Genomic DNA, 72,089 nt, shown 5'->3' with positions numbered 1-72,089 from the left:
CGAAAGCGACAACAATGTTGTAAGCCAAAGATTGGTGGAGAAACTCAGTTACCAACAAGCTTTCATCCGAATCAAGCAAGGATCAAATTCAGTACAGACAATGTGTGAAAGAAGTATTATGTGATATTGCTCCCACGAACTCTTGTCATCTTCTTTTGAGATGGGCATGGCTTCATTTTAAAACGCTCAATCTTGATGAACGTTCCCTTTATTTGAGGCATGAGGGACATGAAATGAAGTTGAAATTTATGACACCAAGACAAGCCAGAAGGATCAACATACTGAAGGAGAAAATAGAAAAAGAAAGAATAGAAAAAGAAGAAATATAAACTGCAGAAGGAAGGGAAATTGAAGAAAAAGAAAAGGAAGTAAAGATAAAGATGATGGAAAAGGAAGTAGAGAAACAAGGTGTTTAATCGAAGGCCACCCATGTTAGTTGCATTCGTTTACGAAAGCGACAACAATGTTGTAAGCCAAAGATTGGTGGAGAAACTCCAGTTACCAACAAGCTTTCATCCGAATCAAGCAAGGATCAAATTCAGTACAGGACAATGTGTGAAAGAAGTATTATGTGATATTGCTCCCACGAACTCTTGTCATCTTCTTTTGAGATGGGCATGGCTTCATTTTAAAACGCTCAATCTTGATGAACGTTCCCTTTATTTGAGGCATGAGGGACATGAAATGAAGTTGAAATTTATGACACCAAGACAAGCCAAGAAGGATCAACATACGTTGAAGGAGAAAATAGAAAAAGAAAGAATAGAAAAAGAAGAAATATAAACTGCAGAAGGAAGGGAAATTGAAGAAAAAGAAAGGAAGTAAAGAAAAGATTATGGAAAAGGTAGTAGAGAACAAGGTGTTTAATCGAAGGCCACCCATGTTAGTTGCATTCGTTTACGAAAGCGACAACAATGTTGTAAGCCAAAGATTGGTGGAGAAACTCAAGTTACCAACAAGCTTTCATCCGAATCAAGCAAGGATCAAATTCAGTACAGGACAATGTGTGAAAGAAGTATTATGTGATATTGCTCCCACGAACTCTTGTCATCTTCTTTTGAGATGGGCATGGCTTCATTTTAAACGCTCAATCTTGATGAACGTTCCCTTTATTTGAGGCATGAGGGACATGAAATGAAGTTGAAATTTATGACACCAAGACAAGCCAGTAAGGATCAACATAGGCTGAAGGAGAAAATAGAAAAAGAAAGAATAGAAAAGAAGAAATATAAACTGTAAAGGAAGGGAAATTGAAGAAAAAGAAAAGGAAGTAAAGATAAAGATGATGGAAAAGGAAGTAGAGAAAAAGGTGTTTAATCGAAGGCCACCCATGTTCAGTTGCATTCGTTTACGAAAGCGACAACAATGTTGTAAGCCAAAGATTGGTGGAGAAACTCCAGTTACCAACAAGCTTTCATCCGAATCAAGCAAGGATCAAATTCGTACAGGACAATGTGTGAAAGAAGTATTATGTGATATTACTCCCACGAACTCTTGTCATCTTCTTTTGAGATGGGCATGGCTTCATTTTAAAACGCTCAATCTTGATGAACGTTCCCTTTATTTGAGGCATGAGGGACATGAAATGAAGTTGAAATTTATGACACCAAGACAAGCCAAGAAGGATCAACATACGTTGAAGGAGAAAATAGAAAAGAAAGAATAGAAAAAGAAGAAATATAAACTGCAGAAGGAAGGGAAATTGAAGAAAAAGAAAAGGAAGTAAAGATAAAGATGATGGAAAAGGAGTAGAGAACAAGGTGTTTAATCGAAGGCCACCCATGTTTAGTTGCATTCGTTTACGAAAGCGACAACAATGTTGTAAGCCAAAGATTGGTGGAGAAACTCCAGTTACCAACAAGCTTTCATCCGAATCAAGCAAGGATCAAATTCAGTACAGGACAATGTGTGAAAGAAGTATTATGTGATATTCTCCCACGAACTCTTGTCATCTTCTTTTGAGATGGGCATGGCTTCATTTTAAAACGCTCAATCTTGATGAACGTTCCCTTTATTTGAGGCATGAGGGACATGAAATGAAGTTGAAATTTATGACACCAAGACAAGCCAAGAAGGATCAACATACTTGAAGGAGAAAATAGAAAAAGAAAGAATAGAAAAAGAAGAAATATAAACTGTAGAAGGAAGGGAAATTGAAGAAAAAGAAAGGAAGTAAAGAAAAGATTATGGAAAAGGTAGTAGAGAACAAGGTGTTTAATCGAAGGCCACCCATGTTAGTTGCATTCGTTTACGAAAGCGACAACAATGTTGTAAGCCAAAGATTGGTGGAGAAACTCAAGTTACCAACAAGCTTTCATCCGAATCAAGCAAGGATCAATTCAGTACAGACAATGTGTGAAAGAAGTATTATGTGATATTGCTCCCATGAACTCTTGTCATCTTCTTTTGAGATGGGCATGGCTTCATTTTAAACGCTCAATCTTGATGAACGTTCCTTTATTTGAGGCATGAGGGACATGAAATGAAGTTGAAATTTATGACACCAAGACAAGCCAATAAGGATCAACATAGGCTGAAGGAGAAAATAGAAAAAGAAGAAAAATATAAACTGAGAAGGAAGGGAAATTGAAGAAAAGAAAAGGAAGTAAAGATAAAGATGATGGAAAAGGAAGTAGAGAAACAAGGTGTTTAATCGAAGGCCACCCATTTTAGTTGCATTCGTTTACGAAAGCGACAACAATGTTGTAAGCCAAAGATTGGTGGAGAAACTCCAGTTACCAACAAGCTTTCATCCGAATCAAGCAAGGATCAAATTCGGTACAGGACAATGTGTGAAAGAAGTATTATGTGATATTCTCCCACGAACTCTTGTCATCATCTTTTGAGATGGGCATGGCTTCATTTTAAAACGCTCAATCTTGATGAACGTTCCCTTTATTTGAGGCATGAGGGACATGAAATGAAGTTGAAATTTATGACACCAAGACAAGCCAAGAAGGATCAACATACTTGAAGGAGAAAATAGAAAAGAAAGAATGAAAAAGAAGAAATATAAACTGCAGAAGGAAGGGAAATTGAAGAAAAAGAAAAGGAAGTAAAGAAAAGATTATGGAAAAGGTAGTAGAGAACAAGGTGTTTAATCGAAGGCCACCCATGTTTAGTTGCATTCGTTTACGAAAGCGACAACAATGTTGTAAGCCAAAGATTGGTGGAGAAACTCAAGTTACCAACAAGCTTTCATCCGAATCAAGCAAGGATCAAATTCAGTACATGACAATGTGTGAAAGAAGTATTATGTGATATTACTCCCACGAACTCTTGTCATCTTCTTTTGAGATGGGCATGGCTTCATTTTAAAACGCTCAATCTTGATGAACGTTCCCTTTATTTGAGGCATGAGGGACATGAAATGAAGTTGAAATTTATGACACCAAGACAACCAAGAAGGATCAACATACTTGAAGGAGAAAATAGAAAAAGAAAGAATAGAAAAGAAGAAATATAAACTGTAGAAGGAAGGGAAATTGAAGAAAAAGAAAAGGAAGTAAAGAAAAGATTATGGAAAAGGTAGTAGAGAACAAGGTGTTTAATGAAGGCCACCCATGTTTAGTTGCATTCGTTTACGAAAGCGACAAAATGTTGTAAGCCAAAGATTGGTGGAGAAACTCAAGTTACCAACAAGCTTTCATCCGAATCAAGCAAGGATCAAATTCAGTACAGACAATGTGTGAAAGAAGTATTATGTGATATTGCTCCCACGAACTCTTGTCATCTTCTTTTGAGATGGGCATGGCTTCATTTTAAACGCTCAATCTTGATGAACGTTCCCTTTATTTGAGGATGAGGGACATGAAATGAAGTTGAAATTTATGACACCAAGACAAGCCAGTAAGGATCAACATAGGCTGAAGGAGAAAATAGAAAAAGAAAGAAAAAGAAGAAATATAAACTGTAGAAGGAAGGGAAATTGAAGAAAAGAAAAGGAAGTAAAGATAAAGATGATGGAAAAGGAAGTAGAGAAACAAGGTGTTTAATCGAAGGCCACCCATGTTTAGTTGCATTCGTTTACGAAAGCGACAACAATGTTGTAAGCCAAAGATTGGTGGAGAAACTCCAGTTACCAACAAGCTGTCATCCGAATCAAGCAAGGATCAAATTCGTACAGACAATGTGTGAAAGAAGTATTATGTGATATTGCTCCCACAACTCTTGTCATCTTCTTTTGAGATGGGCATGGCTTCATTTTAAAACGCTCAATCTTGATGAACGTTCCCTTTATTTGAGGCATGAGGACATGAAATGAAGTTGAAATTTATGACACCAAGACAGCCAAGAAGGATCAACATACTTGAAGGAGAAAATAGAAAAAGAAAGAATAGAAAAGAAGAAATATAAACTGCAGAAGGAAGGGAAATTGAAGAAAAAGAAAAGGAAGTAAAGAAAAGATTATGGAAAAGGTAGTAGAGAACAAGGTGTTTAATCGAAGGCCACCCATGTTAGTTGCATTCGTTTACGAAAGCGACAACAATGTTGTAAGCCAAAGATTGGTGGAGAAACTCAAGTTAGCAACAAGCTTTCATCCGAATCAAGCAAGGATCAAATTAGTACATGACAATGTGTGAAAGAAGTATTATGTGATATTGCTCCCATGAACTCTTGTCATCTTCTTTTGAGATGGGCATGGCTTCATTTTAAAGCGCTCAATCTTGATGAACGTTCCCTTTATTTGAGGCATGAGGGACATGAAATGAAGTTGAAATTTATGACACCAAGACAAGCCAATAAGGATCAACATAGGCTGAAGGAGAAAATAGAAAAAGAAAGACTAGAAAAGAAGAAATATAAACTGTAGAAGGAAGGGAAATTGAAGAAAAGAAAAGGAAGTAAAGATAAAGATGATGGAAAAGGAAGTAGAGAACAAGGTGTTTAATCGAAGGCCACCCATGTTCAGTTGCATTCGTTTACGAAAGCGACAACAATGTTGTAAGCCAAAGATTGGTGGAGAAACTCCAGTTACCAACAAGCTTTCATCCGAATCAAGCAAGGATCAAATTCGGTACAGGACAATGTGTGAAAGAAGTATTATGTGATATTGCTCCCACGAACTCTTGTCATCTTCTTTTGAGATGGGCATGGCTTCATTTTAAAACGCTCAATCTTGATGAACGTTCCCTTTATTTGAGGCATGAGGGACATGAAATGAAGTTGAAATTTATGACACCAAGACAACCAGAAGGATCAACATACTTGAAGGAGAAAATAGAAAAGAAAAATTGAAAAAGAAGAAATATAAACTGCAGAAGGAAGGGAAATTGAAGAAAAAGAAAAGGAAGTAAAGAAAAGATATGGAAAAGGTAGTAGAGAACAAGGTGTTTAATCGAAGGCCACCCATGTTTAGTTGCATTCGTTTACAAAGCGACAACAATGTTGTAAGCCAAAGATTGGTGGAGAAACTCAAGTTACCAACAAGCTTTCATCCGAATCAAGCAAGGATCAAATTAGTACATGACAATGTGTGAAAGAAGTATTATGTGATATTCTCCCACGAACTCTTGTCATCTTCTTTTGAGATGGGCATGGCTTCATTTTAAAACGCTCAATCTTGATGAACGTTCCCTTTATTTGAGGCATGAGAGACATGAAATGAAGTTGAAATTTATGACACCAAGACAAGCCAAGAAGGATCAACATACTTGAAGGAGAAAATAGAAAAATAAGAATGAAAAAGAAGAAATATAAACTGCAGAAGGAAGGGAAATTGAAGAAAAAGAAAAGGCAGTAAAGAAAAGATTATGGAAAAGGTAGTAGAGAACAAGGTGTTTAATGAAAGCCACCCATGTTAGTTGCATTCGTTTACAGAAGCGACAACAATGTTGTAAGCCAAATATTGGTGGAGAAACTCAAGTTACCAACAAGCTTTCATCCGAATCAAGCAAGGATCAATTCAGTACACGACAATGTATGAAAGAAGTATTATGTGATATTGCTCCCACGAACTCTTGTCATCTTCTTTTGAGATGGGCATGGCTTGATTTTAAAGCACTCAATCTAGATGAACGTTCCCTTTATTTGAGGAATGAGGGACATGAAATGAAGTTGAAATTTATGACACCAAGACAAGACAATAAGGATTAACATAGGCTGAAGGAGAAAATAGAAAAAGAAGAATAGAAAAGAAGAAATATAAACTGTAGAAGGAAGGGAAATTGAAGAAAAAGAAAAGGAAGTAAAGATAAAGATGATGAAAAGGAAGAGAGAAAAAGGTGTTTCATCGAAGGCCACCCATGTTCATTTACATTCGTTTACGAAAGCGACAACAATGTTGGAAGCCAAAGATTGGTGGAGAAACTCAGTTACCAACAAGCTTTCATCCGAATCAAGCAAGGATCAAATTCGGTATAGGACAATGTGTGAAAGAAGTATTATGTGATATTACTCCCACGAACTCTTGTCATCTTCTTTTGAGATGGGCATGACTTCATTTTAAAACACTCAATCTTGATGAACGTTCCCTTTATTTGAGGCATGAGGGACATGAAATGAAGTTGAAATTTATGACACCAAGACAAACCAAGAAGGATCAACATACATTGAAGGAGAAAATAGAAAAAGAAAGAATAGAAAAAGAAGAAATATAAACTGTGAAGGAAGGGAAATTGAAGAAAAAGAAAGGAAGTAAAGAAAAGATGTGGAAAAGGTAGTAGAGTACAAGGTGTTTAATGAAGACCACCCATGTTTAGTTGCATTCGTTTACAGAAGCGACAACAATGTTATAAGCCAAAGATTGGTGAAGAAACTCAAGTTACCAACAAGCCTTCATCCGAATCAAGCAAGGATCAAGTTCAGTACACGACAATGTGTGAAAGAAGTATTATGTGATATTGCTCCCACGAACTCTTGTCATCTTCTTTTGAGATGGGCATGGCTTCATTTTAAAGCGCTCAATCTAGATGAACGTTCCCTTTATTTGAGGATGAGGGACATAAATGAAGTTGAAATTTATGACACCAGGACAAGACAATAAGGATCAACATAGGCTGAAGGAGAAAATAGAAAAAGAAAGAAATATAAACTGTAGAAGGAAGGGAAATTGAAGAAAATGAAAGTAAGAAAGATAAAGATGATGGAAAAGGAAGTAGAGAAACAAGGTGTTTAATCGAAGGCCACCCATTTTGTTGCATTGGTTTACCAAAGCACAACAATGTTGTAAGCCAAAGATCGGTGGAGAAACTCCAGTTACCAACAAGATGTCATCCGAATCAAGCAATGATCAAATTCGGTACAGACAATGTGTGAAAGAAGTATTACGTGATATTACTCCTACAATCTCTTGTCATCTTCTTTTGAGATGAGCATGGCTTCATTTTAAAACGCTCAATCTTGATGAACGTTCCCTTTATTTGAGGCATAAGGGACATGAAATGAAGTTGAAATTTATGACACCAAGACAACCAAGAAGGATCAACATACATTGAAGGAGAAAATAGATAAAGTAAGAATGAAAAAGAAGAAATATAAACTGCAGAAGGAAGGGAAATTGAAGAAAAAGAAAAGGCAGTAAAGAAAAGATTATGGAAAAGGTAGTAGAGAACAAGGTGTTTAATCGAAGGCCACCCATGTTAGTTGCATTCGTTTACTAAAGCGACAACAATGTTGTAAGCCAAAGATTGGTGGAGAAACTCAAGTTAGCAACAAGCTTTCATCCGAATCAGCAAGGATCAAATTAGTACATGATAACGTGTGAAAGAAGTATTATGTGATATTGCTCCCATGAACTCTTGTCATCTTCTTTTGAGATGGGCATGGCTTCATTTTAAAGCGCTCATCTTGATGAACCTTCCCTTTATTTGAGGAATGAAGGACATGAAATGAAGTTGAAATTTATGACACCAAGACAAGCGAGTAAGGATCAACATAGGCTGAAGGAGAAAATAGAAAAAGAAAGAATAGAAAAAGAACAATTATAAACTGTAGAAGGAAGGGAAATTGAAGAAAACGAAAAGTAAGAAAGATAAGGATGATGGAAAACGAAGTAGAGAAATAAGGTGTTTAATCGAACGCCACCCATGTTCATTGCATTCGTTTACGAAAGCGACAACAATGTTGTAAGCCAAAGATTGGTGGAGAAACTCTAGTTACCAACGAGCTTTCATCGAATCAAGAAGGATCAAATTGGTACGGACAATGTGTGAAAGAAGTATTATGTGATATTACTCCCACGAACTCTTATCATCTTCTTTTGAGATGGGCATGGCTTCATTTTAAAACGCTCAATCTTGATGAACTTCCCTTTATTTGAGGCATAAAGACATGAAATGAAGTTGAAATTTATCACACCAAGACAAGCCAGTATGGATCAACATAGCTGAAGGAGAAAATAGGAAAAGCAAGAATAGAAAAAGAACAAATATAAACTGTAGAAGGAAGGGAAATTGAAGACAATGAAAAAAGAAAGATAAAGATGATGGAAAGGAAGTAGAGAAACAAGGTGTTTAATCGAAGGCCACCCATGTTCAGTTGCATTCGTTTACGAAAGCGACAACAATGTTGTAAGCCAAAGATTGGTGGAGAAACTCCAATTACCAACAAGCTGTCATCCGAATCAAGCCAGGATCAAATTCGTACAGGACAATGTGTGAAAGAAGTATTACGTGATATTACTCCCACGAACTCTTATCATCTTCTTTTGAGATGGGCATGGCTTCATTTTAAAACGCTCAATCTTGATGAACATTCCCTTTATTTGAGGCATAAGGACATGAAATGAAGTTGACATTTATGACACCAAGACAAGCCAGTAATGGATCAACATAGGCTGAAGGAGAAAATAGGAAAAGAAAGAATAGAAAAAGAAAAATATAAACTGTAGAAGGAAGGGAAATTGAAGACAATGAAAAGTAAGAAAGATAAAGGTGATGGAAAGGAAGTAGAGAAACAAGGTGTTTAATCGAAGGCCCCCATGTTCAGTTGCATTCGTTTACGAAAGCGACAACAATGTTGTAAGCCAAAGATTGGTGGAGAAACTTCAATTACCAACAAGCTGTCATCCAATCAAGCAAGGATCAAATTCGGTAATGGACAATGTGTGAAAGAAGTATTACGTGATATTACTCTCACAAACTCTTGTCATCTTCTTTTGAGATGGGCATGGCTTCATTTTAAAACACTCAATCTTGATGAACATTCCCTTTATTTGAGGCATAAGGATATGAAATGAAGTTGAAATTTATGCACCAAGACAACCAAGAAGGATCAACATAGGCTGAAGGAGAAATAGAAAAAGAAAGAATAGAAAAGAAGAAATATAAACTGTAGAAGGAAGGGAAATTGAAGAAAATGAAAAGTAAGATAAGATAAAGATGATGGAAAAGGAAGTAGAGAAACAAGGTGTTTAATCGAAGGCCACCCATTTTGTTGCATTCGTTTACGAAAGCGACAACAATGTTGTAAGCCAAAGATTGGTGGAGAAACTCCTTACCAATAAGCTTCATCCGAATCAAGCAATGATCAAATTCGGTACAGGACAATGTGTGAAAGAAGTATTACGTGATAATACTCCCACAAACTCTTGTCATCTTCTTTTGAGATGGGCATGGCTCCATTTTAAAACGCTCAATCTTGATGAACGTTCTCTTTATTTGAGGCATAAGGAACATGAAATGAAGTTGAAATTTATGACACCAAGACAACCAAGAAGGATCAACATAGGCTGAAGGAGAAAATAGAAAAAGAACAAATATAAACTACAGAAGGAAGGGAATCTGAAGAAAATGAAAAGTAAGAAAGATAAAGATGATGGAAAAGGAAGTAGAGAAACAAGGTGTTTAATCGAAGTCCACCCATTTTGTTGCATTCGTTTACGAAAGCGACAACAATGTTGTAAGCCAAAGATTGGTGGAGAAACTCCCTTACCAATAAGCTGTCATCCGAATCAAGCAATGATCAAATTCGTACAGGACAATGTGTGAAAGAAGTATTACGTGATAATACTCCCACAACTCTTGTCATCTTCTTTTGAGATGGGCATGGCTCCATTTTAAAACGCTCAATCTTGATGAACGTTCTCTTTATTTGAGGCATAAAGACATGAAATGAAGTTGAAATTTATGACACCAAGACAACCAGAAGGATCAACATAGGCTGAAGGAGAAAATAGAAAAAGAACAAATATAAACTGTAGAAGGAAGGGAAATTAAGAAAATGAAAAGTAATAAAGATAAAGATGATGGAAAAGGAAGTAGAGAAACAAGGTGTTTAATCGAAGGCCACCCATGTTCAGTTGCATTCGTTACGAAAGCGACAACAATGTTGTAAGCCAAAGATTGGTGGAGAAACTCCAATTACCAACAAGCTGTCATCCGAATCAAGCAAGGCTCAAATTCGTACAGACTATGTGTGAAAGAAGTATTACGTGATATTACTCCCACAACTCTTGTCATCTTCTTTTGAGATGGGCATGGCTTCATTTTAAAACGCTCAATCTTGATGAACGTTCCCTTTATTTGAGGCATGAGGGACATGAAATGAAGTTGAAATTTATGACACCAAGACAACCAAGAAGGATCAACATACTTGAAGGAGAAAATAGAAAAATAAGAATTGAAAAAGAAGAAATATAAACTGCAGAAGGAAGGGAAATTGAAGAAAAAGAAAAGGCAGTAAGAAAAGATTATGGAAAAGGTAGTAGAGAACAAGGTGTTTAATCGAAGGCCACCCATGTTTAGTTGCATTCGTTTACTAAAGCGACAACAATGTTTAAGCCAAAGATTGGTGGAGAAACTCAAGTTACCAACAAGCTTTCATCCGAATCAAGCAAGGATCAAATTCAGTACATGATAATGTGTGAAAGAAGTATTATGTGATATTGCTCCCACGAACTCTTGTCATCTTCTTTTGAGATCGGTCATGGCTTCATTTTAAAGCGCTCAATCTTGATGAACGTTCCCTTTATTTGAGGATGAGGGACATGAAATGAAGTTGAAATTTATGACACCAAGACAAGCCAGTATGGATCAACATAGGCTGAAGGAGAAAATAGAAAAAGAAAGAATAGAAAAAGAATAAATATAAACTGTAGAAGGAAGGGAAATTGAAGAAAATGAAAAGTAAGAAAGATAAAGATGATGGAAAAGGAAGTAGAGAAACAAGCGTGTTTAATCGAAGGCCGTCCATGTTCAGTTGCATTCGTTTACGAAAGCGACAACAATGTTGTAAGCCAAAGATTGGTGGAGAAACTCCAATTACCAACAAGCTGTCATTCGAATCAAGCAAGGATCAAATTCGGTACACGACAAGTGTGAGAGAAGTATTATGTGATATTACTCCCACGAACTCTTGTCATCTTCTTTTGAGATGGTCATGGCTTCATTTTAAAGCGCTCATCTTGATGAACGTTCCCTTTATTTGAGGAATGAGGGACATGAAATGAAGTTGAAATTTATGACACCAAGACAGCCAGTATGGATCAATATAGGCTGAAGGAGAAAATAGAAAAAGAAAGAATAGAAAAAGAAAAATATAAACTGTAGAAGGAAGGGAAATTGAAGAAAACGAAAAGTAAGAAAAGATAAAGATGATGGAAAAGGAAGTAGAGAAATAAGGTGTTTCATCGAAGGCCACCCATGTTCAGTTGCATTCGTTTACGAAATCGACAATAATGTTGTAAGCCAAAGATTGGCGGAGAAACTCCAGTTACCAACAAGCTTTCATCCGAATCAAGCAAGGATCAAATTCGTAGGACAATGTATGAAGAAGTATTATGTGATATTACTCCCACAACTCTTGTCATCTTCTTTTGAGATGGTCATGGCTTCATTTTAAAGCGCTCAATCTTGATGAACGTTCCCTTTATTTAAGGATGAGGGACATGAAATGAAGTTGGATTTATGACACCAAGACAAGCCAGTATGGATCAACATAGGCTGAAGGAGAAAATAGAAAAAGAAAAATAGAAAAAGAACAAATATAAACTGTAGAAGGAAGGTAAATTGAAGAAAACGAAAAGTAAGAAAAGATAAAGATGATGGAAAACAAGTAGAGAAATAAGGTGTTTAATCGAAGGCCACCCATGTTCAGTTGCATTCGTTTACGAAAGCGACAACAATGTTGTAAGCCAAAGATTGGTGGAGAAACTCCAGTTACCAACGAGCTTTCATTCGAATCAAGCAAGGATCAAATTCGGTACGGACATTGTGTGAAAGAAGTATTATGTGATATTACTCCCACGAACTCATGTCATCTTCTTTTGAGATGGGCATGGCTTCATTTTAAAACGCTCAATCTTGATGAATGTTCCCTTTATTTGAGGAATGAGGGACTTGAAATGAAGTTGAAATTTATGACACCAAGAAAGCCAGTATGGATCAACATAGGTTGAAGGAGAAAATAGAAAAAGAAAGAATGGAAAAAGAACAAATATAAACTGTAGAAGGAAAGGAAATTGAAGAAAACGAAAAGTAAGAAAGATAAAGATGATGGAAAAGGAAGTAGAGAAATAAGGTGTTTAATCGAAGGCCACCCATGTTCAGTTGCATTCGTTTACGAAAGCGACAACAATGTTGTAAGCCAAAGATTGGTGGAAAAACTCAAGTTACCAACAAGCTTTCATTCGAATCAAGCAAGGATCAAATTTGGTACGGGACAATGTGTGAAACAAGTATTATGTGATATTACTCCCACGAACTCTTGTCACCTTCTTTTGAGATGGGCATGGCTTCATTTTAAAACGCTCAATCTTGATGAACGTTCCCTTTATTTGAGCAATGAGGGAAATGAAATGAAGTTGAAATTTATGACACCAAGACAAGCCAGTATGGATCAAGATAGGCTGAAGGAGAAAATAGAAAAAGAAAGAATAGAAAAAGAACAAATATAAACTGTAGAAGGAAGGGAAATTGAAGAAAACGAAAAGTAAGAAAGATAAAGATGATGGAAAAGGAAGTAGAGAAACAAGGTGTTTAATCGAAGGCCACCCATGTTCAGTTGCATTCGTTTACGAAAGCGACAACAATGTTGTAAGCCAAAGATTGGTGGAGAAACTCCAGTTACCAACAAACTTTCATTCCAATCAAGCAAGGATCAAATTCAGTACGGACAATGTGTGAAAGAAGTATTATGTGATATTACTTCCACGAACTCTTGTCATCTTCTTTTGAGATGGGCATGGCTTTATTTTAAAACGCTCAATCTTGATGAACGTTCCCTTTATTTGAGGAATGAGGGAAATGAAATGAGAAATTTATGACACCAAGACAAGCCAGTATGGATCAACATAGGCTGCAGGAGAAAATAGAAAAAGAAAGAATAGAAAAAGAAGAAATATAAACTGCAGAAGGAAGGGAAATTGAAGAAAACGAAAAGTAAGTGATATCGCTGTCGTTAGGCGATCAAATTACCACTACTTTAGCAACTTCAGTATTGCCAGTTTGTAGTGAAGAAAATAGTTAGGGTTAAGATAACCCTGAGTCGTCTCACAACGAATACGGAATTGATCTCAAATATTTAATTCTCAAAAATGCAATTTAAAACTAGCAACTATAAAAATAGGGAGGTTTTGATATGCAAAGAAAATGACATGGAAGATTGTAAACACAGTAATAGTAAATAGGTCAATTCCACTGCTTTTTCTAAATAAGATTCTTCATTGGTTATCTAGAGATTATTGTTAAATTAATTATTGTTGTTGATTTACAAATAAATCAATGTAAAGACTCAATTCATTTGTTGGCATCCTCACTTTTAATCAAAGTACAGTCTCAATTAAAAGTGAGAAGTATTAGATTGTCCATAGTAAATTCAATCAAAGTACAGTCTCAATTAATTTTACTATGCCTAATCATGTCTATTCCTTTGTTTCTTTACCAAATAGAAAACTTAATTAATCAAAGTAAAGTCTTGACTAATTTTAGTTAAAGTAATTACCTCTAATCAAATTAAAGTCTCAATTATTGGCAAAAACTTATTTAATCAAATGAAAGTTTCTAAACAAAATCAAAGTAAAGTCTCAATTTAATTTAAAAACCTTTTAGCTCATATGATTAGCATGCATGTAGATTTAAAATCATTATTTTCTATTCGATTAAGAAGCAAAGGACATAGATAAACAAAAACCACAACAATAATCAAAATAACAAAACATATAAATTCATCTAACCTCAGAATCCATTTAAGAAATTACAGTGGAATCAACCCTTAAAAGCTTAGCCCTCCATGGCTTTGATGGAATACATGATCATATGAAGGAAAGAAAATAAAAGAAAGAATGAGAGATGTGGTGGAGATGGTATCTGCCAAAACCAGAGAGTTCTAAGTGTCTAAGCTGTAAGCTGTCAATTGTCAGTCCCCCCTTCTGCTCCCTTAAGTCTCTTTTTATAGGCTTCCATTGGACTTTGGGCTTTATCTGTCAGTTGCTAAAATCTTTTATTTTTATTTAATTAATTAGCAACTTAATTTCTGTCCAATTTCCAATTCTGCCCCTCTCATTTAACCATATTTGCAGTTTTGACCAGAGTTGACTGCTGACTTTGACCAGTTGACCAGTTTGACTGTCCTATCAGATGCTGACACGTGGCGCAGAGTGCACTTTCTCTCTCCAGACTAGGGTTTGCTGCGTTTAGGGTTTCATGGAGGCTTGTGGATGACGGCGCAGCTGCTCCTCCTTCTCCGGCGACGGAGGCGTGGTGGTGCGGCGTAGCTGCTGTTGCGGGAACGTGGCTGCTGGTGCGCGGTGGTTCAAGCAAAGGTGGCGAAGCGTGAACGGAGAGGATGGTTGTTGTGGTGGCCTCCATGGTTATGCGCGAGGAAGAAGAACTCGCTGGTGGCTCGCGCGTTTGCAGGTGCAGTGGCGTCGCGAGGATGGTGGCGCTGCGGAGAAGAAGAACCCGCTGGTGCGCGACGCGTTGCAGAGATGATGGAGGCTGGATGCGCGGAGCAGTAGCGGATCTGTTGCAGCGGCGTGGTGGCGCGGCGAGGAGATGTGTGTGCTGCAGAATCGTGGTGGTCGCGGAGCTCGATGGAGATGGTGGTGGCGTGGTGGATGCTCGCGTTCGCTGCTGCCATGGAGAAGATGGTGCGTGAAGGCTGCTGTTGGAGGTGGCGGAACTCGTGCATTGGTGGCCGGAAAAGGTTGGCGGCGGCGGCAGTGTGGCTGCCGTGGTTTCTGGTGCGTCGCCGGCGAGGTGAGGAGGTGCGGCGGCGGCTGCCATGGTGGTGGAAGGAGAGGAGAAAATTAGGGTTAGGGTTTTGGGAGATGAAGATGATGACGTGGCAGAGTCTAAGTGGTCAATTTGGTGAGGTGGGGATTGCCACATGGCATGATCTGGTTGAGTGGAGTTTAAGTGGTAGGAGGGGTGCAACTTAGTGAAAACTGGGGGTGCAGAACAGGTTTTTGGTGGTCCACTTTAGAAAGGAGTGTGCAAATAAAATCTGGGGGTGCATTTAGCTCCTGATTTATTCTTTTCAGAATTTCTTGATTTTGGACTTATTTTGTAACTTTGAATATTTCAAAATCACATTATTAATTGACCAAAAATAAATTCCAGCTGCATTAACAAACGTTAGAATATCCAATAATATTTTATGCAACTAAAATCACTTTTTATGCCACTTTCACCAAACTTACTCAATAAATCCAATAATCACAAATCCTAATTAAATCAATCTTTAAGCACAGAAAATTCAATTAAATCCCCAAATTTAAATATTAAATGAGGGCAAAAATTTGAACTCATCAGTAAGAAAGATAAAGATGATGGAAAACAAAGTAGAGAAATAAGGTGTTTAATCGAAGGCCACCCATGTTCAGTTGCATTCGTTTACGAAAGCGACAACAATGTTGTAAGCCAAAGATTGGTGGAGAAACTCCAGTTACCAACGACCTTTCATTCGAATCAAGCAAGGATCAAATTCGGTATGGGACAATGTGTGAAAGAAGTATTATGTGATATTACTCCCACGAACTCTTGTCATCTTCTTTTGAGATGGGCATGACTTCATTTTAAAACGCTCAATCTTGATGAATGTTCCCTTTATTTGAGGAATAAGGGACATGAAATGAAGTTGAAATTTATGACACCAAGACAAGCCAGTATGGATCAAGATAGGCTGAAGGAGAAAATAGAAAAAGAAAGAATAGAAAAAGACTAAATATAAATTGTAGAAGGAAGGGAAATTGAAGAAAACGAAAAGTAAGAAAAGATAAAGATGATGGAAAAGGAAGTAGAGAAACAAGGTCTTTAATTGAAGGCCACCCATGTTCAGTTGCATTCGTTTACGAAAGCGACAACAATGTTGTAAGCCGAAGATTGGTGGAGAAACTCCAGTTAGTTCTCCCAACGAACACGAAATTGATTTTTAACAAGTTAGTTGTTATAAAACCATACAAGAGTTAGTCAAATAAAATTATAAAAATATGAAGGATAAAGATAAGAAGATAAAATAAGATATAAACAATAGTAAAGAAAATAGATTGATTCCATTGCTTTTCAAAATAGATTCATCATCGGTTATCTAAAGATTATTGCTCAATTAATTATTGTTGTAGATTTGCAAATTAATCAATGTAAAGTCTCAATTAATTTGTTGGCGTTCTCACTTTTAACCAAAGTACAGTCTCAATTAAAAGTGAGAACTTTTAGATTATCCATAGTAAATTCAATCAAAGTACAATCTCAATCAAATTTTACTATGCCTAATCATGTCTATTCTTTTATCTCCTCACCAAATAAAAAGCTTAATTAATCAAAGTAAAGTCTCGATTAATTTTCATTAGAGTAAATACTTTTAACCAAAGTAAAGTCTCAATTATTGGTAAAAACTCATTTAATCATGTGAAAGTTTCTAAATAAAATCAAAGTAAAGTCTCAATTAAATTTAAAAACCCTTGACTCATATGATCAATATGCATATAGATTTAAAATCATTACTTTTTATGTGATTCAAAGATAAAAGACATAGATAAATTAAAACCTCAACAATAATAAAAAGAACAAAGAAATTAATTCATTCTAACCTTAGAATCCATAATGAAATTACAATGGAATCAACCCAAGAAGTTTAGTAATTCATAGAATACAAAATAAAAAGAAGAATAGAGAGAAGAAAAGAGAGAGAAAGGAAATGAAATTAGGCACCCCTAAGGGTTCCAAAACTCCGAAGTCCCGAGCTTGTCCTTCTACTTCTCCCTTGGTCTCTTTATATAGGACTTGGACTGGGCTTTTCTGTTGCTAAAATCTCTCAAATATATTTTAAAATAAAGATAAAGATAAATATTTAAAAATATTTGGAGAGATATAGACTATTTGACAAATATAATTGGTTGATAATATCAATATCTAATATAATTAAATTAATTAATTAATTAAAGATATATGATAAATTATCACCAATTAGTATTTGTATTAATTTTCCAAATCAACTCTTTGCAATCTCCTTAAATTATCTTCTAAATAATCCAATATCTTCAAGATATATTTGTTTGTTGTGGAACTAAAAAGATTCAAGAAGATCTTGTCATATTTAAAAAGATTTGGTAGTTATTATCTTTTAATATTTTGTGATATAATTAAATAAGATAATTATTTAAAAATATCAAATAAAATATCTAAAGATATATTTTCCCAAATTATCTTTTATCATAAAGATAAAGAAAACTGCAAGGTCCAATTTTTCTTTCCTCTCTTCTTGGTTTAGCCAAACTTCTTAACTTTTTCAAGCTTTTCTTGTCGTCTTCATTCAATGCTTGGCTTGGATTTTGGTGCTTTTGATAACTTCTTATTCTTGGATTTATCTTTAAGGTGTCATGAAGCTTTAATCAATTTATTTCCACACCTCCATGAGCTCAACTTAGCTGCAGCTGCACTAACACACCTCAAAATATCCAAAGAACATTTATGCAACTAAAAAGCTATTTTTAACATGTTTTTGTATCTCATGCTCAATAAACCCAATTATAGAAAATCCCAATTAAATCAATCCTTAAACACACAAATTCAATTAAATACCCACAATTAAACACTGAATGAGGGCAAAAATACGCATTCATCACAAGTCCTACAAAAAAATTCTTCCAAAGCAAGATGTGCATCACCCTTCCTTCCATTCCCAAGCCAAAAAGGAAGGCCTAAAGCACAAGCAAGAGAGGAAGAGTAGTCTAGAAAATAAAGATGGCCTAACCAAGGCTAGGGGTAATACCCTTAGATAGGATAGAACAAGAGATCATAAAAGGGAGGCGCAAATCCTCCCCCAAATCAAGTCAAGCTCCATCTACAAAGGCCTAAAGAATTTGTGGTCAAATTCTCTCCAAGGAGGGGAGGATGATGAAAGATTGACCCTAACCAAGGATGGAGGCACATGCTTAAGAAGACTAAGCATGTTTAGAAAGGAATTTCACTAATCCTTCATTCTTTTCATTTGTGTTTGTTATTTTTGATTCCCTAAGTTGACTTAGTTGAATCAAATTTAATTGACTTGTTGACCTTTGACTAGGTTTTACTTGTTGACTATAGTTGACTTGACTTAAGCCAACACGCTAATCTATGTTTATTTGCTTTGTAGGTTACTTAGGAGTAAGAAAGCAATGCTAGGTGGCGCATGGTGATTGGGGAGCATAAATGATGTGGAGGAGAGAATAAAGCAAAGGCATCAAGCATAAAGTAAAAGGCATAAAACAAGTGTACCTATGTACCTTTGGACTCCTTTATTTTTAGCATACTTTGGCCACTTTTTGGAGACATATGAGACACATTGTTTGTCTCCTTTTGTGCTAGAACGAAATTAGCCTTGGACACACCATATTTAGCTCTTTTGTCTCTCATTTTTGTAATCTTATTTGACCTAGTTTCTAGAAGCTAGGGTTAGGTTTTTGTAGACATCCTTAGGTATCTTTTATTTGCTTAGAGGCCCCTAAACTCTTTTATTTAAGGGGTGCTCCTAGACATGTAAAAGGGTTGAATACTTTGAATCTAAACACTCTTGTTTTCAACCTCTTTTTTTGTGAGCTATCCCTCCTCTCAAGGAGAGGAAAAACTCTTGCCTTATCTTGCTATGCAAGTGGCGACACCATACACTCATCTCTAGAGCTTGGTTTGGCTTTGCCCCCTCTATGAGCGGCGTGCTCCACTTCCATCACCACTACTATCTTCTCTTCCATTTTATTTGTTCTTCTTCTTTCAATGCATTTTTGTTTTTGGTTATGTTCTTGCTATTTTTGTTTCTAAGCACCTTAAACTATATCTTCTCCTATTGAACTCTTGGAAAGGAACGTTCACATCTAGATAGCTTGCTATCTTAATGTCCAGTGGGGATTTCCTTGAGTTTTTTATGGAGGCATGGTTCAGGATCGTCATAGCGATGTTAGAGCAGTTGATGGAATCATGCCCAAGACCTTTAGAGAGAGATCTCAGATTAACTTCGGATCGTAGAATAGGAACTCTTTTATAATTTTTGTAATGTTTTTGTTTAGGCTTTATCGGACCTTTAGTTGTGTTGGGCCTTTTGGTGTTACGGCCCATAGTATATAAACACTTGTGAGACACATTTGTATTCAGATTTGAGTTATATGAAAATTTGAGTTTTCTCTTAAGTCTCGAGGCTCTTCTCAGAACCACCGATCCTTATCTTTGAATCTCCGATTCAAAGTGGCGGATCTTCCTCACTTATCTTGGAACCTCCTCCAAGTGGCGTGATTTCCCCCGTTCCGAAAACCCCAAATCGACGTCCTCCATTTTCCCTCTTTTCGTTCTAGGGTTCATACCCATTTTTGTTCAAGATGAATTTAACCCCGAATCTGAGACGATCCTTCATCAGTTTTCCTTAAACAACTCTTCACCATATTCATAATCTTAAAAGGAAACAAGATAATCCTTCATCATGCGTAGCCTTGGACATCATCAAAACCATCTTCGTTTGATTTGAAATAGCTCCCCCTTTCAACAACCAAAAGATGAATGTTTCAAATTTAAAAACACCAATCCCCTTTGAGTATTCCCCAAGTTGTTTCTTTTGAAATGTTGAAGAATTTTTATATATAACATAAAATATTTAAATTGAAAACAGTGAAAAGGGTAAAGAGAAATAAAAATGTGTTACCAAAAATATGAAAAATTTTAACTTTAAAAACACCAATTCCCTTTGCGTAACGGCCAAAGTGGTTCTGTTGAAATTTTGAAGAAATTTCGTGTATAAAATATGAATTATTAAAATTGTAAACGATGAAAATAGTAAACAATGAAAAAAGATTTACCAAAACATGAAAATTTTCAAATTTGAAAACACCAATCCCCTTTGAGTATTGCCCATCGTGTTTCTTTTGAAATGTTGAACAATTGTTATATATAACATGAGTCATTTGAATCCTAAACGTTGAAAAGGGTAAGGAAAATTAAAAAAGTGTTACCAAAAGATGAAAAATTTCAAATTTAAAATTAGCAATTACATTTGAGTAATGCCAAAGTGGTTCTATTGAAATTTTGCACAAAATTCATATATAAAATATGAATAATTTTAATTGTAAACGGTGAAAATGGTAATAAAAATGAAAAATAGGGTTTCCAAAAGATAAAAAATTTCAAATTTAAAAACACTAATCTTCTCTAAGTGTTGCCCAACGTGTTTCTTTTGAAATGTTGAACAATTTTTATATAAAACATATGAGTCATCTAAATTGTAAATGATGAAAAAGGTTAAAAAAATTAAAATAGTGTTTCCAAAGATGAAATTTTTCAAATTTTAAAACACCAATCCCCTCTGAGTATTAACCAATGTGTTTCTTTTAAAATGTTAAAAAAATTTTATTTATAAGATATGAGTTATTTAAATTATAAACGGTGAAAAGGGTAATAAAAATTTAAAATGTATTACCAAAACAAGAAAATTTTCAACTTTAAAAACACCAATCCCCTTTGATAATTGCCCAATGTGTATCTTTTGAAATTTTGAACAATTTTCTTATACAAATAAGAATTATTTAAATGGTAAAAAAATGAAAAATGCATTTCCAAAATATGAAAATTTTCAAATTTAAAAACACTAATTCCCTTTGAGTATTGCCCATAGTGTTTCGTTTGAAATGTTGATTAATTTTTATATATAACATATGAATTATTTAAATTGTAAATGGTGAAAAGGGTAAAAAAAATAAAAATGTGTTACCAAAAGATGAAAATTTTCAACTTTAAAAACACTAATTCCCTATGAGTAACAGCCAAAGTCGTTCTATTGAAATTTGAACAAATTTCATATAAAAAATATGAATTATTTAAATTTTAAATGGTGAAAAGGATAAACAAAATGAAAAAGATTTACTAAAACATGAAAATTTTCAAATTTGAAAACTTTAATCCCTTCTTCTTATTGCCCAACTAGTTTCTTTTGAAATGTTGAACAATTGTTATATCTAACATAAGTCATTTAAATTGTAAATGGTGAATTGGGTAAAAAAAATAAAAAAAGTGTTACCAAAACATCAAATTTTTCAAATTTAAAATCACAAGTTACCTTTGAGTAACGACCAAAGTGGTTGTGTTGAAATTTGAGAAAATTTTCTTGTGTAAAATATGAATTATTTAATTTGTAAACGAAAAAAACAATATAAAAAACGTTTCCAAAATATGAAAATTTTCAAATTGAAAAACAATAATCCCCTCTAAGTATTGCCCAACATGTTTCTTTTGAAATTTTGAACAATATTCTTATATAAAATATGAATTATTTAAATTGTAAATGGTAAACAAAATGAAAAAAGCGTTTCTAAAATACGAAAATTTTCAAATTTAAAAACAACAATTCCTTCTGAGTATTGCCCAACGTGTTTCTTTTGAAATGTTTAACATTTTTTATATATCACATTTGAGTCATTTAAATTGTAAACGATGAAAACGGTAAAAAAAATGAAAAAAAGTGTTTCAAAAATATGAAATTTTTTCAAATTTAAACACACTAATTACCTTTGAGTAACGACCAAAGTGATTCTATTGAAATTTTGAACAAATTTCATATATAAAATATGAATTGTTTAAATTGTAAATGGAGAGAACGATAAAAAAATGAAAAAAGCATTTCCAAAAGATGAAAATTTTCAAATTTAAAAACACAATCCCCTATAAGTATTGTCCAACGTGTTTCTTTTGAAATGTTGAAGAATTTTTATATATAACATATGAGTCATTTAAATTGTAAACGGTGAAAAGGGTAAAAAAATTAAAAATTGTTAGTTTTGAAATGGTTGAAAAGCCAAGAAGGGAGGCGGGTTGAATTGGCTAGTAAAAAATTTAGGCTATCTTTGCAAGTTCTTTAAACTTTAAAATGAAATGCAAGAGAGAAAGGTTAGAGAAGAGAGGACACCACAAGATTTTTATACTGGTTCACTCAGACCTGAGCTACATCCAGTTTGTCAACGCAACCTTAGCTTGACTTTGCACTATTTCAAAAGACTTATGATGAAGGATTATGTTGTTCCTTTTTAAGATTATTGAATATGGCGTGAGTTGATTAAGAAAGCTAAGTGAAATCCCCACTGGACATTAAGATAGCAAGCTATCTAGATGTGAAGGTTCCTTTCACAAAGCTCAAGAGAAGAAGATGATGGATTGATTCAAAACAAAAAGGAAATGAAAAGCACATAAACCATAGAAAACCAAGAACAATTAAAGGAAGAAGAAAACATAAAATGGAAAGGAAAGAAATGGTAAAAATGTGAGAAGCACGCCACTACAAGGCTAGGCTAGAAGCCATGGCAACCTTGAAGATGAGTGGATGTGTGCCGCCACTTGCTATGCAAGATAAGGCTTTAAAAGTATTCACTCCCAAGGGAGAAAACTCTCACAAATGGTTGACACACAAGAGTGTTTTTACTTCAAAATGTTCAACCCTTGTACATGTCTAGGAGCACCCCTTATATAGAAGAGTTTAGGGGCCTCTAAGAAAATAAAAGATACCTAAGGATGTCTCTACAAAAACCTAACCCTAGCTTCTAGAAACTAGGTCAAATAAGGTTACAAAAAATGAGAGACAAAAGAGCCAACTATGGTGTGTGCAAGGCTAATTTCGTTCTAGCACAAAAGGAGACAAAGAATGTGTCTCATATGTCTCCAAAAGGTGGTCAAAGTGTGCTAAAAACAAAGGAGACCAAAGGTACATAGGTACACTTGCTTCATGCCTTTTACTTTATGCTTTATGCTTTATGCCTTTGCTTACTCTCTCCTCCACATCATTTATGCTCCCCAATCACCATGTGCCACCTAGCATTGCTTTCTTAATCCTAATTAACCTACAAAACAAATAAACATAGATTAGCATGTTGGCTTAAGTCAAGTCAACTATAGTCAACAAGTCAAACCTAGCCAAAGGTCAACAAGTCAACTAAAGTTGATTCAACGAAGTCAACTTTGGGAATAAAAAAATAACTAACACAAATGAAAGGGATGAAGGATTAGTGAACATCCTTTCTAAACATGCTTAGTCTTCTTAAGCATGTGCCTCTATCCTTGGTTGGGGTCAATCCTTCATCAACTTACAAAGTATCTACCCTTACACTTCCAAAATATGCAAAAACACCACAAAAGACTCTTGAATCACACAAGAGTCACACCAGCACAACAAGAACCCTCTTGCAGACCTGGAAAACAACTAGGCACACACACAAAGCTTGAGAAAGATCAAACCTTAGTGGTAGCATAGCCTAGCCTACCACAAACCACTTTCTCCAAGCTTCAAACCAAGCCAAAAGCTTCAAGAATTGATCCAAGATCAATAAACCGTTGCTGCAAACTGTATGATAACGAAGGAGAGAGTTTCCACAAGTTTCCAGAACATAATCGCGCTCTAAAATGTTCAACTTACCGCTCTTTCGAAAATCACAGCTTTTATAGTCAAACTGTTACAAAATTCAACAGGTTGATTTTCAAATCAATCGGTTGATTTCACTTGACTTAAGTGAAATCAGTCGATTAAAAGCTAAATCAATTGATTGAATTTGTTGTAGTTTAAGACTATTGTAGCCAACCTTTTAACCTGTTAAAAAACCATTCAACAGATTAAAAGAGACTTTTTAACTTGTTGAAAACCATTCAACAGATTAAAAGACACACCTAAGACCAAAAACATCTAATTAATGTTATAAGGTCTACAACATGAATTACAACTTTAAAATACACTTTCTAAATGATGTAACTACATGGAGAGCATATGTTCCAGCCTTGATCAACATGGTTATCATCAAATCTTTTTTTATTCATCAACGTAGGCTTAATTTCAATGGTAATGGCTTCAAGATAGTTCAAAAGAGCTTCATTCAATCTTCATCAAATCTTTAAGAAGCAAATCACCTTGGCTTCTCATGTCAACAATCTCCCCCGGATTTGATGAAGCCAACCTCTATTTCCTTTAATTTATTTTCTTCTATCTTCCATTGCAAAATGCTTCCATTTGTTGGATACCAATTGATGAAGTGATCCCTTAGCTTGAAGCTTGTGAACCTGAAAAATATTTTACAGTAGCAATACACACAAGCTAGCAACTATACAAATGTGATCATGCTCCCCCTATCAATAATATAGGTTCAAATTCAGATTTGATTATTGATTCCAATTTTAATACTTAGTTCAATGTGATTATTATAAGTGGTTTCCAATTTTCCAATTTTTCTCCCCCATTAGATTCATCAAACAAAACAAATGCATAAAGATAACAAGCATTGAATATCATTTGATTAATAGTGGAAGGGAATACAACCAATAGAAATTGAAAACAGAGAACAAAAGCATAAAGCTGATACAACTAGCCGACTGAAATGAAAAACAACCAACTGAAATAGACAGAACTCAAACTAAAAAATCACAAACACAAGGATGCAATGCATGATCCTAAACAACCACCACACTCAGTCATCTTGAGGATCATTTGTAGTCTGGAATGAGTGGAGCATATCATGGATGTCATGGATTTGGCCATCCAATGCATTGAATCTCTCATTGCAAAAGTTGTGATGTGCATGTTGGGACACGTTGAGCTCATGTAGCTGGTTTCGCACCATCCTCTCAAAATGTTAGTACATAGGGCCTCTATACTCTGGAGGATTGTAGGGAATCAAGTCCATGGGTCCAACACTTGGTTCTTCCTCTTGATTTGCACCATTTGGACCAGCTTCATGGTCATGTGCATCACCAACAACAGCTCCAGCAGTTTTCCATCCATTTCCCACCTTGAGAAAGCCCATTTTGTGTAGATTTTGGTTGGAGGTATGGTTCAACAGTTTGGTTAACTCTTCTAGCTCATCCTCTACATCAATTCCAAAGTATTCAATGAACTTGGACACCAAAACCACATATGGAAGCCTAAAATCCGTGAGCCTCTTGGCCTTGAGCATGTGATCACGAATCACATAGATCCAATCCACTTAGATGATGTTTTGAATGCAGTACATGAGTATAACATCTCCCTCATTCAATGTTGAATGGTTGCTACCACGTGGAACTATGATTTTTGTGACTATCATAGCAATAAGCCTTTGATCCACCTTGAGACCACCAACATGGAAGTGTTTAATTTTAGCTACAGGATTCCTCAAGCATTGGCCATAGTATTGCATCTTGTTGAATTCTGGAACAACCCCAGTTTCACCTTTCTTAACTTGCACACCACTTGATTTGAGTCCAACCATATCTTTCCAAGCTCTCTTGTTGATCTCCATTTGAACACCCTTGATGCTAGACAGCAGGACATCATTTTTGAACTACAAGTTTGTGAAAAACACTTTCACCAAGTCTGGATAGATTTTCCCTAAAAGTTCAAGGAAGGACTTCAACTTTTGATGCTTTAGTTGTTGGAATAAGCTCTCAAAGCTTTCAGTCCTTAGCCATGAGAACCTCAACACCTTAGGAATGCTGATCTGCTTCCTATTCATCTCAATGAGGAACACTTGAATGTTGTCCTCATGATCCTCAAACCATGCTTCAATTCTTCCATGGCTTTCATGATTTGGAGACCTTGGGGTAGAAGGAGTGAAGTGCTCATCATCAGATTGGATAGCCCTTTGGGAACGACGAGGCATGATGAGTGCTGGTATGACTGTTTCTAAGAGATGTATGATGCAAATGCAGCAATACAAGTGCAGTATTTAGAATTGAACCAGCTGATTTTCAGAAACAGCTGATTAAATGGTGCAGATTTTTCTAATTAATTCGTTTTAGGTTACTCAAATCACTTTAATGCAGTTTAAAGCAGTATCTCATGCATTCATGATGTTTTCAATGTGTTTTTATGAGTGAATCAATCAGTTCAGATCATGTGAGCTGCATGCACATTGGAATTGTACACTAGAATGTTTTTGGTCAAATCAATCAGTAAAAGTAAAACATGGATGATGAAATGGGCAGTTAAGAACATATAGTAACTGACAAAAATATGCTTTCTTTGACTGCGTCAGCTTAACAATTCAATTTGTGAGTAAATGCACAGTTTAAGTAAAATCAACACGTTGAAAAATAGAATCAGTCGATTAAAACAACATCAGAGCATCAGAGATTAAAAATAGAATCTAATTAAGTGAAATCAGCTGACTGATTTTGAAAATCAATCAATTGATAATCGTAAAATTGAACTTTATTTTTCCACATTTTTGTTTTAATGAAATCAACATACTGAATTGTGCAAACAGTAGATTGAAAATCATACCAGATCAATTTTTCAGCATTCAGTGGCAGTTTAAATGAAATAAACATGTTGAAATACATAATCAACAGGTTGACAGATCATGTTTTTGCAAACAGAGGCAAATTTAAGTGAAATCAACACGTTGAAAATGCAAAATCAACAGGCTGAATGTGACAGTTTTCAATTTTTGCATACAACAACAGATTTTTATGAAACCAGTGCATGAGTACATAAGATTAACATGCTACAAACACTTCAGACCACATTCTTGATGTCTAATATGCCTAGTTCAGTTCTTAGCTTGTTAAACCTATCTCTAGCCAATGGTTTTGTAAACTAATCCACCAATTGATTTTTCAGTTTTAACAAATTTGATTTTACAATTTCCCTTTTGAACATGATCACGAATGAAATGATGCCTAATCTCTATATGCTTGGTTTTAGAATGTTGTATTGGATTCTTGGTTAAGTTGATTGCACTAGTATTATCTGTAACACCCCATTTAATTAACAACCGTAATTAAAGGAAATGTCACAACGAAATACTATGGTGGCACAATCTAAGAGTTTCCACATAACTCCTTACAATGAACCAAGACATACAACGATGCCAAACTAAACCAGATACAGAAAATTAACTGAAATGAAATGGGAGTTTAAAGGACAACCAATACATGGGCCGTGGCCCTAAAAGAAAGCCCATAGTAGAAAATCCAGCCCATATGGCTAAGCAGCAGAGTCACCATTCCCCTATTGACCGCGAAGACCTCTCGCATCTGCTCCCATCAATAAATTGATGATCATCGCAAAAGAGAGAAGAGCCACACACAAGACAACCAGAAAAACAAACAGGGTAAGCTAGAGCCGTAAGGATTTCATCAATGCATTCAGATATACTTTCGCAGTCCAACATACGTGCATCACCCAAGCATATTATAACCTTCTAAATGAATACACTATGACTCGACTCGACTCATCCGGATACGTATAACTTGGTCGGATTCAGCGGATGCTTGCACTTGTGTTGGATACCTCTGCTCACCCCCGAGCTATGTGTTACAAGTGTTACATGTGTTACAATGAATCAATTCCCTCACACACAAGGTTAGCCCTTAATGAGTTTGAGGCCTCCTGCTACTTTCACCACATGAGTCAATCCGCTCTAAGGGAGACTAACTGACTCCTCAGAGTGTCAGGATGCAATCCTTACCTTGAATCCTTACTAAGTTATATAGATAGGGCACCACCATGGACACCCACTAATAGGGGCCATGGAATTACATCCCGACCATTGAAGCACGACCCTGAAGTCTCACCTAGAGACTTCAAGGAATTACGTACTGACCAAATACCAAACATATACAAACAGCCAAGTAACAGATACATATATCTTGCATAGGAATCTCACACCAGCATCCATAACCAATCCTCATTTATCATATGTTGCATCATTACCAACTCGTTATTCCCAAGCATGAGTAAAGTGCTTCCTCTCATACCAATACCATGCCACTGGATTACCAACCATCAATATCCATCGTTGCTAATGTCAAATTTGTGACAACACATATACATATATATATATATATATATATATATATATATATATATATATATATATATATATATATATATATATATATCCAACCTCTCATGTATAATTTATATATAGATCATGCCAAACTCACAATTCACCCCACATAACCCTCTCCTAATCATGCATAATCACCCTCATCATGCCATTGTGCAATAACCCAATCAATCGCATGTTAACCATCCAAGAACAGAGAGAAAACCAACTCAGAACGTATCCTCGCCCAGCTCTTCGCTCAGGCTGAAGGGCCTCGCCAAGGCGAGAGAGACTCTCACTCAGCCGAGAGATCGTGAATCTAGAACAGTGGCCTCTGCACGTTCTCGCTTAGGCGAGACTCTCCTCGCCTGAGCGAGACACTCGCTTGCTCAAAACTGAGTGGGTCGCCTGGGCGACCAATCGCTCAAGAAGGCTTGGGCGAGCCTCTGCTCACCTCGCCTAGGCGAGACAAGCTTACTTGGGCGAGATTATCAGTCACCTCCACTATCCGTACCTACAGTAGTTGTAATTTCACACACCAATGATAACACCAACCATTCCATGCATTCACAACAGCATACCAGTTCAAGAATCATAAAAATACAAGCAAAACAACCCGCAATCACATTAAACAAGGAGGTTCTAGGTTCCCGTACCTGGGAATAATCTAGCAGAAGACATTGACGCCGAATGGAGGGACACCACAACTCTAGGAGAGTGATATCGTTATCGTTAGGCGATCAAATTACCACTACTTAACTTTAGCAACTTCAGTATTGCCAAGTTAGTATTGAACAAAATAGTTAGGGTTAAGATAACCCTGAGTCGTCTCACAACAAATACAGAATTGATCTCAAATATTTGATTCTTAAAAATGCAAATAAAACTAGCAACTATAAAAATAGGGGGTTTTGATATTCAAAGAAAATGACATGGAAGATTGTAAACACAGTAATAGTAAATAGGTCAATTCCACTGCTTTTTCTAAATAAGATTCTTCATTGGTTATCTAGAGATTATTGTTAAATTAATTATTGTTGTTGATTTACAAATCAATCAATGTAAAGACTCAATTCATTTGTTGGCATTCTCATTTTTAATCAAAGTACAGTCTCAATTAAAAGTGAGAATTGTTAGATTGTCCATAGTAAATTCAATCAAAGTACAGTCTCAATTAATTTTACTATGCCTAATCATGTTTATTCCTTTGTTTCTTCACCAAATAGAAAACTTAATTAATCAAAGTAAAGTCTTGACTAATTTTAGTTAAAGTAATTACCTCTAATCAAAGTAAAGTCTCAATTATTGGCAAAAACTTATTTAATCAAATGAAAGTTTCTAACTAAAATCAAAGTAAAGTCTCAATTTAATTTAAAAACCTTTTAACTCATATGATTACCATGCATGTAGATTTAAAATCATTATTTTCTATTCGATTAAGAAGCAAAGGACATAGATAAACCAAAACCACAACAATAAAAATAACAAACACATAGATTCATCTAACCTCAGAATCCAGTTAAGAAATTACAGTGGAATCAACCCTTAAAGCTTAGCCCTCCATGGCTTTGATGGAATACATGATAATATATGATGAAGGAAAGAAAATAAAAGAAAAGAGAGAATGAGAGATGTGATGGATGACGGTGTCTGCCAAAACCAGAGAGTCGTAAGTTCTAAGTTCTCCCGCTTCTGCTCCCTTAAGTCTCTTTATATAGGCTTCAACTGAACTTTGGGCTTTATCTGTCGGTTGCTAAAATCTTTTATTTTTATTTAATTAATTAGCAACTTAATCTCTGTCCAATTTCCAATTCTGCCCCTCTTATTTAACCATTTTTGCAGTTTTGACTAGAGTTGACTGCTGGCTTTGACCAGTTGACCAGTTTGACTGTCCAATAGCAGCCTGACACATGGCGCAAAGTCTCTCCCCAGAATTAGGGTTTCACTCTCACACTCTTCTACCTCCCTTGGTTATGCGTGACGGCATGGAGGGTGACGGCGCGACTGCTCCTCCTTCTCCGGCGAGCTCTTCTTCTCCAATCTGGCTGCGCGAAAATGGTGGCGCATTGCGGTCTGCATCTGGCTTGATCTACAGTGGTGGTTGATGGTGTTTCAGATCTGCGTCAAAACTGTGGTGGTGTTGGCAGCGAATCTGGTCCGCTGTGTTCGCTGCTGTAGTGGCTGAAAGAAGGAAATTGCGGTGCTTCCATGGAGGTTGAAATTGTGGTGCTGCCATTGCAGGTTTTGCAAAAATGGTGGTGATGACTGCTCCGTGCAGAGACGTTGCTGCGTTTTCCGTCTACAGGTTGGTGGAGGCGTTTGGTGGCGGAGCTTCTCTTCTCCTCTGGTTCTGCTGAACTTGCAGGAAAAAGAACTCACGGCTGCCGTGGAGATAGAGTTGCGATGGAGGCGAGAAGGATGGTGGTGGTGCGTTGCGGTTCGTGGTTGACGGTGGCAGATTTGTGATGGCTGTCGTGACTGCGCGAGGTATAGAGATAATGGAGTGATGGCGCTGCTGTTTTCTGGCAAGATGGTGGAGAAGATTGAAGATGGTGGCGTTACTGCAACATGAACGAAGAGGTGCGGTGGTGCTGATGGTGGCTGCCGGCAATGGTGGGTCATAGTGGCAGCTAGGGTTTGAGGAAAATTAGGGTTTCTATTTTGGAGTTGAAGATGATGACGTGGCAGCCTTCCATTGGAAAGCTTGCTAGTGCAAGGATAATGACACATGTCAGCATATGGTTGGTCTGATCTGAAAAGTGAGGATTGACACATGGCATAATCTGGTTAAGATGGGTTTAAGTGGTAGGAGAGGTGCAACTTAGTAAGAAATGGGGGTGCAGAACAAGTTTTTGTGGTCCACTTGCAGGAGTGTGCAAATAAAATCTGGGGGTGCATTTAGCTCATGATTTATTCTTTTCCAGAATTTCCTGATTTTGGTCTTATTTTGTAACTTTGAATATTTTAAATCCACACTATTAATGACCAAAAATAAATTTCATCTGCATTAACAAACGTTAGCATATCCAATAATATTTTATGCAACTAAAATCAATTTTTACGCCATTTTTACCAAACTTACTCAATAAATCCAATAATCACAAATCCTAATTAAATCAATCTTTAAGCACAGAAAATTCAATTAAATCCCCAAATTTAAATATTAAATGAGGGCAAAAATTTGAACTCATCAGAGAGGATTATGGAGCCAGAAAAAGAACAACAATGGGTAAGTTACGGGAACATTAACATTGGCTACACAATAAGACCAGAGATTGGAAGCTGTGCATTGGGGAATACTTACGCGAGTAGAACGAGGTTGAGCTAGGCTTGAATCTGGTTAAACGTTGAAACCCTAACGGAGTGACGGTTGCGACTCTAAGCACCAAGGGAGCAGACCCTGAAAGTGTAGAATGAGTGAATTAGGGCAGACTTTGAGGTGGTTTTATCCTTTGGGCCAGCCCATAGGCCCAATAGTTTAAAGGCAACCCTTAAAACTTTAGGGCAGAAAACTGGGCCTTATATTATCGCAATACAAAGGTACCTTGCTCACCATAGTCCAAAAGTTTATGTTTCAACCATATGATTTGTGCATAGCCATGTCTAGCAGCAATATATTCAGCTTTTGCTATGGAAAGTGCCACACAAGCTTGCTTTTTGCTATTCCATGAGATTAAACTTGATCCAAGCAAATGGCAAGTACCACTTGTGCTTTTCCTATTCAATTTGCACCCTGCATAGTCCAAATCTGAAAAACCACTAAGATTTATGTTAGAATCACATGGATACCATAAACCAACATTGGTTGTTCCTTTAAGGTACTTTAGAATCCTTTTTGCAACCTTAAAGTGTGATTCCTTTGGATTTGCTTGAAACCTAGCACATAAGCATACTCCAAACTGAATATCTGGCCTACTTGCTGTAAGATAGAGCAAAGACTCAATCAACCCTCTATATTTGGTTGAATCCACTGGTTGGCCAGCCTCATCTACATCCATAAGACAATTTGTTGCAATTGGAGTGGTAGATTCCTTGTAATCCTCCATTTTGAACTTTTTCAACAAGTCAAAACAATATTTTGATTGATTTAAAAATGTTCCATGCTTGAGTTGCTTGACTTGCACCACTAGAAAGTAGGTAAGCTCACCCATCATGGACATCTCAAATTCTCGCTGCACAGCTGCAACAAACTCTTCACACAATGTGTTGTTATTTGAACAAAAGATGATATCATCAACATACACTTGAACAAGCATAACATGATTATCATGTTTTCTAATGAAGAGTGTTTTATCCACTGCACCTCTATCATAACCTTTTGATAAGAGAAAATTCCTTAGCCTTTCATACCATTGTCTTGGTGCTTATTTCAAACCATATAAGGCCTTTTTCAATTTGAAAACATGGTTAGGATAGAGATGATCCTCAAATCCAGGAGGTTTTGATACATACACTTCTTCATCTAGAAAACCATTCAAGAATGCACTTTTCACATCCATTTGATGCAATTTAAAGTTACACATGCAAGCATATGCTAAGAGTAACCTCACAGCTTCTAGCCTAGCTACAAGTGCATAAGTTTCATCAAAATCAATGCCTTCTACTTGATTATAACCTTTAGCAACTAGTCTAGCTTTGTTTCTTACTATGTTACCATCTTCATCCATTTTATTTCTAAAAACCCATTTGGTTCCAATTATATTCATATCATCAGTTTTAGGCACTAGAAATCACACATCATTTCTTGTGAATTGATTGACTTCATCTTGCATAGCAACAATCTAATTACTATCATTCAAAGCATTATTCACATTCTTAGGTTCAATTTGAGATACAAAAGCAACATGTTCACAAAATACAATCCTACGTCTAGTAGATACTCCCTGTTTGATATCACCTATGATGTTGTCCTTTAATAAACCTCTAGGCTGGATCCAATCTGTGGGCAATTTGTTGTCTGCAGCTTTTTTAGTCGACTGTTTTTCCTTTTCAGCCGATTGATTTCCTACAGCAGTAAGCTTTTCTGCAGCAGAAACTTGCTCTTGTAGTAGATCTTCCTCATCTGCATTCTTTGACACTTGATCTTGCAACTTTGGGCTAGTTTCATCAAATACAACATGCATAGACTCTTCAACAATCATCAATCTCTTATTATAGACTCTATATGCATGACTTTGTGTAGCATAGCCTAGAAAAAAAACATCATCCGCTTTTGCATCAAATTTGCCAAGACTTTCTTTGCCATTATTTAAGATGAAGCACTTACATCCAAATACTTTTAGATGACTTAAAACAAGCCTCCTCCCTTTGAAAAGCTCACAGGGGGTTTTCTTCAAAATTTGCCTAATCAACACTCTATTTAAAACATAGCAAGTAGTGTTGACTGCATCAGCCCAAAAGTACTTAGGTAGTGAGTTTTCACTCAACATAGTTCTAGCTAGTTCCTCATGTGACCTGTTTTTCCTTTCAACAACACCATTTTGTTGTGGGGTTCTTGGTGCAGAAAAATTATGGTTAATGTCATGCTTTTCACAAAAGTGTTCAAACTTTTCATTTTGGAATTCCCCACCATGGTCACTTTGAATAGACACTATCTTGGAACTCTTTCCATTTTCAAGCATCTTGGCAAGTCTTTTAAAGGCATGAAAAGTGTCATTTTTGGCAGCTAAGAACAAAGTCCATGTGTACCTAGAGAAATCATCAACAATGACTAATGCATAAAGATTGCCACCAAGGCTCATGGTTCAAGATGGACCAAATAGATCCGTGTGAAGCATCTCTAAAGGTCTTTTAGTTGAAGCAACATTTTTGGATTTAAAAGAGATCTTAGTTTGTTTTCCTTTTTGACATGCTTCACACACTCTATCCTTCTCAAACTTGAGTTTTGGTAGTCCTTTAACCAACTGCTTTCTATTTAGCTGATTGAAATGTTGCATGTGTATGTGACAAAGTCTTCTATGTCATAACCAAGTATCATCCTCTTTTGTAAGCAAACAATGGATGCTAAATGATGCATGATGCAGGTCAAGTAGATATATATTATTGTCTCTTTTGCCTATCAAAGGAATACTACCATGTGCATCATATATCAAACAACTATTTGGTTCAAACATGACTTTAAAGCCTTTATCACATAGTTGACTTGTACTTATCAAATTGTGTTTGAGTCCTTCTACCAGCAGCACATTCTTGATGTTGAAAGAGGATCCATTGCCTATGACTCCATTTCCAAGGATTTTTCCTTTGTTGTTGTCTCCCTAGGTTACAAACCCTTCCTCCTTCAACTCCAACTTTGCAAATTTGGTTTTATCTCCTGTCATATGTCTCGAACAACCACTATCAAGGTACCACAAATCTTTCTTATCACCTTTCATGACCTGCAAAACAGATTTGGATTACTTGGTACCCTTTGATAGGTTGGGTCCATCATGGTTATGCCTTTCTAGATCCTTTTGGGATCCATTTCATAATTCCTTTAGGAACATCATATTTTCTAAAAAGAAACTAGAGAGCTTCTTGGTTTTCTTTTGAAAAGAAGGATTGAAACTAAGTCCAGCTTTGCCAAACACACAATTTTGAGAACCAAGAACAACCTCTAAGTTTGCTTTCCCTCTTGCAAACCTTGCACAGGTCTTTATATGGTATTTCACTTGATTTTCAAAATTGTGCAGTTTTCACAGGGTTTTTCAGCTGGTTGATTTCTAAAACAGTTAGTTGAATTACTGTAAATCATTTCTAAATGCTCAAAATCAGTTTTTAAATCAACTGTTTCTTTTTCCAGTTGGCTAACTTTGTTTTCCAGCCAGTTGTTTAAGCCTTTCAAGTCTAGGGGACATCTAGAGTGAGGATTTTGGAAGGAGGGGGAAGATTCACTAGGATAAGTGATGAGTGTGTATTTTTACCCTCATTTAGTGTTTAATTCTGGGTATTTAATTGAATTTATGTACTTAAAGAGTGATTTAATTGATAATTCTGATAATTAGGCTATTTGAACTTGTGTGATAAAAATGTCTTAAAAAGTGATTTTTCGCTGCATAAATTATTTTTGGATATTTTAACGTTTGTTGATGCAGCTGAAGTTAAGATTAAGCTTATTTAAAGGTGGGAAAATAAATTGATTGAAATTACAAACACCTTTTAATAAGGCTGGAATTAGCAAGTTCTGGAAAAATCACTTCTACACCCTAGTTTTTACTTATACACTCCCCTCTTTCTAAATGGGTCTCACGAAAAACCTATTCTGTACCCCCTAATATGTCTATTTACACCCCTCCTACCACTTAAACCCAACTCACTCAGATCATGCCATATGGCAATCCCCAACTTTTAAATCTGTCCAACCACATGTTGACATGTGTCATAATCCTCCACTCACCAAATTGACCAATCAGATCTTGCCACGTCACCATCTTCCAAAATGAAACCCTAACCCTAATTTTCATCATCTCCTTCCATCACCATGGCAGCCGCGACAGCCGCCACCGCGAGTTCCTCCGACCACCACATTTCATGCACAACACCTTCATTTTCTCTCCATCATCTTCAGCGCAGCAGCAGCCATTGAAACCTTCTGCACCACCGCGTAGCAGCAACGAACGCACAACCATCACCACGCATCTGCTTTGCTCGTCGGAAACCTGCACCATGGCCGCGACACCTGTTTGGAACAGGACCAGAACAGCAGCGGAAGAACCATCGCACCAGAGCATCCACTGATTCTAAAGCTTTATCTTCATATCTGCAACATTGATTCTGTGCCACCACGCACCTGTTCGTCTGTGTTCCGTAGAACCTCTATGCCGAGAGCTAAAACCAAGCTGGCAGCAAAATTGAATCACCACCGCGCCAGACTACCATTCGGATGCAGATCATGTGCAACGCCTTCCATCACGCTGGAGCACTCCTCTCACGTTCATGAATGCTCCTCCACAGATGTAGAAAACGTATAACCCGCACATGTTGTAGCTCAACCCCTAAACCTCCTCCAGCAGTGTTCACCCTTCACGCATCCACCTGCAACGCACAACAGCACCACCGCGCAGCCAAGGAAGAAACATAGAGGCAGAAACCCTAATTTTGGAGAGAGACTCTCTACGCCATGTGTTAGCCTTTGATTGCACAATCAAACTGGTTAAATCTGATCAACGGAGCAGCAAAGTTAGTCAAATCTGGTCAAAAGGTCAAAGACTGGTCAAAGGAGAGGGGTTTAACTATAAATATTCATATTTGATGAGTGCGTATTTTTGCCCTCATTCAGTATTTAACTCTGGGTATTTAATTGAATTTGTGTGCTTAAAGAGTGAGTTAATTGATAATTATGATAATTAGGTTGTTTGAGCTTGTGCGATAAAAATGTCTTAAAAAGTGATTTTTAGCTGCATAAATTATTTTTGGATATTTTAACGTTTGTTGATGCAGCTGAAGTTAAGATTAATCTTATTTAAAGGTGAGAAAATAAATAGATTGAAATTACAAAACACCTTTAAATAAAGCTAAAATTAGTTGGAAGAATCACTTCTGCACCCCAGTTTTTACTCATACACTCCCCTCTTTCTAAATGGGTCTCACCAAAACCTATTCTGCACCCCCTAATATGTCTATTTGCACCCCTCCTATCACTTAAACCCAATTCACTCAGATCATGCCATGTGGCAATCCTCCACTAATTAAATTAACCAAGAATATAATGCCACGTGTCATGATCTAGCAACTCAAAATTCAGCCAATAGCATGTTGCCACGTCATCACCTTCAACCTCCCAAACCCTAGCCTCCATCTCCATGTCGGCAACCACCTCTCTGCCGTCCTCTTCGCCGGAAAATGCTGCAGCGCGCCACACACACAGATCCATCGCAGCGGAAAACCACAGAGACGCGCAGTTCATCCCTGCACCAGCTTCACGGCCACCGCGAGTTTTTCTTCCCGCACCGTCAGCCATGGATCTCGCCGGAGTAGCACCCATTCGGAAGTAGATCTGCGTCAGCCACCACAGTTTCCTCATCATCTCCACGCAGATCGTGTCCTCTTCTTCACGCATCTGTTGCCTCTCTGTTTCGCATCTGCACATCATAGCAACATCGCGCACCACCGTGGCCACCGCAGACCTGCAATCAAAGTGTGCAACCATGGCCACCGCGAACCTGCACCACCACCTGTAACCAGAACGCACCAGTGGCAGTTCGAACCTTCGAACAGATTGGGAACGCAGCAAAACGCGAGCCAGAATCCACGAACCAGCGCGCATCTGAACCAGCAGCCGTTCATCGCTTCCACCACCACGCCTTCGTCGTCGGAAAACGGCAGCCGCAGCCATCATCAGGTAGTAGCTTTGTTGGAGAAGAGTAAGAGAGTGAAACCCTAATTCTGGAGAGAGAAGGAGCTGCCACGTGTCAGTCTGCTATTGCACGGTCAAATGGTCAAATCTGGTCAAGCATTCAAAAGCTGGTCAAACAGTCAACTCTGGTCAAAGACTGGTCAAAGGAGAGGGGTTTAACTGCAAATATTGATATTTTTGGATGCCTTTGCAAAATTGGACTACAAAATTGAAAATAGGCTATTTAGAAAATTAGTACAAATATTATTTGGTGAGGAGATAAAAGAATAGACATGATTAGGCATAGTAAAATTTGATTGAGACTGTACTTTGATTGAATTTACTATGGATAATCTAAAAGTTCTCACTTTTAATTGAGACTTTACATTGATTAATTTGCAAATCTACAACAATAATTAATTGAGCAATAATCTTTAGATAACCGATGATGAATCTATTTTGAAAAGGCAATGGAATCAATCTATTTTCTTTTCTATTGTTTTTATTTCTTTTTATCTTTTAAATTTTATTTCTATCTTTGTTTATCTGAATCCCCTATATTTTTTATTTTGTTTGACTAACCGCTTTGTATAGTTTTATAAGAACTAATTTGTTAAAAATCAATTCCGTGTTCGTTGGGAGACGACTTTGGGTTACTTTACCCTTACTATTTTGTTGACTACTTTCTTAACAATACTGAAGTTGTTATAGATAAGTAGTATTAATTTGAACGCGTCAACGACAACGTTCAAATTAATTTATGCAGCTAAAAATCACTTTTTAAGACATTTTTATCGCACAAGCTCAAACAACCTAATTATCATATATAAAGAGACCAAGGGAGAAGCAGAAAAACAAGCTCGGCACTTCGGAATTTAGGAACCCTTAGGGGGGCCTAATTTCTCTCTCTCTCTCTCTTTTCTTCTCTCTATTTTTCTCTCTTTATTTTGTATTCATGGAGTTCTAATAGCAATGGGTTTTTTTTATATGTAATAATTGTGGTAATAGCAATGGGTTTTTGGATATTTAATAATCTATATGATGAGAATCTAATGTTTTAAAAAGATGTTGAAGTGTATCAATTGAATAGATCAATTTAGAATGTAATTAAAGTGGTATGTCAAGTTAATATTTGATTTCATTGAATATTATCGTCAACCACCAACAACAAAAATATGACTAATACACTACTTTGTTAATATAAGAATAAAAAAAGAATAAATTACATACCTAGAATGTATCCTTTGGTATTGAAGTTCATAAATTCGTTTTGTACAGAATTTCCTTTTGTACACAATGACTTCTTTGTTCAACTTTTTCTGTACCATGATTTTCCTACATGGCAAAAAATAACATAAATCAATTGATATATATTTATAACAGTTTTGAAATGAAAAAAAAAATTAGAAATGACATACCTATAATTGATTTCTTTTCAAAGAGTTTCAAAAATTTCTTTGTACACAACGTTTTTAGTTGTGTTTGTTACCTTTCCATCTTCATCCAATATAAGTATTTTCAATCCTCTTTTGGTTTTGACTCTAGAAATAACAACATATAGTTGGCCATGTGTGAATACAGGTTGTGGAAGATAAAAGCCGACTATAGAAAGTGTTTGTCCTTGACTTTTGTTAATCGTCATTGCAAAGCATAAAGATATCGGAAACTGTCTTCTTTGAAATTTGAAAGGCAACCCTGAATCAGATGGCACTAAATCCATTCTTGGTATAAAAATCCTGTCACCAATGTTTTTTCCAGTAATTACAGTTGCACATATTACATTCTTGCCTAAATGGTTGACTTGCAATCTTGTGCCATTGCATAGACCTTTCGCTTGATCAATGTTTCTCAAGAGCATAATTGGAACACCTGTTTTCAACTTCAGTTTATGATTTGGTATCCTTGAACATTTGATATCATTTAAAAAATCAGATGCAAACCATTCAAATTGCACTTCATCTTGTTCATCAGATTGGCAAGGTGTATCTGAACTTAACTAAGTCACCTCTTCACCACCAATTAAAGACAACATGAAATCATTTACTTGCTCTACAGAATCATTTGTTGGGCATAAAATTGCTCCATCATCAAAATAATTAGGATTCAACATGTTAACCACAAATTGAGGATAGACAAATTCAACCAATGGCAATAAAGGTAAATCTGTGTTTGTAATCAGGATCTGTTCTGGAATTTCAACCATGCACTCACCATTCTCATTTAGATCCATTTTCCCGTCTCCAATCTTCAATATCCAATCAGTAAATTCTTGAATATCATTGGCTGTTTCAGTATTTGATGTAGTACTTAATCTCATGTTCTTGGATAACTTTAACACTTTACAACAATTCCATAACTCTGAATAGTTGATTGATGATTTTATGATATCAAACCTAGATCCTCTTTTGATAACTAGTAGAATTTGTCTAAAGTCACCTCCCAACACAACTGCTTTGCCACCAAATGGTTTGTCTTTATTGGCATCATTAACATTTCGCATAATATCTCTTAGTGTTCTATCAAATGCCTCAAAGCAGATTCTATTCATTATTGGTGCTTCATCCCAGATAATCAAACTGGTTGCCATAAGAAGTTTTGCCCTAAGACTACCTTGTGCTATGTTGCAAGTTGATTCATCATTAATTAACAGTGGATGCAAAAGGTAGAGTGTGCTGTTTTTCCACCAGGAAGTAATAAAGAAGCAATTCCACTTGATGCTACGTTCAAAACAATCATGCCCTTACTTCTTAGACCAGCCGACAATGTCTTCCACATAAAAGTCTTACCTGTACCACCATAGCCATATAAGAAAAAGAATCCTCCCTTCTTTGAAAGAACTGCTGTCATGATATCCTGATATACATGAATTTGTTCATCATTCAGTGCTTTAAACAAACTGTCATGTTCTTTCGCCATGTCTTGTTTATTATATTGCAGATCAACAATAAATCTATTATTGAATGTATGTACATCTGAAAGATCAAGTTCAGGTAATGAAGGATAATCTTTCAAACTTCTACCATTTGACATTAGCATTTCCTCTATTTCCAACAGACATAGTTTTTGTAATTCAGCAGTCTAAATTTGAAGACATGCAATAAGTAAATAATACAATTAAAATATATATGTATAGCAAATTAAAAAATATATATATAAAATACCTGGTAAGTTCATCTCCTTCCTTTTTTGGTACAAAATTCCATCACATAAGATACTCCAAGTAGAATTCCAAACTATATCTGGTTTAGAAATTGTATTCATCGACAACAAAGTAACAAATAATCTTCTAAGTTGATACCCAGAAGCAAATTCACTTGCTTCTTTGATTGCATCAATATATTCTTTGTTGCAGCCAACAATCCCAAAACATAGCAAGCTTCTTGGTATGTTTCATAATACTTTCCATCAATTGTCTTAATGCTTTGATAATCAATACAACCTTTTTGAATGGTCAGTAATATCCTCAAATAATAAAGTTCTCCAGAACCAGGAGGAATATAAGTAAGTCTACCAATGTTGTAGCCTTTCTTCCTTGGTTTCCATTCTTTTTCTTTGGCAAACCACACAAATTTTCTTGGAAATTCTGAATAAGTCAATTGTTTTCCTTCCTCATAAACTTTATTAGCCTCAAACCAAGCTAGAAACATTGTGTTAGCATTTTCTATCTGTTGAAGACCACATTAATATCATCATCATCTTTAAACAAAGCTGATTGTTGGCCAGGAAGATGAAAGGTCAATCTCTGAACAGGAGGCCATCTGTGGTGGATATCAAAAGCAAATATTCTCCAAGCAGCTTCACATGGTGATAATACCTACAATCGTAATACCTTTTGATCTCATCAATAATGGTTGATTTTTCAGACTGTGCAGAGTTGTTGCTTATTTTAAGAGTAGCTATGTCGGGACCTTTGTTCACATATTTGAACAAATATTTTATTGAATTGGTCTTGTTGCAATACTCTGTATTGACGTGTGCTTGATACCTCATTAGAAGTGGTGGATTGTAAGGAACAACACTTCTATTATCCAGCTTAATTCCATTCTTCTCAACAAATCTACCATTATCAAGTCTTCTATAGCATGGATATCCCTCTTCATCAATTGAAGTCGAAGATGTGAATTTTTTTGGATAAAATTTAGAACATCTTCCTTCCTTCATGCAAGGTGAATTATGTCTTACAGGTCCGCATGGTCCATGAATCATGTAACTTGAGACAACTTTTTCCAATTTGGGGTACAAATCAGAATTTGGCAATTCAGCTGATATTACTTTATCAATATCAGTTGAATTCTTCAACTTGCTTTCTCCATCCAACCATAAAAGTATATGTGCATGAGGTAAACCTCTTTTTTGGAATTCTACTATGTACATTCCTGCATATATAAATAAAAAATAAATATACTTTTCAAAATCTAATTTAATATAAATTTATATAATGTATATTACTTCATATATAACATACCTGCAGTGCTTTTTCCAAAGAAGTCCTTTTTCTTAAAATCTGTCATCATTTCATCCAGCTTCATCTTGAACACTCTACATACAATATCAGGTCTATCCGAAGCTGATAAGCCTTTTGGTAAGACAAATTCTTTTATTTCACTCCAATTCACATTGCATGTTATAGTAATGAACAAATCCGGATATCCAAATTTTTTACAAATTGCCATAGCATCTTGACAATTGTTGAACATGTATCTGGTACCACCAGTGAAAGAAGCAGGCAAGACAATACGTCTTCCAATTAAAGAAGGATCTGTCTCTCCTCTATTAAGAGCTTCTTGTAATCCATTAAGAATATCACAGCGAATTAACTTCTGATTAGCTCTGATGAATGACAACCTTTGGGCTTCAACCATTGTATAGCAATCGACCAGAAACTGTTGGAACAATCTGCATGCATTCACAATATTTCCTGCTTCTACAGCTCTTTATTGTATTCTAAAGGCAATAAATTCTCGCAAAGAAATTCTAACTCTTACCCTGGATTTTGTTTTTGAATGAGATTCTCTTATTGGGATATCCTCTTGATAACCATCTTCTCCATATGGAAACATGAAAGGATATTGCAGTGGAATGAAAGCTGTGTGAGTTTCGTGCAGTCTGGTTAATTCACCAGAACATTTTTTGACCACTATATCTCTGCCTACATCCATATTGCCAAAATCACCAACTATAAGTGCAGCTATTTCATCACATGAAGGTGTATTGTAGACTCTAGGGTCTTAGTTTCTGCCTCTAAATAGTCTTAGCGTGAAATCTGATTCCATATGTTCCAGTGACAAATCTCTTACTCTTCTAAAAGATTTCGCAAGAACATTGTGATTGTCAATCATTTCAATCAAATCAACAACCAATGATTCATCTATAACAGATTCCTTGGTGTTTGAACTAAAAAATAATAAAGAGAATACATGTCAACACATGTATTTAAATATTTCATATAATTAAATTAGTTAATATATTCACTGACTTGAAATGCTTGACTTTGGCTTTGGCTTTGATCCATGCTCTGGCAATAAACTGCCAATACGGTGATAGTTCTGTCCATTCAAAATAAATTGTGGTGGAGCAGAACCATTGTTCATTGAATTATCAATCTTACCACCAATTGAAGTAAATGAAAACATGCTATTGTATACTCTTATGTTTTGTAGAAATGATTTGCTTCTCTGATCTTCACCATTTAACAAACCTTCAAGAAGATTAGGTGGTATTTTTAATAGTGGAATTTGGACTTTTCCCTTTTGACAACACAATGAGAATTCAACTTCCTTTGAGGTGTTACATTTTTCTGCTCTTTCTTCATACCAAAGTTGAGCTTTACAGTATTGGCATTCCAAGCAAGGTTCTCCAATATTGAGCAGTTCTGAACATCATTACAAAACATTAGCATGAAAATGCGTATATTTTAATCTGCAGTTATATACAATTGTGTTGGAGATTATGTACCTTGTAACTCTCCTTTGCAATACAATTCGTTTGTAGTTGTAGTACTTGTAGTATGTTCTTCAATATTAGTAACATGAAAATTAATTAATGATTTCAAAGAAATTTATATTAACATCAATAAGTTTAATATCTGAATTACCATCATCTCTTATCGTTGTTGAATCATCATTTGTTGTGTCTGAAGAATTATGTTGTGTTGTTGTTTCATCATCAAAATTGGATCTGTTTTGAAGTGATTGTATGACTTAAAAAGGATATTTGACAACTTTATTCTTAGAAACAGAATGTGAATCATTTACAACCTCTGATCTCCCACCTACGAAAAACAACAGAAAACAATTATCCTACCTACATTGGCATTGTGAGTATGAATCCAAATGTACTTACCTCCACTAGAATTGTAATTATTTTGTCCATAATTTCTCTGTCTGTTATTGTTAAAAGCTGGAGTCATTCAAAAACATTGATATAAATTTTAAATTTGTCATTTAAATAGGTATATAAGAAATTAAGATGAATGTAGAAATATACCGAAAGGACTATGGTATGTTAAAGTAGAAGTTGCAGATTGTGAAGTGATTTGTTGTTCAATTAAAGTACTTGAACAACTTGAAAAATTGTTGACAATTACTGCATTGAAACGAAGGTTAGTTAAAAGTGAGACGGAATTAATATTATTCATAAACAATGTTAAAATTAAGTATTGGAAGAACTTCAAAACTGACCAATTTGTCTGTGAAATATTGAATTCATATTCTGAAGGTTGTTGTTGTTGTTGTCAACATCTGGAAAAGGATTATTGTAGAAGCATTGTTATTAAAGAAATAAACAACAATACTTCATTGATTCATTTAACAACAATCTGTAAAGATATAGCTTAGAAAAAAAAACTTACTAATATCCAACTATTGTAATGGATTCCTGTCTATATTTTTCTGAAATGATCTTTGAGATACAGTTGGTTTATCTGTGATTAAAACAACAAAGATGTTTGAGTATGCATCTGTGTTGTGAAGTTACAATCCAAAACATACATTTACAAATATATATATAAAAAGAAAACCTGAGATTTGTTTACTTTGAGAAGAATGGTTTACAAATTTAGTTTTCTTTCTTGCATTCTCTTCTTTGTCATATGCAACATAAAAAAACATACAAACATACAAATGCATCATTTTTAAATAAATTATTGATGAAGAATTAGAAAAGATAAATGCTTTAAGTAAGATGTTAATGACTTACATGAATGTTGATTACTTCTTGCATTGAACCTTTGTTGTAGCACCAGTTTCCTTCTCAACCTTGCCTTTTTACAATCGTTTTGCTCCATTACAGTACCAAAATGTTAGGGAATAGTTTCAAAGGTTACAATGGAAGAAGCAAAAATAAAGGTAAGTTGACTCAATGGATGGAAAAGTGTTTACTGTTTTATTACTATATTGGTGAATGTCTTTGTTAAACTTTTTGGTCTAGATTGTACCTCTAATCACAATTGTGGAAACAGAAATATTTGTAATTATAATAGAAAGCACTTGTTTCAGAAGAGAAACATTAAAAATACAAAGAGCATGCAGTGTTGAGTGTTAATATATTAGAATCATTCATATATATAGCACTTATTTTAGAGTTGATTTGTTCTTGCAACTAACAAAACATTTGCTTTTTATGTAGGTACAATCAGACGTCTTTTTTATGCACTACTATATATAGTACAACAAAGAGGACTGTTTGATAGGAAGTATCTGCAATCTTAACCTCATTATGTGTGAAAATGATAACATACAGTCAGTGTATGCACATACTAAAGCAACATACATCCATACATAGGATTATAGAACAGAGAACTTTTCATTATTCATCCAACTATTAATCTTTCAATTGCATCATATATATTTCATTTGAATTATAGAACAAAATAATTTTATTTATGAATATCATACCATAACATGTATCACTTTTCATCTTTCAGAGAAATTCAGAGAAGCTTCAAAGAGATTTCATTGATAAGAAGGTAGAACTATACATATGCATTGCTGAAAATAAAAAAACTTCTAGGTTGAAAACTACATAAGTGGCAGAAATAAAAAGAAAACTATTTATACTAACTGTAAATTAAAAATTACAATATGTTAGCACTTTGACATTCTGATTGCTTTTCATGTGGTCCACTTCAAACACCAAGTCAATAGTTTGATGAAATCCATGAGCAGTACAAAATTCCTTCCAGCCACTTCCAATTTTGCTAGACTTCTTAGGATGATTTCTCAACAGTAGTTTGCACTTCACTGTTTTACGCGGTCCATAAAGAAAAATGTATTTAAATCTTCCTTGACAAGGATAATTGCCAAAATCAGCTGGCAAATCCTAAAACATACATAAAGTATTAATGAAATTAGTATATGGATTAAATTTTTAAAATAATTTGGAAACATAAATAAAAATATGAAATAAACATCCATTTAGTAAAAAATATGAAATAAATCTCACCAGATGGCTGGCATTGCATTGATTTGGATTCAGAAATATGAAGAAATGCAACTTCGGTCCATTGAAAAGGGTTGATCTGCCTCAATTCTTTTAAGAAAACGTGCAATAGACAAAGGTTTGCATTTACTGGGAAAAACAGTGACGTGGAAGCAAGAATCACCCACATATCCAAAATAAATAGTGTGGAAATCGTGAAGTTCATATATGTGCCTTAATTCAGTCCATCCTCCAATTAGCATTGGTTTTTGTAAATTCTTGTTATAAGTAACCACATGTCTATTCCCTTCTTCATCTCTTAAAGTCCATTGACGCTCAAGATCGTCATCATAAAGAATGGCGAATACACGATCCACAAAACCAACAACCTCCAAAGAGAGAATTTTTTAAAGAAAAAATGGATTAGTTAAGGTTAAAATCAGGATATTGTAAAAGAGAAGAAGAAATCCGTCACACAAATAAAAAGAGTAGAAGAAATCTTGTAAAAGAAAATATGTCTGAAAAATTTGACAATGAACTTACCTCGTCCTGAAGGTGAATAATAGAGAACTGGTACCTACTCATTCTATTAATAATGTCATCTTCATTGAAGTTGTTTTCCATTTGCTTGGACTTTGAGAGAGATAGTAGAGTAAAAGTTGGAAGAATGTAGAATATGATTGAACTGATCTTGAAGTTTAATCTTCATGGTAGAATGGAGATGAATATTTATTTATAGAAGACAAATGACACATGAAAAGACGGGACAATTACAAATAGATTCTTCAACAGTAATGTAATTATTACTGCATTGGAAAACGGGAAGACGATAATAACAGAATAAAACATTAAAAAGATATAACGTCATTAAAGATATATTAAATTATTCTATTATGCTACACAATATCATAATATAATATATGTAATATATACCAATAACAAATTTCCAAAAATGAACTTCTGTAATATATAATATTATACGTAAAAATATAATATTTCATTCGTACTTTTTGTATAAAAATATCTCAATTATATTGTACAATGTTTAATAAGTTAGTAATTAACAGAAGATAAGTCAAAAAAAATAGTCAATAAAAATTGTATATGGCATCCAATTCTGTTGTGACAACTTAAAATCTGTCAACAGATAATTGTTTTGCCATATTTATCTTATTTATGAAAAGTTAATATTATGAAAAGTTAATATTATGAAAAATAGACATTTATAAATTCTGTTATCAGAAAAAATGGATATATCTTATTTATGAGTCACACAAGTTTAAACAAAAGATCTTTTTCACAAAAGATATGTTATTTACGACTTTCATTACATCATGCTACAAAATGAAATCAATTTTCATAAGTTTTGATGTACCTGGTAGTCATATTTGTTGACAAAAATTGAAAAATGTCAACAATATCTTGTGGACCAGCGTATGAAATAAATAAAAATCTAAATAATGTAACTCAAAAGCGCATAATATTGTTATCATGAAATTAAACATAGAAGTTGTAGTTCAAATGAAATTAAAGATGAAATTTAACATAGAAGTTGTAGTTCAGATGAAATTAAAGACAAAACGATGCGTAGACATATTACATTCCCAAAATGAAAGGCATAAAAAAAATTGTCTTGAAATAGAATAACTAAAATCAGATCTCAAATCACTGCTTTTTCCTTCTTAATATTTCTTTTTAAAAGCTTCAATGGAACATTGTCTTCTTCGATGGATTCAAGTGATGCAGTCTTCTTTCCAGATTCTCTCTTATGTGAACTGTTAGCATCATCGTTGGTTGGATTATCTTGGATTATTTCAGGTGATTGGGATCCACACTCAATTGTTTCTTTGGTAAATCGGACTAATAAATCCTACAGTACATGTTCAAAATTGAATAACATTATTAAAAGTATTAAAAAACTACATCATGTGAAAAACATTTATATAATTTGTATACCTCTGAAATATTAACGGTGGACTCATTGACTATACGCATTTTTTCCCTGCTAAACTCACCATTCCTAGCATAAACATCCTTCAAATAGGTATAAATATTGAGATTAAAAAAAAGAAAAAGATAATTGCATTATAATGAGATTATAATGTAACAAATTTGATCGTAAATTATATCTTACCACAGATTTCAACGAAGAATCATTGAATTTCTCAATTATATCATCGTCAACACATATTTTCTTCACTCTGAAAGACTGCTCAAGTTTGAAATTCTGATCGTTCCTACTTTCCACTTTAAAAAGCAGACTTCTATCAACTAACTCATCAAACTGCTTAGGCAAATTTCCAGAAGAATTCATCTACAAAAACAAAAGAATTAAACATTGTGTAATTAAATATATAAGTGGATATATTGAAGAGTATACCTTATCATGAGTGTTTAACATATCAGCACAAGTTTTTTTGAAAAGGGTAGTTGCATCCCTATCAAAGAGGACAAATGTGGTTGAATCGGACGAGTCAATAACTCGGATCTTAATCCTATATCTGAAAATTGAAAAAAAAAATTAATGAACAAAAGTTGTAATTACAATGTTGTTTTAAATTTACATTAATATTAAAAAACAATTAGTTAACCTTGGAAAGACTTTTATAACATGCAGTTACACTACTCACAAAAGAACATCTTGGAATCTGGATAAACAACTTTGTTGCACACACAAGCAGTATAGCACCAGTCATCGTCAACCAAGATATGCTTAATTGTTCCAAACAATATGTAAGTGGTGACCTTTCAATATAAAAAACATTAATCAAGAGATTATTGTGAATAACAAAAATTGCACAATAATACAAAAATCTATTCTAACCTCTTTACAATCTTTTAGACCTTGAATGGTGGTCTTAGGTGTAAGTGTTAAAAAGTCCTCTTCGACAGTATTTTTGGAAGTCTAAGAAAGTTGCGTTAATCTTTGAGAGGGAGATTCATTGTTCTCAAACATTCTATGCAAAAGAAAATATAGTTGTTCTCATAAACAATAAATCTATTATTGAATGTATGTACAACTGAAATATCAAGTTGAGCAAATGAAGGATAATTTGCGTTACAAAGTACCGAATATATTGTTACAAAAATGGATTATAAAGTTCGAATAAACTGAAGAACAATTTCAATATTACCTTGATTTCAGTTCAGATGCTTCCTTGAAGTTAACATTGTACTTAATACGGGTGCAGAACTTACAATTTTGAACTTGAACCTTATCTATATTTAAAAATATAGTGTATGTGAGAGTAACATGGAATAAGTAGTACAAAGTACTTTGTAAAAGTAATAACAAAATTTTACCTTGAAAAGTTTTGACTTTCGCAAATTCTATACTTACAGCAGCATTTTGTACTTCTCCACTTGAAAGAAATACATTTAGTTCATCCACATAAATACCAAACAAAGTACACTCTATTCGAAACCTAAAGATTAAAAAAATGTTATGTCAAATCGTTATTTGAAAAGAAATATAAAAGGAATTTAGTATAGTATACTAAAGATTAAAAAAATGTTATGTCAAATGGTTATTTGAAAAGAAATATAAAAGGAATTTAGTATAGTATAGATATAGAATACCCATCAACTTCTATTGCTATGACATTTAATTTTGTTGTCTTTCCATCAACTTGCAATTCTCTTTCAGTCCCCACTCCGACCAGTAATCCCAAAATATCTAAAATGCAATTCATAAATGTTAAATCATATACTTTAACAATAAATGTTTATTAATAAAAATATTAATAGTATTGGAACTAAAAAGATTGACTTACCAACTAAATAATCAGTATCAAATGCAGTGGTTGCCAATAAGGACAAAGGTGTGTATTGTGGTTTCATATCAGGAACCAAATTAACATTAAGCAAAGAAACTTTTGTACCAAACTGAAAATTTATCTTATAAGGGTGGTGTGTTGTTCTGTATATTCCAGAATTCGGAGCAACACTGAAATTTTGTATGGCATAAACATGGCCTTCAAAAATCTCATTCTGAAATTTGTAAATTAGAGTACGTCTAATTGAAGCATGTATTTTAGAACTCTGAAATAGATAAAAAGAACATATATAAATTTAAGTATAAATATGTTTAGCATACAAATATTTAATTCATACAAATTTGTAAACGAAAGTAGGTGTGATTGAAGAATTTAAAGAATAACATGAATAATAACCTCTTTGTCTTGAATAACGAACTCCATGGAAAAAGGACACCTCTGTTTAGTGAAATCAGGAACTAACCATGAACGAATGACCCTAACGATAATATTCCAATTTTCCTTCTGGGGACGTACTTCGCTTACGCTCTGGCTTTGGTTTGGAACTTCACAGAGAGACATGTTGAACTCACAACAACAATATTGAAAAATGAAAAGTAAAAAAGTTAGGATTAGATTCGAGACATATTTATACTTACATAGAGAAATAAGGAACTAATAAGACAAAATTGTAATTCATACAACTAAAGTAAAGAAATACCAAAAAAAGGTTGAAATAATAACTTTATCAGAATCTATTTTTTATTGGTCAAAGGAGAGTAAAAGAAGTGTAACGATTAATCAAAACATGGATATGGCAATTTTTGAAATGATAGAAGAAAGCAAAAAGTAGAATATATTCAAATAAGGACTCTTCAAACATGGAGTACCAACGTTTTGACAGAAGTCATGCGAATATATATTGGTGAAACCTGCAGAAAACAGCTATTGATGTCAGAAGAAATTAAGTATTCATATTGATTTATTGACAGGTTTCATAGAAAAGAAAAATTAAGAGAGAAGCATTCTGATGAAAATAAAGCATGAAGCAGATGACTTGAAAGTGAATAAAAAAATTGTTGGCGTGATGGATTAAGTAGTGAACAATTAATTGAAACAGTAATGTGGAAAGAATCAAAAACTGCAAATACATCCTAGTTTCTTATGCATTCATGAAAGAGGAAATGTAGAAAAAAGTGATAGCAAACGATAATGTCTTAGACGAAATTTCAGAACTGCAAATCTCATATCATTTCGTCTGTACAGCAAGACTACTATATTTGTACATAAAACAAATGAAGTACATACCTGTGATGAGTGGAAACGCTAATGGCTTGTAAGAATACATGAATGGATGTGAAACGTGTTCTGGATGAAGAAACTGTGTTGGATCTCTACAAAAAGTCAAATAAAAGTGTGGTGTAGAAAAGCCAAAGAATCTTCTAGGAGAAGGAACTTTGTTAGAAACTTCGAGGAGAAGCCACTATGTTGGATTATTTAAGTTAATAACGTAAAAAAAGAAAATAAAAAGAAATATAAATAGTACAATTAAATATTTAATGAAATGATGGATGCTTATAGCAGAAGAAATCTCGTGGAAGGTGAAAGATAAAGAAACATAATGAAGCAGTGCAAAATGTCATATCAATAGACATTGAAATAAAATATTATAAAAGTATTATAAGGGATGTGTATGAAAAATGTTCTGGAAAGTGATATATTTAAATAAATATAAAAAATTTTAAAACGCAGAGACATGATATGATTTGTGTCTGACAATAATTAAATGCCACAGATTTTCGTATATGGAAGAAGATATGGAGCAGGTATGAGTAAATAACTTTGCAGAAGTTCAAAATACACATACTAAAACATATACATATATATAATATCATAATAAACAACTAAAGTTGATACAAAAAATACAGATTATCAATCTGTTAAGTAATATTGTTTATAGATTCTTCATAGCGGATGATAATAATCATTTATATTAAGAAGAACATTGACATCATTGCTTGCTTGTTGACCGTCAACCTCAAAAAGAATTAAATCTTTTTCCTCCAGTCCATGAACTTCACGAAAACGTTTCCATCCACTTCCTATCTTGACTGATCTAGGTCTAATCAACAACTTGCATTCAACTCGTGCCTTTGGACCGTAAAGCACAATGTGTGAGAACTGAGTGTTGGCAAAATATTGACGTAAGTCTGAATTTAAACCCTGAAAATAAAAAATATAAGAAATAATATCAAAAATAAATGATTTTGTATGTGTCAAGGTTAAAAAGAATAAATGAAGTTTTGTGTACAGATTGTATTCAATGATCGAAAAAGAAGATAAAAAAAGTCACCAGAAAGCTTGCTTTGCAGTTGTACTTAGAAAGCCGGAACTCAAAATGAATTAACTTGGACCTTATCAGAGGAGCATTTGTTCGAACATGACTTAGGAATTTATGGATAGTTGATTCTGAACAATGATCGTAAAAGTGTATTTCAAAAGCAGAATTCCCAGTATGCCTTAAATAACATAGTTAAGGTGGTTGGACTTGATAAAACTTTCTTATATCAACCCAGCCATCAGTAATTCGTGGACCATAGGTATTCATGTTGAAGGTAACATGGTGAACATGGCCTTTTTTATCAGAAATAGTCCAACGTGGCCCCAGTTCATTGCCTAATTGAATGACAAACAAACGATTGACGAACGCAAAATCCTTCAAAATAAAACCAATATAAACAAAAATTAGTAAAGGATATCGGAGAACAATGATGGTAAATAATGTATAAGAAGCAAGTTCACAAAAACCTGGTCTTCCATGAAAATAGTAAAGAATCCACCCTTCCACTTTGCGCCAAGTATGGATTGTTCACCAAAGATGCATTGCTTAGTGGTCATCTGTAAAATTGGTAAAATAGGTTTGTTTTTGGAAAAATAAATTAAACACACTCTAACAATGTAAAACAAATTGTTAAAGATGATGAAAATAACAGATTATAAGAACGTCTGTTTTAAAAAATGAAAGAAAGATGATGAACAGAACCGAATATAAAAACGACTGCTTACAAAAATTAGAGAAAGATGAACAGAAAAGATTATAAAAACCACTGCTTATAGAAACGTCTGCTTAGAAAAATGAAATGAAGATGAAGATCAAAACCGATTATAAAAAAGTTTGCTTATAAAAACATGCATAGAATATGGCGAGAAAGAAATATGGCGAGAAGATATAGGAGATGAAGAGAAATATAGTTCATAAAAGGGTTTAACAGTCATACCTTTCTGTAATGAATAAGAACTTCTTGAAATGGCAGAGGATGGCTTGTTATCGCAGTGTACTGGTGTTAAGGTGAAACAGAGAAGATAAGTGGAAATTTGATGATCTCTGAAATGTTAATTACTTTCATCCTGCAAAAAATATTAATGAAACAAATATACACCAGACAATGGAAGAGTCTGGAGACTGAGATAAGTAGGACGCGACAATAGACAGTGCAATCATCATTCTCGTGAGAAGTGAAAAACATAATGAGAAAAACATTTCAAATATTTAAACGTCTCGTGGAAAAAGAAATGGTAATTAATTTAATCGGCTGAATCAGTTGAAATAATGAATGAGTGCTGCAGATGATCGAGGAGTTCAATCATCATACCTCGAGCAGTGGAGTAATTAATGCGGGGAATACTGATAGACAGGGTGATTTCAAATTAATTAAAAGGATTATTTATTGTAATATTAAATTAAATTAATATTACAAATTAAAAATTTAAATATTTTGATGTCTTCTCTGCAAATAAATAATGAGTAATATTTTATGTCTTTTAATGACGTGTAACATTAAAATTATATATGTAATTAACAATAATTGATATTTTGTTTAAAGTATTGATTTAAATGTAATAGATTTATTTTATAAAAATATATTAGTGATTAATGTATTTGATAAAAATCTACACAACTCGTCAACATAAAACGAAAAAAACAATTAACTTCATACACACTAAATGTATAAAAGCAAACACAGAGAGTAATATATGTTATAAGTGCATACAAAATATAATTCACCTTAAAATCTTCTTATATATTGATATATATATATATATATATATATATATATATATATATATAAAAGAAGATTAACAAAAACAATATACAAAATGTTATAACTTAAAACCAGATTAATGGATAAAAAACTTTGATATGGTTGGCTGTTGTGTGACCTTCAACTTCAAAAAAAACCTCACGATGATCATCTGCAGAAAGTTGATGAAGATTACAAAAAGTTTTCTAGCCAGTTCCAATCTTAACAGAATTACGTCTTATGATCAATTTACATTCGACTTCTCCCCTTGGTCCGTGTAGAACAATAGATCTAAGACCACTGCTTTTAAAATAAGTGGCAAATTCTTTTTTCAAATACTGCAACAAAAAGGATAAAATATCTTACTTATTAAGAAGCCATGTAAATAAATAATCCAAAAAAATTAAAACTAACCAAGTGGCTGGCTCGACAGTAGTATGTTGATAGTTGAACTTCAAAATGCTTTAAGTTTGAAGTATGTAGAGGACGACGAATAGGAAGATGGTTGAAGAAGTTGGCTTTCAATGTTGAGTCGCAAACATGTTTAGAGACGTGTAGTTGGAAAGACGAATTTCCAAAATATTTGAAGACAACCAATTTGTCAAACTCATCTGCATAAAAAGATATTAAATCATTCCAGCCTTGGGTGATCATTGGAGTGTGAATATTCATGTTGTACGTAACATTATGAACATTCCTGTCGTAATCAACAATGGTCCACTGTGAACCAAGGTCCTTCATATTACGTATTATGAAGAGTCGGTCGACGTGTCCAAAATCCTTGAAAGATAAGGAAGTTTAGAATAAAGAAATACAAACAAAGAATACAAAGGAATGTGAAGGAATAAAAAAAATACCTGGTCTTTCAAAAACATAGTCACGAATCCGCCAAGCATTTTGCCTGAAAGTATGGCTTGTGGTGTGCGCACGGATTCCATTGTTTGAGAAAAGAGTGGGTATGAAGAATAATTTCAACAGAAGATAATGGGTCACACAACAAAAATAAGATTTGTCAGTATGTAGTCGCCAATATATAGAAAGAGAAAACGAAAAGTCATTACTGTTGCAAATATATAGAAAGAGAAAAGGATAAGTCATTCCTTTTGGTAGGGTCCGTACTTACAGGTGAAGCGTGCATCATAATTTTTGCAATTAATTGTGAATATAAAAGTGAAAAAAAAGTACGATTTAAAAGATAATAGGGTTGAAATAATAAAATAAATAAATAATTAAAATTACAAATTTAAGATTTGTGAACTGTTTTTTTGACATAAAGTAAAATATCTAAAAATATTTGAAATGTCGTGAAAAATGGAAAGTGGCAATCAGAACAGAATACACAGAGTTGTGAAAAATTTAAAGAAATAGTCGAAAAAAAATTAAAAATAAAAACAAATTACGACATGAACAAAGCTGACATGCATGTGTTGGTAGTCTAGAGATCAAACCTTTAAACAAAAGAAAAATGATGAACATAAGAAGATGAAAAGAAAAAAGCTCAGAAAAAAATATAAAGCATCTCTAGAATCGGTATTTTGCGGTTAAAATAAGATGTTTGTGGTTGTACTCTTGATCTGAAGAATTAAAAAAACTGAATGTTAAGATGAAGCAAAGAATCAATTACAATTAATAATAAAACATAAAGAACCATAACATGAACGGAAAATCTCAGATGCATGTGCTTGTACTCGTTAGTTGAAGCATTTAAACAAAAGAAAAATGATGAACAAAAGAACATGAACAGAAGAAATTTTAGAAAAAAATAGAAAGCATCTACAGACTCGATTTATTGCGGTTTAAAAAAGATGTTTGTGGTTGTAATCTTCATTTGAAGAATTAAAAAAACTGAAACTTAAGATGAAGCCAAAAATCAAATACAACTGAGAACAAAAAATAAAGAAACATATTTGTTGGCTTGAGAAAGCAAACAAAAAAAAGATATCGAGAAAAGAAACATAAGATGAACAGAAAATCTCAAATGCATGTGTTTGTACTCTTAAGTTGAAGCCTGTAAAAAAAAACATGATGAACAGAAGAAGATGAACAGCAGAAAGCTCAGAAAAATATATAAAGCATCGCTAGACTCGATTTTTTGCCGGTTAAAAAATATGTTTATGGTTGTACTCTTCATTTCAAGCATTTAAAAACCTGAAACATAAGATGAAGCCAAGAAACCATTAGATCTCAGTAAAAAACATAAAGAACCATACCAGTTCGGTTGAGAAACCAAAAAAAAAAGGTTTCGACAAAAGAAAAAGAAGACCAAAGGAAAATATCAGATGAATGTGTTTGTATTCTTCAGTTGAAGACTGTAAACAAAAGAAAGATGATGAACAGAAGAAGATGAACAGATGAAATGTAAGAAAAATAGAAAAAGCATCTCCATACTCGGTTTTTTGCTGCTTAAAAAAGAGGTTTATGGTTGTACTCTTCATTTTAAGCATTTACACACTGAAAAATAAGATCAAGCAAAGAAACCATTAGATCTTTGTAAAAAACATAAAGAAAAATACCAGTTAGCTTGAGAAACCAAAAAAAAAAAAGATATCCACAACAAAAATAGACAGATGAACGGCAAATCTCATATGCATGTCTTTTTAAGCGTCAGTTGAAGCCTGTAAACAAAACAAACATGATGAACAAAAGAAGATGAACAGATGAAATGTAAGAAAAATAGAAAAAGCATCTCCAGACTCGGTTTTTTGCTGCTTAAAAAAGAGGTTTGTGGTTGTACTCTTCATTTCAAGCATTTACACACTGAAAAATAAGATCAAGCAAAGAAACCATTAGATCTTTGTAAAAAACATAAAGAAAAATACCAGTTAGCTTCAGAAACCAAAAAAAAAAGATATCCACAACAAAAATGGACAGATGAACGACAAATCTCATATGCATGTCTTTTTAAGCGTCAGTTGAAGCCTGTAAACAAAACAAACATGATGAACAGAAGAAGATGAACAGATGAAATGTAAGAAAAATAGAAAAAGCATCTCCATACTCGATTTTTTGCTGCTTAAAAAAGATGTTTGTGGTTGTACTCTTCATTTCAAGCATTTACACACTTGAAAAATAAGATCAACCAAAGAAACCATTAGATCTTTGGAAAAAACATAAAGAAAAATACCAGTTAGCTTGAGAAACCAAAAAAAAAAGATATCCACAACAAAAATGGATAGATGAACGGCAAATCTCATATGCATGTCTTTGTAAGCGTCAGTTGAAGCCTGTAAAGTAAAAAAAATGATAATGATGAACAGAAAAAGATGATCAGAACAAAGCTCAGAAAAAAATAGAAACCATATCCATAGTCTTTTTTTTGCGATATAAAAACAAATCGATGAAAAGAAGAAGATGAAACCATGATGAACGCGGAGAAACAAAGACAGAGAAAGAGAGAGAAAGAAGTGAGAAGGCGGTGCCAGAGAGAATGAGAAAGAGAGAGAAAGAAGAAAGAAGGCGGTCGCAGAGAGAATGAGAAAGAGAGAGAAAGAAGAAAGAAGGCGGTCGCAGAGAGAATGAGAAAGAGAGAGAAAGAATTAAGACGGAGGAAGCTGAGAAGACTTTCGATTTTAATTTCTTTTGCATTTTTTTTAATACTTCAAAATGCTAAGAGAGTGACACATCAACGTTTTTACCTTTTGTAGATAAAAATTTGAATTGTGAAGTAGGTCAGATATATTATTCAATTGAAAATGTTGCCTTTTGTTAGTTCCCAATTGTATATAGTATTAGATGCCTTAGAAGGTCACTTGGTCTCCTTCCTCTTTTGGCTTAGAATCCTCATGGGAATGCCTCCACCAATCATCTCCCTTCACTTGGCCAAGACTCACTCTCACATTAGGTTTAGGGTTTGCCAGTTAATCCTTTTTCATGTTTTTGTATTTGCTAAAGGACCCCTATGAACTCTTATTTAAAGGGTGCTCCTTGTCTTGTAAAAGGGTTGATCATTTTGTTTCTAAACTATTGTAAAAATTGTGATTTCTTTTTAAGAAAATTGTGAAAGTATTAACTTTTTACAAAGTGAAACTTTTAAACAATATGTCTCAACCCTTTGCAATCTCTTTAAATTATCTTCTAAATAATTCAATATCTTCAAGATATATTTGTTTGTTGTGGAACTATAAATATTCAAGAAGATCTTGATTTGATCCCAACAAGGCTTATAGCTTGGGCAACGCCTAGGCCCAAATCATGCTCAAGGCTCGATCCATGGCCATCTTGCACCTTCAAGCCCAAGCCTATCAAGAGGCCCAATAACAATGGGCATGCTAAAAAAAGATCAAATTGGGCTTCATTCAAGATGGCCCAAACCCACATGGACTTCTCATACTCTTCACATGGGCCAAAGAAGATGTGAAGATTTGAAGAGGTGTCTCAAAGAGCAATAGAATAGCAATAATATTGGCCCATTCTTTAGGCTTTGCTTTCTAGAATAATAAGTCAGACAATGAGTAGTTGAATTGATAAAATTGGGCTTGACTAAGCCCAATACGAGATTTGGCCATGAGCTATCAAAAGAGCCAAGGTGGACTAAGTGGAAGTCAACACTTCTTCCTACACCTCATGGATCTAAAGCATCCAAGGGTTAGGAATGCTTCCTCCTTTTCCAAGGCATCATCCAATGGCCAAGATCAAGCCTTCTTCTTCAAGCTAGCATCAAAGGCCAAGATGCTTGCTCCTTCTCATCCAAGGGTCAAGATTCCTCATGTGTAATGGCTTGAGTATTAAAGCCTTAATTTTTCAGCATTGTACTCACTCTTGAATTTTTGTGCAATAAACACTTTGAGTTGAGAACACTCCTCACTATTGCCACTTGAGAGTCATCTTTTAGAGAGCTTACTCTTTTTACCTCTAGCCCCCTTCCTAGGCTAGAACCACCTCTAAATCATTCATCCTTTCACCTATCCATTACAAGCAAGAGCCTACAAACTTGCCTTCCCCTCTTCAATGCTTCCTCCATCATTTCCGCTGCACTTGGAGCTTCATGTATCCACCAAGCTCCATCAGATCTTGTCATATTTAAAAAGATTTGGTAGTTATTATCTTTTAATATTTTATGATACAATTAAATAAGATAATTATTTAAAAATATAAAATAAAATATCTAAGATATATTTTTCCCAAATTATCTTCTATCATAAAGATAAAGAAAACCGCAAGGTCCAATTTTTTGTTGCTCTCTTCTTGGCTTAGCCAACTTCTTCACTTTTTCAAGCTTTTCTTTTCTTCTTCATGGTATGCTAACCTTGGATTTTTGTGATTTTGATAATTTCCTATTCTTAGATTTATCTTTAAGGTGTCATGAAGCTTTAAGCAATTTATTTCCACACCTCCATGAGCTCAACTTAGCTGTAGCTGCACAACACACCTCAAAATATCCAAAGAATATTTATGCAACTAAAAAGCTATTTTTAACATGTTTTTGTATCTGATGCTCAATAAACCCAATTATAGGAAATCTCAATTAAATCAATCTTTAAGCACACAAATTCAATTAAAATACCCATAATTAAACATTAAATGAGGGAAAAAATACGTACTCATCACGAGGCTGGCTCGCTTGGGCGAGATTATCAGAGTTCTCCACTGTTCTCGCGTGCATAGATAGCCATCTCAACCAAATCAATATTCTTAAGCATCTTCAAGCAACAATGACAACAGTCAATCATCTCAAACCTAGAAATAGAAATAAAACACCAAAGAAATCGAAATAAACACTGAGCTCTAGCTTTCCTTACTTGGGAAGGGGTTAGCAGAGGACCTCGACACCACAAAAGTGAGCACAACAGCTCGAAGGAGTAGGGAAATCTGTTTTTCAGAAAGTGAATGGGAATGAAGGTGTTAAGGCAGATTAGGTCTGAATCCCCTTTGGGCCAGCCCTTAGGCCCAATAGATTGGGGCAACCCTTAAAACAAAAGGGGCAAAAATAAATGGTCCTTACATTAAAAAAAATTTATTTATAAGATCTGGGTTATTTAAATTATAAACGGTGAAAATGGTAATAAAAATTTAAAAAGTATTACCAAAACAAGAAAATTTTCAACTTTAAAAACACCAATCCCCTATGAGTATTTCCCAACATGTATCTTTTGAAATTTTGAAAAAATTTCATATAGAAAATATGAATTATTTAAATTCTAAATGGTGAAAAGGGTAAACAAAATCAAAAAAGATTTAGCAAAACATGAAAATTTTCAAATTTCAAAACTTTAATCCCTTCTTAGTATTGTCCAACGTGTTTCGTTTGAAATATTGAACAATTGTTATATCTAACATAAGTCATTTAAATTGTAAATGGTGAAAAGGGTAAAAAAAAATTAAAAAAGTGTTACCAAAAATGAAATTTTTGAAAATTTAAAATCACCAATTCCCTTTCAGTAACGACCAAAGTGGTTCTATTGAAATTTTGAACAAATTTCATATATAAAATATGAATTATTTAAATTGTAAATGGTGAAAATGGTAAAAAAATAAAAAAAGTGTAGAAAATTTATAAATTTAAAAACACCAATCCCCCTTGAGTGTTGCTTAACGTGTTTCTTTTGAAATGTTGAACAATTTTTATATATAACATATGAGTCTTTTAAATTGTAAACAGTGAAAGGGGTAAAAAAAACTAAAAAAATGCTTTCAAAGGATGAAAATTTTCAAATTTAAACACACTAATTACCTTTGAGTAACAACCAAAGTGGTTCTGCAGAAATTTTGAACAAATATCATATATAAAATATGAATTATTCAAATTATAAACAAAGAAAATGGTAAACAAAATGAAAAAAGCGTTATTAGAAGATGAAAATTTTGAAATTTGAAAACACCAATCCCCTTTAAGTATGTCCTGATGTATTTATTTTGAAATTTTGAAGAATTTTTTTATATAAAATATGAAGTTTGTAAATTGTAAACCATGAAAACGGTAAAAAAAAAATAAAAAAGCATTTCCGAAAGATGAAAATTTTCAAATTTAAAAACACCAATCTTTTGAAATGTTGAACAATTTTTATATATAACGGATGACTCATTTAAATTGTAAATGATGGAAAGGGTAAAAAAAATTAAAAAAGTGTTACCAAAAGTTGAATTTTTTTCAAATTTAAAAACACCAATTCCCTTTGAGTAACGGCCAAAGTGGTTGTGTTGAAATTTTAGAAAATTTTCTTATATAAAATATGAATTATTTAAATTGTTAATGAAAAAAACAATATAAAAAACGTTTCCAAAATATGAAAATTTTCAAATTGAAAAACAACAATCCCCTCTGAGTATTGCTGAACGTGTTTCTTTTGAAATTTTGAACTATTTTCTTTTGTAAAATATGAATTATTTAAATTGTAAATGGTAAACAAAATGAAAAAAGCGTTTCTAAAATGTACCACACTTAGCCAAACTCGACCATGTAAGCAAACAATGCATATATCAAGGCAACCAAGTATTCAGCCTAGGCCGAGTTAGCCTAACTTATACTGGTTTCAACTTATATATATAAAAGAATAATCTACACCTCGTATAACCAATGTAAGTTGTCAAGGTAAGTAATCGGTCCAGGCCGGCTACTCCAACAGACAACAGACAACAGACCCGATAAGATTAGAGCCTAGGCCGACAACCCCAATAAACTTAGTGAAAATAGAAGCCCCCGCATTCAATAGGTCTTAAGGGCCTGGGTTGGGGCCCAAGCCCACTCATGGCCCAAGCCATAGCCCAAGTTAAGGCCCAACCCATGAGGTAATCAGACATCATTAATGCTCTATAAATACGCGTGGACCCCAATAATTAAAGGTACGTATTCATTAATCACTGATTTGACTCTCTAAGAGCTTTGACTTACTTGAGCTTCGGAGACTCTTCTGTAGGTAACCCCTCCTGGGTTCAAGCTAACATGTATCAACTGGGAAGAGACCAACTAAGGAGATAGCGGACTACATGGTAAGGTGGCACTTGTGCCTAACTTATCTTATTTGTTCTCTGTAGGAACAATTGGCGCCCACCGTGAGGCACGAGACGAACACCTTTAGTACCCGTTTTTCTCTGAAGATGGTTTCCACCCGTAGCAAAGTTGGAGTGAACAAGCAAGCGGATGCTGGTCCCTCTGGACCTCCTCGCATCACCCCTGATTTGGCTGCCATCCTAGACGGCCAAGCAAAGATGCAACAGGAACTCGCAGATTTGAAGAAACACAGCGCTGATGAAATAGAGGCATTGAGGCAAGAGAACTCTCACTTGAGGCGCAGGATCGAGGCTGATCCCAATCTGAAGGGAAAAGCCAAAGAAACTTCTGAAGCTGTGAAGTCTTCGGCCTTCCAGCCCACAGAGGAAGAAAGTGAATACAATCCCACCCCTCACACCTTCACCACCACCCAACAGACACCCGTTACCTCCACCCATCCCCATCACTTACCACCTGGTCAACCAGGGCTTACCGCACCCCCAACCCCCGCCGCTACCCTCCCTACCACCCAGATCCCCTACAACATACCCACCACCCTACACACCACACATATTCCACCCTATAACCCACAATACCTTCCGACAACCCACATTCCCCCTCACAACATCACCTCCACCTTTCCCGCTATGATCAATGATGAGTCATTATTTTCTTCTATTCCACTAGCCTTTGTGCACCCATTAGACAGTTGATAGTGCTTAATTGTTCATCATTAGAGTGTTTTTCATCTGTTGGGCTTTATTGGGCCACTGTTCCGAATTTGGACTAATTTCACATTATTTGGCCTAATTTTTGTTTTTAATTATTTTTAGGTATTTGGGTGAAGCAATTTTGGAGCTTGGACATTAATATTTAGTTGAAGAGACTTTCCACATCATTGCCACATCATTTCCATATCATTTCCACGTCAGTAAAGTCAATGGGTCAACATTTGAGGCCCAAAGTGGCATTTTTGTAAATCTGAGTGGCAAAGTGGCAGTTTTGTAAATATGAGTGGTAGGGGTGATATGACCACGAATTAGGTCTGCATGAGGGAGGCCAGCCGCTCCATCATCTTCAACCTCTCTTCAAAAACCTCCATTTTCGTTCTCCAAGCTTCCATGGACGCCCCCCCTTGCGGTTTTTCACGTTTTTGGCTCATTTTTACCGTTTTTATGCATATTTGACAGCACCCATTGAGGGTTTTACGTTTTGAATTCGTTTTCTTGCTTGGGCAGTTCATTTTGTGGGTTTTATTGACTTAGAACAATACCCATTCATGGGGTTTTCGCATTTATATATGACAACACCGTTTGGCATTCCATTTAAGCTTTGAAATCTCTATTTTTGCTCTTATGTTGCGTTTTTCAGATTTCATAAGTTAGGGTTCTTGGTTCTGTTTTGTTATTGCAGTTTTGAAGTGTTTGATTGTTCATTTTCCATGTCTAGCTAAGTTTTTCGTATTGGTTCCTTGAAGAAACTGATTTGAAACCATGAGGTTGATGTTTTGCAATGCACTCCAATTCCTAATTTCTCTTCATCCTATTCAATTTCGTAGCTTTGAATGAAATGGAATTTGTGATGCTTAATCGTGGGTTCATATTTTGCACAATTTTAGAATCCTTGTCATGCTTAGTGAGTTCGGGTTTTGGCCACAGTTGCTTAATCTGTGTGTGTGTGTGTGTGAAATTGAAAGAAGGATGTGTGCTATGCTTAATGGCATAATGAAGCTGTGTTAATTTTCGCATAGTTGATTAATTCGGATTTCATGAGAGTAAATTGGATAAGAGACTTGATTTAGTAACCTGTGATTGGTGGATTTTCAGTGGAATCAAGGGACCAGTACGTTTTGAATTGTGTGTTTAATTCAGTTTTGGTGTTTTGATTAGAATTTAGCAAACTTGTGTGAATCTGCCCAACCCCCCCCCCCCTTGTGTTTTATTGTTGTGTTCATCTGGAAATTTTGCTTTAAATGAAAATATTGGTCGTTGGGAGACGACTTGGTTCACTTTCATATACTATATTTAATATGTTTTAATTTGGTGGGGTACGACCTCTATCAATCAACCACCCCGTTCCACCTCACCTGCTCCCTCCGCACCAGCCCAGACGCCGTCACCCATTCACGGACTTTATCGCCAACACCCCTCTTCCAGCCCAGTGGGAACCTTTCACCCTGGATCGCTATAATGGCGACACCGACCCTGACGAGCACCTTAAAGTCTACATCACCCACGTCGCCTTGTACACATCCCAAGACGCAGTCTTTTACAAAGCTTTCCCCACCACCCTCAAAGGCCCTGCTCTAGAATGGTTCACAACTCTTCCGCCCTACTCAATTGACAGTTTCGACGTCCTCTCCCACATGTTTTCCACCCACTTCGCCGACAGTCGTCCCCATCAAACCACCACCATATCCCTCCTGGGCATCAGACAAGAGCCAAACGAACCGCTCAGAGCGTTCATCGATCGCTTTAGTAAAGCGGCTCTTCGTACACCACACCTCAATCAGGAGATGATCCTCCAGTGCATGACCCTCACCCTACAACCCGGCCCCTTCACCAACAACGTCTATCTCCACCCACCTGCCTCCATGCACGAACTTAAGTTACGTGCAGCCGACTATGTCCGCATGGAGGAAATGCAAACACTTCACACTAAATTCTGCAATGACTACGCAACCACACCCGCTAACCCCACCCCAAAACCCAACCCACGCCCTGATACCCGCCCACGCGAACCCCGCCAACCTCGCTTCACCAAATACGCACCCCTTATCATAGCCCATTCCCGCATACTCGACGAAGCCCTCCAAGCCGATCTAATCCCTCCACCACGCAAGACAACCACACCCCCCAACGCCGACATGACCAAATACTGTCGTTACCACCGTAACCACAACCACACTACAGAAGAATGCAAAGCACTCCAGGATAGAATAGAAGAACTGGTCCGTGCTGGCCACTTTCGTCGCTTCATCCGTAGATATGACCATTCCTCCTCCTCTCGATCCCGTCACCCCCCTCGACACGACCACAGACGTCCACCACATGACTCCCATCACAACAGACACCCCACCTAACCCAACAATCAAGAACCAGAGCTCGCCCGCACCGACATCACACCTGCCGACCCCCCCTTACGAGGCACCATTAACACCATCTCTCGCGGTTTCGCAAGCGGAGGCTCCACCTCTTCTGCCAGAAAAAGACACCTCCGCCACATACAATCCATCAACCACATACAATCCATCAACCACAGACGTCATATGCCTCCTATGGTATTCACAGATGATGACTTCCACGGCCTCGACCACCAACAAGATGACCCCATGGTCATCACCGTTGAAATTGAAAATTATGCTGTTAAGAAAGTCCTCGTTGATCAGGGCAGCTCCGTCAATATCCTCTACTGGGCCACTTACCAAAAACTCCAACTTCCTGATACCGCCATGGTCCCATATGACGAACCAATATATGGCTTTTCCGGCGAACAGGTATCCACCCGAGGCTACATTGACCTCCACACCGTCTTTCGGGATGGAACCCAGACCAAAACCATCCCAATCTGCTTCTTTATCGTTGACGTGCCAACATCCTACAACATCCTCCTGGGCCGTCCTTCCCTCAATACCCTTGGCGCAGTCGTCTCTACCCCTCACTTGGCCATGAAATTCCCCGCCCCATCCGGTGACATCCTGACCATACACTACGACCAGCGCTTGGCACGCGAATGCTACATGGCCAGCTTGCGACCACAACTCCCCATCCAACAAACCAACCATATCGAACGACCCCCTGGTTCCAGCATAGTCCTATCCGGTGAGGACCTTGACCCCAGAATAGGCCGGGATATTCGCCTTGAACCAATTGAGGACACCTTTCCTCTAGAGTTTCCCAATGGTCACTCTATTAACCTAGGCACCGGTTTAAACTCTGACGAGCGTGCCACCATCACACATATCCTCATCAACAACACAAATCTTTTCGCCTGGTCGGCCGCCGACCTCCCTGGAGTAGACCCCCAGGTGGCATCCCACAAACTATCCATATATAAAGAAGCCCGCTATGTATGCCAGAAAAAACGCAAGCTTGGTGAAGAGCGTCGACAAGCAGCCAAGGTCGAAGCTGACAAATTACTAAGCGCAGGATTTATAGAAGAAGCTCAATACGCCACTTGGCTTTCTAACGTTGTCTTGGTGAAGAAAGCCAATGGCAAATGGCGGATGTGCGTAGACTACACGGATTTGAACAAGGCTTGCCCTCGCGACGCCTAGCCCTTACCCAACATTGATTGACTCGTAGACGGCGTGGCAGGAAACAAGGTGCTTAGTTTTTTGGATGCATATTCAGGGTATAACCAAATCCCCATGGCCGCAGCAGATATGCACAAAACCACCTTCATCACAGACGATGCCAACTACTTCTATAAGGTTATGCCCTTTGGCCTCAAAAACGCTGGGGCAACTTACCAACGACTAATGGACAAGGTGTTCAGCCACCTAAAGGGGCACTGTGTCGAAGTATCTGTCGACGACATGGTTGTCAAGTTCCCAAGTCATCACCAACACGCTGAAGACCTGTCAGTAGTATTCTCTGCGCTGCGCCAATATAACCTCCGCCTCAATCCCGACAAATGCGTATTCAGCGTTGACTGGGGTAAGTTACTTGGTTTTATGTTAACCCAACGCGGCATAGAGGCCAACCCTGAAAAATGCAAGGCTATCATAGAAATGCGCAGCCCCACTACTGTTAAGGAGGTCCAACGTCTCATTGGCCGTCTCACAGCCATCTCCCGCTTCCTACCCAAACTAGCCGAACAAACCCAACCCATAATCCAACTCCTAAAGAAATCCACACGGTTCACGTGGACTGATGATTGTGAACAAATCTTCCAAAAACTCAAAACAACCCTAACCTCCCCACCTGTCCTCCACAAGCCGGACACCAGCCAACCCCTGCTGGTATACATCACGGCCACCGACTATACCGTCAACGCCACGCTTGTTCAAGAGATAGAAGGCACACAACATCCCGTGTATTTTGTGAGCAGAACATTGCAAGATCCCGAAACTAGATATCAAATGGTAGAAAAACTGGCCCTATCTTTGGTCCACGCGGCACGCCGCCTCCGTCCATACTTCCAAAACCACACCATAACCGTTAAGACCGACTACCCAATCCAAAAAATATTACAAAAACTGGACCTAGCTGGACGCATGTCATCATGGGCCGTGGAACTGTCAGAATTCAACATCCGCTATGAACCCCACGACCCCATCAAAGCCTAATGCCTTTTAGACTTTGTCAACGACCTACAACAAACACCCATAAAGGACCAGTGGAGACTTCATATAGATGGTTCCTCTAATCCAAGGGGTGTCGGCGCCGACATCGTCTTAGAAGGCCCCAATGACATCCTCATCGAAATATCACTTCATTTTGCTTTCAAAACGTCAAATAACCAAGCCGAATACGAAGCCATCCTCGCCGGCCTTTCCCTAGCCCGTGAAGTAGGTGTCAAGAAGTTAACGTGCAAAACCGACTCCAAACTCACTGTAGGTCATCTAAATGACGAATTTCAGATCAAAGACCCCATCCTTCTACAATATTACCATCTGGTCCGCGCAGTCATTCAATCCGCCTTCGAACAAGTCCGCGTCAAACACATCCCAAGAATTGACAACGTCAGGGCCGACATCCTTACCAAGTTGGCCAGCACCAAGCTCAAAAACCGTCACCGATCCTTACTACAGCAAACACTGTCCACACCTTCCATCACACACACTTGCCAAAATTTAACCCACACCCCAAGCAACAACGTCACCCCCTCCCAAAGCTAAAACTGGACCACCCCCTACATTCAATACCTCAAAACCGACAACCCCCCCCCCCCCTCGACGCGGACAAAACTTGGTTGGCTAAAGCCGCCAGGTACACCATGATAGGTGATGATCTCTACAAAGGCGGATATGGCCAACCCCTACTTAAATGTGTCACGGCAGAGCAAGCCCAATATATCATCAAAGAGCTACACGAAGGAATTTGTGGTTATCACTCCGGGGCACGCACCATGGCTACCAGAGTTCTCAAAGTCAGATACTTCTGGCCGACCATTCACCATTCACCATTCACCTTATCATGTCAGGAAATGCAAACCATGTCAGAAACATGGCAACCTTATTCACCAGAAACAGGAACAACTTCACCACATACTGTCCCCATGGCCATTCGCAAAATGGGGAATGGACATCCTCGACCCCTTCTCACCCGGCAAGGGGCAGGTAAAATTCCTGATTGTAGCCGTCGATTACTTCACTAAATGGATCGAAGCCAAGCCGCTAACTACCATCACGTCCCAACAAGTCCAACAATTCGTGTGGAAGGACATTATATTCAGATATGGTGTACCACATACCATCATCACAAACAATGGCCGACAATTTATTGACAAAGAGTTAGCCAAATTCTACACTGGCCTAGGCATCAAGCACATCACAAGTTCTGTAGAACACCCACAAACCAATGAGCACGCAGAGGCGGCAAATAAAGTCATTCTCGTAGAGCTGCGCAAGAGATTGGATACCGTCAAAGGCCGATGGCCCAAAGAATTAATAGAAGTACTATGGGCTTACAGATGCACCCCCAATCATCAACAAACGAATCCCCATTCAGCCTAGTCTACGGCGCAAACGCCATGATACTAGTAGAAATTGGCGAACCTTCCCTGCGCCGAGAACTATACGACCCAACCCACAACCACCAAAACATGGCCTTACATCTCGACCTTCTACCCGAACTCAGAGAAAAAGCCCAGATACGCAATTTAGCTGCCAAACAACGAGCTGCCAGGAAATATAATGCAAACCTACATCCACGATCATTCGTCATCGGGGACCTAGTATGGAGAATGGCCAACAATGCTAGAAAGAAGGATGACAAGTTCTCTGCCACTTGGGACGGCCCGTACAGCATACGAGAAGATACAGGAGGAGGAGCTTATCGCCTAGAACAATTATCTAGGGAAGAGATTCCCAACACTTGGAATGTATCCCACCTCAAGTTCTACTTCAGCTGAATGTGTATTGGAATCGAACCAATACTTGTAACCCCGGGTGTACTCTTTCCTCACTTGGTCTTTTTTCCCTAAGGAGGGTTTTGGCCAAGGAGGTTTTAACGAGGCACCCCTATTCAATAAATAAAAGAAGGGTTCCCAACTATACAACTTTCTATGTGTTTTTTATTCGCATTCGTTTAAGTTCCCCACCCTTACCACAAGTAAGTGGCCTGGGTCGAACACCCTTAACTCGTGCTTAATTCGTTGAAGTTCCCTACCCTTACCACAAGTAAGCGGCCTGGGTCGAACACCCTTAACTTGTGCTTTATTCGTTTAAGTTCCCCACCCTTACCACAAGTAAGCGGCCTGGGTCGAACACCCTTAACTCGTGCTTTATTTGTTTAAGTTCCCCACCCTTACCACAAGTAAGCAGCCTGGGTCGAACACCCTTAACTCGTGCTTAATTCATTTAAGTTCCCCACCCTTACCACAAGTAAGCGGCATGGGTCGAACACCCTTAACTCGTGCTTTATTCGTTTAAGTTCCCCACCCTTACCACAAGTAAGCGGCTTGGGTCGAACACCCTTAACTCGTGCTTAATTCATTTAAGTTCCCCACCCTTACCACAAGTAAGCGGCCTGGGTCGAACACCCTTACCTCGTGCTTAATTCGTTTAAGTTCCCCACCCTTACCACAAGTAAACAGCCGGGGTCGAACACCCCTAACATACAATCGATTGCATCACACATACAACACATATCATCAAAACCCGACATACACAATAACATACACAACCTTAATCGCATTTAAACATAAGTGCAAAAATGTACCAATGTAACGTAATGTACCAAATATTACAGACATAGGCTCAAATAATTTTCTCGAATTAATTAAAACTGAGATCCTATTCTGCTGCATCAGGTGCCACCTCCTCGGCATCGCCCTCTCCTTTCTCCCCCTCTGCCGCCTTCTCCTCCGCCTCCTCATCTGCACTGCTCTCGTCCTCCCTGACCAGCTTTCCGTCAACAACATTCTTATTCACATCGAACTTTGAATCTGTAATGTCCACATCCTGATGAAAGAAGGCCGTCTGTCGTAATCCCTTCTCAAAGCCATTGATGTGCTCTTGAATGATGCTATTCTTCAAATCATCAAGCTCACCAACAGCTCCATCATACTTGTCCTTTAAGTCATCGTAGTCCTCTTCCAATTCCCCTATCCGTTTATTCAACTTTTCTTCAGAATCCAAGCAACGAACCCTCCATGTCACTAGCCTTTTCCTCTCCACTTCCCAACTCTCCTTGGCCTTCTCCAATGCAGCCTTTTCCTCCTCCAGCTTATCCACCTTCCCTTGCAACTCCTCCACCTTTTCCCGACCACCCTCCTTCACTTCCCTCCTATAAAGCGACCCCACACGCCGGCTCAAAACTAAAGCCTTGCTCCCAAATTCCACCATTGTTCTCACAATGTGCTCCGCATCCATGTTGTCAATAGAGTTTACGATGGTATATGGGAGGGTAATCAAGATATCCTTCCTCACGGATATCTCCGGCAGCTCGATCAGCCCAACTTTCGGTTCCTTCTCCCCACTAGCCGACCCCGCCCTGCTAGCCGACCCTGTTCCAAGCAGGGCCGCCTTACTTTCTTCACATCTTTTCCCTTCCCGGGTCGAGGTGGAAGCCCAGCCTTCCTCTTTGTCTCGCCATGGACGTGCACCTCCACCATCGATTCTTGCAAATTGGGAACATCAGTCTTCCTAGTCGCCTTGGCCTTAGCGGCCATTTCTTTCCTCAACGTCTGAAAGAGCGCTAGATTCTTCTTTCCAGACTGCGCCATATGCCCTACAATAACACATCACAACTCGGATCAAAACAACTTAGCATTATTAACACTGCTTAAGTAACAAACAGATACCTTCAATATCTATTATCGGGTGCACCAAATTATAAACCCTAACTAGGCTCTTAGTGGGCAACTTATCGACAAACTTCAACAACATCTCCATCACCTCCTTATCACCAGCCGACAACTCCTCCATCCCCATGTCTTTATACCGGGAAGGATTGTTGGTCCAACTAAAGGAAAACTTGGTACTCCCATCTGCATTCAAAAAATGAGCTTTGCCTCCTTCCTTGACGACGACCTTGAAGTACCCATCCTTGAAATGCTTGAAAGACTGGGAGAAGGCATCCAGTCTGCTGATGCTAGGGCGACTTATCAAGGATAGCCAAGTAGCCGGGCGCCGAGGTCTGGTGTCGTAAACATACAAGAAAGCATAAGGAGTGGGCTCCAAGTATAAGGACTGGCACAAAATGTGGAAAGCCTGCAAATAGGCCCAACTGTCGATAGCACTAACCCTCTCCTGCCCATGGCATACCTGATCAATAGCACTGACCCTCTCCAGAGAAACAATGTCCCCACTGACACCCTTGGAGATAACAGGTGTGTAGTTTAACCAAGAGTTCAGCAAACAGGACCACCTGAACAAAGATGATTGATCACGAACATCAGCAGCCGCCCACCCGTAGCCGCCTTTCGCCGGCCAGTTGCTCTCCTCCAACTCTTCGGGGGGATCCTCTCGAACCTCCCTCACAACCTCCATTGGCATCCCGCTCGTGACAACTCCAGAACTCGTACCCTCTCCGTCAAGTTGCCTATCCCTACTTCTATCCGACTCGGTACTTTCACTACTACTAGACGTAGACACGCTACCACTACTAGACATACCTGGTTTCGTTTTTTACGAAAAGATGTCGGTTGAAATTGGGAACTAGTCAGACAGTATTACGCGCACAAGATCTCTGAATTCAGAACTCTCGCAAATGAAACAAGTAACCCCTCATCTGTTTTCAAACCCATATTTATAGTCCACGATCCCAAATGACGAAAACTCTTCCCGCTAAAATAATACCCCAGACCAATTGACACCAGCATTACGAAGGATATGACACTTCAAAATGACGGCGCCAAAACATTTTCGATTTGACCACTGACACCCTTTCACCTACCTTCTGACGGTTACCACTTTTTAGCCTTAACACTCTTCACCACACTTAAAGGCTGGGGGACTGGTGTATCACACCTAGCCGGTTCCGCTAGCATACCAACACATATCACCCTTGATCGACACCTCATATCGGACAAGGCTGGGGGACTGGTGTACCACACCTAGCCAAACTCGACCATGTAAGCAAACAATGCATATATCAAGGCAGCCAAGTATTCAGCCTAGGCCGAGTTAGCCTAACTTATACCGGTTTCAACTTATATATATAGAAGAATAACCTACACCTCGTATAACCAATGTAAGTCGTCAAGGTAAGTAATCGGTCCAGGCTGGCTACTCCAGCAGACAGCAGAC

General features: G+C 36.3%; 1 pseudogene; it reads right to left on the bottom strand.

The window, feature by feature from the left end:
• Nucleotides 1–39,486: 39,486 nt before the first annotated feature.
• LOC114191229 lies at nucleotides 39,487–48,864 on the bottom strand (annotated as a pseudogene).
• Between the last annotated feature and the right edge of the window lie 23,225 nt (nucleotides 48,865–72,089).

Source organism: Vigna unguiculata, chromosome 7 (genome assembly GCF_004118075.2).
Source record: "Vigna unguiculata cultivar IT97K-499-35 chromosome 7, ASM411807v1, whole genome shotgun sequence".
Classification (NCBI taxonomy): domain Eukaryota; kingdom Viridiplantae; phylum Streptophyta; class Magnoliopsida; order Fabales; family Fabaceae; genus Vigna; species Vigna unguiculata.
The sequence above is the reverse complement of the archived record's forward strand: the minus strand, read 5'-3'. Positions and strand labels throughout refer to the sequence as shown.